Here is a 72,089-nt window from a genome sequence, read left to right on the forward strand (position 1 = left end):
GCGGGTATCAGGAGCAGGAACCCTGGCTGGTTTCCCCCCTCTCTCTAACCCACGGGTTGCTGAGCAGTGATCAGGAGTAGGAACACTGGCTGATTTTCCTCTCTGACCCAGGATTCACTGGGCAATGATAAGGAGCAGGCACCTGGCTGATTTCCCTTCTTTCTATAACACAGGGGTCAGTGGACAGTGATCAGAAGGAGGAACCCTCGCTGATTTCCCCTCTCTCTAACCCAGGGGTCATTGGGCAGTGATCAGGAGCAGAAACCCTGGCTGATCTCCCTCTCTCTAACCCAGAGTTCCGTGGGCAGTGATCAGGAGCAGAAACCCTGGCTGATTTGCTCTCAATCTAACCCAGGGGTCACTGGAAGTGATCAGGAGCAGCAAGCCCTGCGGAGTTTGTCCGCCTTCTAACCCAGGGTTCAGTGGACAGTGCTCAGGAGCAGGAACACTGGTTGATTTTCCTCTGTCTGACCCAGGTTTCACTGGGCAATGACAAGGAGCAGGCACCCTGGCTGATTTCCCCTCTCTCTAACCCAGGGGTACATTGGGCAGTGATCAGGCATAGGAAACCTGGCTGGTTTCCCCACTCTAACACAGAGGTCACTAGGCATTTATCAGGAGCAGGAAGCCTGCCTGATTTCCCCTCTGTCTAACCCAAGAGTCACTGGGCAGTGATCAGGATCAGTAACCATGGCTGATTTCCCCTCTCTCTAACCCAGGGGCCCATTATGGGCCTAAATTTGCCCAGGAGCTGCTCCGTCTTTTTTGGAGCAACTTGATTTTTCTGGAGTATCTTAAACATCCCCATTCTGCACATTCAATTTGCGCCAGTGAAAGTGAGTTAGTTAGGATTTTTTTTTAAGTTTTGTTTTTTTTTTCAAATGGGGGTGTTACCAGCCACCTACACCTATTTTGGCCATTTAAGCCAGTTTGGACAGCTAATAGTTGCTCCAAAATAACTTAGGCCAGCGTATGTGGCCACTTGTGGCCGCACAGAAAACCCTTGCCGACAGTTAAGAAATCAGCGCAGGTAGGTACTTAATGACTTGACTAAAGAATGTGAATAGGATCAAACAGTAAAACAGGACTGACAAACTTTGCAAAGTTAATTTACTATACAACAGAAGCATTCATGGAAGCTTAAACTACAAAAATAAAAGAAGTAAAGAGACAAAACATATTTACATAATTTTTTCAAAATATTCAAATAAAAAATTCTCCTGCTCATAGGGAAGTATTTTGATCAACAGGGTAAAGGAATGTCTTGAGTAAGCTTATTAAAATTACTGGCTACACAGTTATCACACCCTCCCCCCTGCCCCCCCATCTAAACTCTCACTCTTCCCCACCCCCCCATCAAAACTCTCCTTTCTTCTCCCCCCCGCCCCCATCAAAACTCTCCTCTCTCCTCCCCCCCCACATCAAAACTCTCCTTCTTCCCCCACCCCCCGATCAAAACTCTTCCCCCCACCCCCCCCCCCCCGATCAAAAGTCTCCCCGCACCAACCTGTTTCTTGTAGCCCTCAGCACAGGAAGAGAGCGGCTGGACTGTGCGGCAGGCCACTCAGCCCGGGATAGAGGCAGGACGCGTTGGGTCCCATGCTGCAGGCATGCATCATCACAATCATGGGAGGAGCTACTGTACATGCGCGAACGCTCTACTGCGCATGCGGACAACTGCCAGCACTCTTTTAGGCACAGAGCCCTAGCTCCGCCCCCCAATGGACTCGCCACGCTGCGCCAAGCCCTGGGAGAGTCGGCAGAGGGGACATCTTTTTGGCGCCATTTGGATTGTAGGAAGTCGGCGCATCTCACGTGAGTTCACCGAAAAAACGGGAGGGCCAAATTTGAGCCCCATATCCCTAAATTACATGCAAAGTCAAATTGGTCTCACACTGAATCCTCCATGTTTTATGGCCCCTTCAGTCTTTGAGTGCCACATGTCTATAAAAAACACAAACTTCTCGACTCTGACGCTGGCTGAAACTTGAATTGACTCTTTTTGCAAGTTGTATTTTGCTGTACTCTTTGACTTTTCATACTGCTGCTTCTGCATTGTTGTTGTTAATTACTCTGCTGTTTGCTGCTGAGTTATCGCGATGCATTTCTCGTTTGGCACAAACTTCTAAACACAGCGCAGTTGTCAGCAGCTGCAACCCTGAGCTCCAACCAGCCTACTCCACATGGGCATTGCATTAGGTCTGCCAATGGCTGTCAGAGATGTGAAGAGGAAGAGTGGTTCAGGCAGCTGTAAAAAAAAACAGATGTGCTGACAACTCAGGTGTCTGCGCCACTCGGCACTGGCCCAAAAACAAAGTTTCCAGACTTTGTCCCAACTACTTGACCAAGTTTTAGGAGACCTCCTTTCATCTCTGTTTCACAGGGGAGTCTGTTAAAGCCTTTACCAGAGCATGACTTGCAGAAAATTTACCATTGCCATGAAAGTCGCCACAGCGCTAAGTATTTCCACCACCAGATCATTTCACGCCACCGCTGGTGACATTTGCCACATTAGTTAGACTGCGGTCTGTTGATGCATCAAATAGGTCACAGAATCTTTGTTTGCCAATGGAAACACTTTTGTCACTTTCCCCATGCAAAACAGCAGGAAAGGGCACAGCACTTACCTGGTGGCAAACTTCCTTAAACGGCAGACCCTTATTGGTTCCATTATAGAATTTTTTACAGCTGATGGAAACATCACCAATTGGCATTTAGAGGCATTAACAGGCCCTCAATTGGCATTATTAAGGGATGTGCATCAAAATATCAACAGGACTTTATCAGGAAAGCACAAAATAAAAGCCAGATTTTGCCGCTGATGCTTTTTCTTGATTTTCTACCCCTATCAACTTCTGTGGGTACCAACAGCAAGAAACTTACCTTCACACAAACACAATGGGCTCAATGGGATAAAAGAATGATCCACTATTATGAATTATAACAAGATACAAGTGCTTTCAAAATGACAGATCATTCTTTTATTCAGTAATGAACAATAACATTTATGATACGTTCTGCAGATAAACCTGAAAAAAGGAATTTATAATCAAATGAGATGTCTACTGACAATTGATTAGAACACTATGGAAGATTAATTTGGAGAACATCCACTGGTTTATGAGACTACAATGTGCATAGTACTTATTTCTGGTTCTAAATACATCATGCAGATATGAATGAATGGGTGGCGATAAAGAAAAAAGCAGCCAGAATAAATGTATGAACTGCGCTGCACCAAATAGATGATGATAATGTTCCTCTATTTGCACAGTGGAGTCCAGATTGCTGATCGCTCTAAAATACCAGCAAAGTTACATGACAGAACAACAGTAAGTTTGTTGAATTTACATACTGTAAATGTGTCAATGGTAGATTTACAGAGCTGAAAATAATATACAGGCTTTTTCAGCATAATTGCAGGCAGGATGCTTTGAAATGAGCACTCCATACTCAAGTAGTCTGAAGTTAAGACATGATTTCTGGCACTCAAATAGATTTTCCTGCAAAGTGAACAAAAAGTTTGTGAAGTCAGTTGTAAAAAATCATTACAAACCTTGGATTTTATGATGCGGTTATTTTAATTTGAATTCATAATATCTTGGATTATCTTCCTAGCATGTAAATGCGCCAAGGTATTCAGACATCAGGGCACCAAACCGTACAGCATGTTTTACAAATGACTTTTAATGCATCTAGGTCCAAACCTTCAATTATCAGATGCATGTCACTGCAGATGACAGGACAAAGTCTCCCATACCATGTGCAATAATAAAGTATCTGTGAAGAACAGTCTTTCAATATCCCTCAGGGACAATTTCCATCTGTTGAAGTGAGTCCTGTTAATGCAGTCACTTTCATTCAGGTTTCAGAGCAGATGCTTTCTCTTCACTTTTGATTGGCACAGAAGTGTAAAGACACCAGACAGTTGGGCTGAGCAGTACTAAAAATGAAGTAGATGAATCTAGGCAGGTAATGGTGCTGACTGCAGAGCTGACTGCTTTCTATTTCACTAGCAGCTGTTCAGTAAAAATAGTTTGTCGAAACATAAATCGTCACCACCTACAATGCAAATGAGAGGTAGCAAAAGCCTAGAAATGACTCTTGTTAAATGTAAGACTGAAATTCTGTTAGAGCACCATCAGGATTTTGTGAAAATGGAAAGCTCATCTGCTGGTAATGGCTATTCTGAAATTGCTGAAGTTCGTAGAGCAGATTTTTCATTCATCAAGATCAGCCCTGCCAGCACGGAACTGATGTGTGAAGACTAGAAATTTGTTCAGACGTCCATTTTTCTGCACCCTTGCTTAAATTGCACTGCATATTGGTTTCCAGTGACTTTTTATAGTGGCCTAAAATGCTCTTCCACACAATGTGCAAAAAACTAATTTAAATACTGAATTAATGGGTGTTAGTTTAACCTAACCTGTCCGTCGGAAAACTGACCAGATCAGATGCAACCCTGGTTTTACAGCCCGCCTGACTTTACTCTACACTGAAGTCAATGAAGAGTAATATTAGGCAGGGTGTAAAAATGGCCTTGCACCCAATCCTGTTAGTTTAAAATTACCACCAATGTTACTGAGGTATGAATAAGTCCAGTTGGGATCTCCCAACTTTCTTGCCAGGAGTACCCTGTGCACATAGTTAACTCATATATAATGGTGATAAAGCCCAGTGACTTTCGAGCCTTTCAGGAAGTGAGCTATATTTTTTATTGCTACAATCAACATTATGAATTAAGGAGTTGCTATGAGTATTTGTGTTTGAGATTTTTGAGGAGGAAGGTGAAGAAGATAAAAGGAACGATGCAAGTCAAGTTCACTTGCACCAAAGTCTATTACTCATGCCCACCTTTTCTCACAAAGACAAATGTATAGATCCAGGCGCATCTACCTAGCATTGCCCGAGAACAACTACCTTCGCAGAGTCCACTTCCCTAGGGTGACAGTGACTTAGTCTGCTGGACTGCAACCATAAACAACACTAACCACAGGGATCGAACACCCAGTGGTAATGAAAGCCATCACAGCCCTGAACCTTTATGCCTTGGGTTCATTCAAATTATCACAGGGGACAGCAACAACATCAGTCACTCAGAAGTACGCTAATGCATCAAGCAGGTCACTGATGTGCTGTTCACCAGTTTTTCTATTGGAAAACCAGCAGTAGAATGAGAGGACACTGCAGTTTTTCCATGCTGCAGGATTCCCCAAAGCTCAGAGCATTAGGAATGGCACTCATATGACCTTCAGCTCCTACTCGCAAGGCTACGGCATTTATGAACCATGAAGCCTTCCACTCAATCAGTGTGCAAGCAGTCAGTACTTAGCAGGCAGCAGACATGGTTATTTTAAGACAATCCTCTCTGCCTGTGTTATTTAAAGAAAAAGACAAAGAGAAGAGCGATAGCTCCTCGGAATCTAAGACTCCATTTTAGCCCTGGATCGTGGCATCCTGGAGATCATCAAAAACAAGACTTTGACCTAAGTACCCAATGAAAGAAAGAAAGACTTGCATTTATATGGTGCCTTTGATGACCACCAGATATCTCAAAGCACTTTACAGCCAATGAAGTACTTTTGGATTGTAGTCACTGTTGTAATGTGAGATATGCGCACAGCAAGCTCCCACAAACAGTAATGTGATAATGGGGGATAAATATTGTCCAGGACACCGGGGATAACTCCATTGCTCTTCTTTGAAATAGTGCCATGGGATCTTTTACGTTCACTTGAGAGAGCAAATGGGGCCTTGGTTCAAAGTCTCATCCGAAAGATGGTACCTCCGACAGTGTAGCACTCATCAGCACTTCACTGAAATGTCAGCCTAGTTTTATGTGTTCAGCTGTCCTATCCACATTGCAGTCGCCCAATATGAACATTGACCTCTGCTTGACCTCAATTAATAGGGATACCATCCTTTGATCTGCACCATTAGAAGTTAACTCACTGGACAAAGTTGAACCAACTTATTTTGCTATAAATAATATTACTTGTCTTCACTATACTTCAAAGCATTTTCCATTGGTGACAGTCTATGTGTTTTCTAGAAGCTATTCTAATGCTTCCTCTAGGTACATCCCTAGTGGGGGAAGGAAGAAAGGTGATTTTCTGTTGGGCATCATTGAGGCCCTTGTAAGTGAAGTTTCCTTGTATCTTCTTCTGTAGGATCATTACTACAGCTCCTTCTCTACTGATTGATCAAGAGGGAGCACTCCTCCCAACCACTTCTTCAATTGTCTTCTTTAAAACATTGCCGCTTGAGTTTGGTGGTAGTTCGCTGACCTGCAAGCTGAAGGTTGAGGTCATTGGAAATGTGCATTTAATCTGTGCAGTTTGGTCTCCTTATCTGAGGCGGTGCAATGAAGGATCACTAGATTGATTCCTGTGATGAGAGGTTTATCTTTTGATGAGAGATTGTGTAGAATGGGCCTATACTCTCTGGAGTTTAGAAGAATGAGAGGTGATCTCATTGAAACATATAAGATTCTGAGGGGGATTGACAGGGTAGATGCTGAGAGGTTGTTTCCTCTGCCTGAGAGTCTAGAACTAGCGTACATAGTCTCAGGATAAGGAGTCGGTCATTTAAGACTGAGAGGAGAAGGAATTTCTGCACTCAGAGGGTTTTGAATCTTTGGAATTCTCTATCCCAAAGGGCTGTGAATGCTGAATCGTTGAGTATATTCAAGGCTGAGATAGATAGATTTTTGGGTTCTCGGAGAATCAAGGGATATGGGATCAGGAAGGAAAATGGAGTTAAGGTCAAAGATCAGCCATGTCAGAGCAGGCTTAAGAGGTTGAATGGCCTACCCCTGCTATTTTTTTATATTAATCTGTCAAAAGAAGATCCAAACTGTCTTATTGCCTCCGAGCCAAGTCTCCTTCGGAGTCAGAGGTCATGGGTTCAAGCTCCACTCCAGATACTTGAGCCCATAATCTAGACTGACACTTTAGTGCAGTACTGAAGGAGTGCTGCACTGTTTGAAGTGTCCCGATGGCTCTGTCTGCCTGCTTGGGTGGATGTAAATAGAGGGCATGTCTTTGAGGGAGAACAGGCGAGTTGTCCTGGCCCAGTGACTGAAATAGATGCAAACACAAAATATTGTGGATGCTGGAAATCTGAAATGAAAACAGATTCCACTAGAAGTGGAGTTGAGAAATACTCAGCAAGTCAGGCAGCATCTGTGGAGAGAGAAACAGAGTTAACATTTCGGGTTGATGGTCTTTCACCAGAACTGGAGAAAGTTAGAGATGTAACAGATTTTCAGCAAGTACAGAGGCAGGCAAAGGGAGGGAAGGGAGGAAGGGAGGAAAGAACAAAAGGGAAGGTCTGTGATAGAGATTAAATGACAAAAGGGATGATGGTGCAAGGTGAAAGGAGATGGTAATGGGACAAGTAAAGAAACCAAAAATGGGTCTAGAGGAGGTGTAGATGGATATAGCAGAATCAAACAGATAAGCTGGTCACTTTAGGACTGAGATGAGGAGAAACTTCTTCACTCAAAGGGTGGTGATATTCGGAATTCTCTACAGAGGGCTGTGGAGGCTCAGTCGTTGAGTATATTCAAAACAGAGATCAATAGATTTTGGGATATTAAGGGAATCAAGGGATATGGGGATAGTGCAGGAAAGTGGAGTTGAGATAGAAGATCAGCCATGATCTCATTGAATGGCAGAGCAGGCTCGAGAGGCCGAATGTCCTACTCCTGCTCCTAATTCTTATGTTCTTATGGTCTGCCATGGACCCTGCTACAGTGGTTGGCTAGTCAAATGGACTATCTGACTTTACCTCCTCCATTCCCTGTACGCAATCCAGCCCAATGATTTCAAAAGGCTTCTTCAAAGGAATTCAAGGACTTGAAATTGCTACATTCTCCAACCATGATTGATAAAGGCATTTGGTGAAGTGCCACATAATAGGCTTGCCAGCAAAGTTGAAGCCCATGGAATAATAGGGGTACTGGCAGCCTGGATCCAAAATTGGCTAAGTGACAGGAAACAGAGAGTAGTGGTGAACGGTTATTTTTTGTACTGGAGTAAATAAACAGTGGTATTCCCCAGGGGTCGGTACTAGGATCACTGTTTTTCTTGATATATTAATGACTTGGACTTGGGTGTAAAGGGCACAATTTCAAAATTTGTAAATGAAACAAAACTTGGAAGTATAGTGAATAGGAGGATAGTGCTTCAAGAGGACATAGACAAACTGGTGGAATGGTGGACATGTGGCACATGAAATTTAACGCAGAAAAGTGCGGAGTGATACATTTTGGTAGGAAGCACGAGGAGTGGCAATATAAACTAAAGGGTACAATTCTAAAGGGGGCGCATGAACAGAGAGACCTGGGGTATATGTGTCCAAATCGTTGAAGGTGAAAGGGTAGGTTGAGAAAGTAGTTAAAAAAGCTTACAGGATCCTGAGCTTTATAAATAGAGGCATAGATTACAAAAGCAAGGAAGTTATGACGAACCTTTATAAAACATTGGTTCGGCCACAACTGGAGTATTGTGTCCAATTCTGAGCATCACACTTTAAAAAGGATGGGAATAGAAATGTGAAGGCTTTAGAGAGAGTTCAGAAAAGATTTAAAGGACTGGTTCCAGGGATGAGGACTTCAGTTACATGGATAGACTGGAGAAATTGGGGTTGTTCTCCTTTGGGGAGAGATGTTTGAGCTGAAATTTGATAGAGGTGTTCAAAATCATGAGGGGTCTAGACAGAGTAGATGGAGATAAACTGTTCCAATTGGTGGAAGGGTCAAGAACCAGATGACACAGATGTAAGGTGATTGGCAGAAGATCCAAAGGCGACATGAGGAAAATCTTCTTTACGCAGCGAGTGGTTTGGATCTGGAATGTGCTGCCAGAGAAAATGGTGGCGGCAGATTCAATAGTGGCTTTCAAAAGGGAATTGGATAAGTACCTGAAGGAAAAAAGCATTACAGGTCTACAGGGAAAGGGTGGGGAAGTGGGACTACCTGAGGTGCTCTTGCAGAGAGCCAGCACAGGCTTGACGGGCTGAATGGCCTCCTACTGTGCTGTAACGATTCTATGATTCTATGTGGGTTTGCTCCATCCTGTGCTTCCACCTCCTGAAAGCAAATATATAAGGGAAAATATTGGGACTTTTCATTGTCAGAGGAGAGCCTTACATGCAGGTACAGCAGGTGGTTAAGAAAGCAAATGGCATGTTGGCCTTCATAGCGAGGGGATTTGAGTACAGGGGCAGGGAGGTGTTACTACAGTTGTACATGGCCTTGGTAAGGCCACACCTGGAGTATTGTGTACAGTTTTGGTCTCCTAACTTGAGGAAGGACATTCTTGCTATTGAGGGAGTGCAGCGAAGGTTCACCAGACTGATTCCCGGGATGGCGGGACTGACATATCAAGAAAGACTGGATCAACTGGGCTTGTATTCACTGGAGTTCAGAAGAATGAGAGGGGTCTCATAGAAACGTTTAAAATTCTGACGGGTTTAGACAGGTTAGATGCAGGAATAATGTTCCCAATGTTGGGGAAGTCCAGAACCAGGGGTCACAGTCTGAGGATAAGGGGTAAGCCATTTAGGACCGAGATGAGGAGAAACTTCTTCATCCAGAGAGTGGTGAACCTTTGGAATTCTCTACCACAGGAAGTTGTTGAGGCCAATTCACTAAATATATTCAAAAAGGAGTTAGATGAAGTCCTTACTACTAGGGGGATCAAGGGGTATGGCGAGTAAGCAGGAGTGGGGTACTGAAGTTGCATGTTCAGCCATGAACTCATTGAATGGCGGTGCAGGTTCGAAGGGCCGAATGGCCTACTCCTGCACCTATTTTCTATGTTTCTATGTTTCTATTACCGATTAGCATCGCACATCAGAAATTCAGGCATGCGCTGTGCAAATTTTCCAAACAAGTTCAGCAGTGTCTGAATTTCTGATATGCGCAGGGAGTCAGGAGGTCCCCTCACTGGAAGTGCAATGTTTAAAATATGCCCTGCAGTGTTGAGTTTGAAGTATGTTTGAAGTGCACATACAGTGTCACCCAATTGCCCATTTCGTGTCCCAGCATGTATATGAGTAAATGAACATGCAACATGCAGCTGGGTTTTGTTGGAAGATTGCTTTTCTAGGGTCATCAGTATATATGTAAAGTAAAACATATTGTAATTTGCAGTTATGCAGGTGAAGCTGTGAACGTTTTACAGTGGGTGTTTTGTACAAGGCTCCAGTTAAGGTATAATAGAGGATAAGTTTGTAAAATGTACACTTTGACAATCTACTTAGTATAAAGAAATGTTGGGTAGCTTTTCCTTGGCAGATTTTCTCCGACTGACAAATTTATTTCTTATCTTTTCTGCTACCTTGCAATCTGAATCACTCAGCCGAGGGGGGAGATATTTAGGGTAAAGCCATCATTATTTTTGTACTAGCAAGTATTTGTTGCTCAACTAACTTTAAAACATATTCAGATTGTAACCAAATTTAATGGGGACTCTCACTAGGGTCTGAGTGCACCAATTTACTTTTAATGGAGTGCTGCAAGGTTCAAATTAGTAGCATTCAGCACAAGAATTTGTCATTTCCTTACAAGACCACAATAGGGCGATGATTGCAAATTGCTGGAGATCCCACGCATACACACTTGCCCACATGTGCACATTTGGGAAGCACTAATCCTTGATGGCAAACACTAATATATGGACAGAACATGATACACACTGTTTGTCAGTGTGAAACGCTGATAGTGGGAATGTATTTTGGATTTGAAAGTGCACGGAATTGGAAATAACCTTGTGATATGGGCTGATAATTGGATGTGAGTTCGAAGACATGGAGTAGGGATAATGGGATTGCGTCTGTTTGGCCTCAATGTGACAAGTGATGTCCCCTAGGCATCTGTACTGGGGCTTCAGCTTTTCACCACATATATCAATGTCTTGGATGAAGGAATAGAGAGCTGTATATTCAAGTTTACAGATGGCACTAACTTAGGAGGCACAGTAAAATGGGTGCTGAAAGTTACAAAGGGACCCAAACTGATTACCTGAGTGGGAGAAATTCTGGCAGACGTGGGAAAGTGTCAGGTCATCTGCGTTGGATCCAAATAAGACAAATCATATTTTCTTAATGATGAGAAATTAGGAGCTTTGGAGGAGTAAAGGGATTTAGGTGTCTTTGTACACAGATCAGTAAAAGATAATGCAGAGTTACAAAAAGTAATCACACGTCTAATGGAATGTTGGCCTTTATCTCAAGGTAGCTTGACTACAAAGGAAAGGAAGTTATGCTTCAGTTGTACAGAGCCTTAGTCAGACCCCATCTGAAGTACTGAGTTCAGTTTTGGGCACCACAGGTGGAAGGATATATTTGTCTTGGACGGGGTACAGGACACATTCGCAAGTATGATGCCAGGGTTTAAAGGGTTAAATTATGAGAATAGGCTGCATACACTTGGCTTGTATTCCCTTGGGTTTAGAAGTCTAAGGGAAGATCGAATCAAGATCTGTAAAGTGATAAAGGAATTTGACGGGGTAGATACAAGTGTGCATCATCTTAAAATTTAAGCTAGATCATTTAGGAATGATATCAGGAAGCACTTTTTCACATAAAAGGTAGTGGAAATATAGAACTGTCTCCCTAAAAGGCAGCAGATGTTGGGTCAATTTAAATTTTCAAGACAGATCGATAGATTTGTGTTAGGTAAGGGTACCAAGGGATATGGAGCAAAGGTGAGTAAATGGAGTTGAGGTATAGATCAGCCATGATTGAACAGAATTCCTATGTTCCCATGTTTCGCCCTCACAACCCTAATACAATGTGATTATGCCAACAGAACTGAAGATTTTTGGGGATTAGCAATTCTAAGTTTGTAATAGCCTCGGGTTGACCAACTATAAACTTTTACACTAGTGAATAATACATTTCAAAGTATATGTATTACATGGAGAAGGTATTTATTTTGTTATAGAAACATAGGAAATAGGTGCAGGAGCAGGCCATTCGGCCCTTCAAGCCTGCACCGCCATTCAATATGATCATGGCTGATTATGCAACCTCAGTACCCCACCCCTGCCTTCTCTCTATACTCCCTGATCCCTTTAGCCGTAATGGCCACATCTAACTCCCTTTTGAATATGTCCAATGAACTGGACTCAACAACTTTCTGTGACAGAGAATTCCACAGGTTTACAACTCTCTGGGTGAAAAAGTTTCTCCTCGTCTTGGTCCTATATGGCTTACCTCTTATCCTTAGACTGTGTTCCCTGGTTCTGGAGTTCCCCAACATCGGGAACATTCTTCCTGCATCTAACCTGTCCAGTCCTGAGAGAATTTTATATATTTCTATGAGATCCTCTCTCATTCTTCTAAATTCCAGTAAGTATAAGCCTAGCCGATCCAGTCTTTCCTCATATGTCCCCCAGAAACATGGAGATACCTCCAACATATTGATAGAACAGATTGAGAGAACTCACTCGCAGTCAATCCACAACAGCTCCATGCACCACAGCAGCCCTATATGATGGATGGAAACTGTCAACTACCACTCTTCAATCTTCCTATGAAGTGTTACCTCCAGGCCAGGCAGGAAAAATCAAAAATTATCACAACCTTCCTAGATTGAAAGTAGAGTCTTGAAACCCCCCCTGTCAAAACTTCATTCCTCAACTTCCTTACCTGATTCCTGTCATTTTGTGCCAGAGCCCAGAACGCATTCCGTCATGTCAACAGCTTTTACAGGCCTAGGGATTAAGAAGCTCAGGAAACTTCTGTAATCTTATTGCTGAAAGGGGAACATAAACATATATTTATATTTATGTAAAGGATTATGAATATGGTGGATACCTTGATAATTTGTTCTCCTCTGGTGCCCTTCATGCTAAATGAGAGAGTATGCTGCTTTGTATGGAATAGAGCATTAGACCACGTAATGCACAATGTATTATTCTGCTGCAAAGGAACAACTGTGCATAATTTGCCTGTTCCATGAAGGCAACAAATCGGATTAATATAAATAGTCATATTACATAGTATATACAGCACAGAAACAGGCCATTCGGCCAAACAAGACCATATTGGTATGCTGAGGTCAATTATAGCCTAAGCATATCCTGAGGTCAATTAGAGAATAAAACTGGATTTTCCTCTGCTATGCCACCCAAGTTGAGCGATATATCAATTGAAACATTGGGGAAATCAGGTGGGGCCCAATGTCGTATCCCTGTCCCGGCCTAAATGTTAGTGGGTATGGCACCCCAATTGATTTCTCTGCCTTCTGGCACTGCTAACCCCAGGAACCAATTTGAGGCCTCTACAAAAAATAAATTAACATCGTCAAGTTTCTTCCACCTGTGGGTTGGGGTCACAGCAGGATAGGGGTGATGGACAGAAGTACGAGCCTGGTTCTCCTCCAGTAGGAGGATGACAATTTAGTTTTAATTGCATCTCTGTAGATCGGCAGCTGTTTGTAAATCCCTGATTGTTCCCTAAGGTCATAAATATCAGTAGTCTTTTTTTCTCTGTCTGTTATTTTTCCGACACTAGCATCTAAAGAATTATGGATGAGGGGTGGCCATCTTTACATAACTCCTGTGGTGTTGCCAATGCTGAGTCAGATGATACACTGTTTTATAATAATAGGGTTGTTTCTGCCATATAGGAGATAAGAACTGGCTATTGATGTATTCAGAATATTACCCCCTAAGCTCTAAGCCACGGACACAGACACCTTTCTTATTATTCAGTGAAGGGATTGCCTACCAGACCGATATAATTATTGAGAACTTAAAATTGTGAGCAAGAGATTTTATATGTATGAACATTAGAAGGTATATTTAGATACACTCAAAAAATTCAAGGTGGAGATAAATACCCTTGGTGGTAATATATTAGCATGGATAGAGGACTGGTTAACTTACAGAAAACAGAGAGTCATGATAAATGGGTCATTTTCTGATTGGCAAACAGTGACTAGTGGGGTGCCGTAGGAATCGGTGCTGAGTCCTCAACTATTTACAATCTATATTAATGACTTGGATGAAGGGACCGAGTGTAATGTAGCCAAGTTTTCAAATGATACAAAGATGGGTGGGAAAGCAAATTGTGAGGAGGACACAACAAATCTGCAAAGGGATATAGACAGGCTAAGTGAGTGAGCAAAAATTTGGCAGATGGAGTATAATGTGGGAAAATGTGAGGTTATCCACTTTGGCAGAAATAATAGAAAAGCAAATTATAATTTAAATGGAGAAAAATTGCAAAGTACTGCAGTACAGAGAGACCTGGGTGTCCTTGTGCATGAAACACAAAAAGTTAGTATGCAGGTACAGCAAGTAATCAGGAAGGCTAATGGAATGATGGCCTTTATTGCAAGTATAAAAGCAGAGAAATCCTGCTACAACTGAACTGGGTATTGATTTTGGTACAGCTTTGGTCTCCATATTTAAAGAAGGATATACGTGCATTGGAGGCAGTTCAGAGAAGGTTCACTAGATTGATTCTGGAGACGAGGGGATTGACTTATGAGGATAGATTGAGTAGATTGGGCCTATACACACTGGAGTGAGAGGTGATCTTATTGAAACTTATACGATAATGAGGGGGCTCGACAAGGTGGATGCAGAGAGGATATTTCCACTTATAGGGGAAATTAAAACTAGGGGACATAGTCTTAGAATAAGGGGCCGCCGATTTAAAACTGAGATGAGGAGAAATATCTTCTCTCAGAGGGTTGTAAATCTATGGAATTTTCTGCCCCAGAGAGCTTTGGAGGCTGGGTCATTGAATATATTTAAGCCGGATATATATTTGCGAGCGATAAGGGAGTAAAGGGTTATGGGGATCAGGCAGAGAAGTAGAGCTGAATCCATAATCAGATCAGCCATGATCTTATTGAACGGCAGAGCAGGCTCGAGGGGCCAAATGGTCTATTCCTGCTCCTATTTCTTATGTTCTTATGTTCTTAAAATTATCATTGTATGCAAGAAAATCATGTTCAAATTGTGAAGGTACCTCGCAGGTGAACTAAGATGTGTGTCAGATGAGATCACCATGCCGATGAAATTAAAAAAAGCACTTGCATTTATATAGCACCTTTCATGACTTCAGTGGGGCCGGAGTTGCCCCTTTCTATAAGGCCCGTTGCTGCCTGAAAGCGACGGCCACAGGTCGGTGTGGACTGACCGCCGAGTTGCTGTGGAGGTGCTGCCATTTTGGAAATTGCCCTTCTTTAGTTTTGGAGCGGTGTAGGGGAACGCCTCGCCTGTTTTCCCTCCACATTGTGCTTGTGTCGACACCTTACCAACCGGCGGCGATCCCTTTCCAAAATTGCCCCGTGGGAAGTTGCCCCTTTTGTAAATTGACTCGTGGGAGCACCGCTGCCGCCGGTAGGTGCCCCTGACAGATCTTTCTGTGGCTGGGCAGCGCGGCCACTCTTAAAGGGGAAGTTTTTATTTTACTGTTTATTGTCGGCCGACTGCCAGGTCTCCAGATTGTCCACCCCATTTTGGGCAGTGGGCAATTTCGGCCTCATGAAGTCACTGTTGTAGGAAAGATGGCAGTCAATTGTTCCCAGCAAAATCCCACAAATAGAAATTAAATCAATGACCAGATAATAGTGATGATAGTTGAGGAATAAATATTGGCCAGGACAGTGGGAGACTTCTCTGCTCTTCTTCAAAGAGTACCATGGGACCATTTAAGTGCACCTAAGAGGGCATTGGGGCCTTCGGTTAATGTCTCAGCTGAAAGATGGCACCTCTGACAGTCCAGCACTCCTTCAGTACTACACTGAAGTGCCAGCCTGGATTATGTGTTCACGGATTATGTCAAGTCCCACCAGCAGGACAGACCCACCACAGGTGGCAGCACAGTGGTATACAGTCGGGAGTGAGTGGTCCTGGGAATCCTCAACGTTGACTCCGGACCCCATGAAGTCTCATGGCTTCAGATTAAGCATGAGCAAGGCAACCTCCTGCTGATTACCACCTACTCCCCTCCCTCAGCTGATGAATCAGTACTCATCCATGTTGAACAACACTTGGAAGAAGCACTGAGGGTAGCAAGGGCACAGAATGTACTCTAGGTGGGGGACTTCAATGTCCAACACCATGAGTGGCTCAGTAGCACCACTACTGACCGAGCTGGCCGGGTCCTGAAGGACATAGCTGCCAGATTGGTTTGCGGAATGTGGTGAGAGAACCAACATGAGGGTAAAACCTACAAACTCACCAATCCACCTGTCGCAGATGCATTTGTCCATGACAGTATTGGTACCACCGCACCATCCCTGTGCCACCTGGAAACTACATAGAAACATACATAGAAACATACATAGAAAATAAGTGCAGGAATAGACCATTCGGCCCTTCGAGCCTACACCACCATTCAATAAGATCATGGCTGATCATTCCTTCAGTACCCCGTTCCTGCTTTCTCTCCATACCCTCTTGATCCCTTTAGCCGCAAGGGCCATATCTAACTCTCTCTTGTAGTTGAGGCCAATTCACTAAATATATTCAAAAGGGAGTTAGATGAAGTCCTTACTACTCGGGGGATCAAGGGTTATGGCGAGAAAGCAAGAAGGGGGTACTGAAGTTTCATGTTCAGCCATGAACTCATTGAATGGCGGTGCAGGCTAGAAGGGCTGAATGGCCTGCTCCTGCACCTATTTTCTATGTTTCTATGTTTCTATGTTTCTTGAATATATCAAATGAACTGGCATCAACAACTCTCTGCAGTAGGGAATTCCACAGATTAACAACTCTCTGAGTGAAGAAGTTCCTCCTCATCTCAGTCCTAAATGGCTTACCCCTTATCCTTAGACTGTGTCCCCTGGTTCTGGACTTGCCCTACATCGGGAAAATTCTTCCTGCATCTAACCTGTCCAGTACCGTCAGAATTTTATATGTTTCTATGAGATCCCCTCTCATCCTTCTAAACTCCAGTGAATACAGGCCCAGTCGATCCAGTCTCTCCTCATATGTCAGTCCTGCCATCCTGGGAATCAGTCTGGTGAACCTTCGCTGCACTCCCTCAATAGCAACAATGTCCTTCCTCAGATTAGGACACCAAAACGGAACACAATATTCCAGGTGGGGCCTCACCAAGGCCCTGTACAACTGCAGTAAGACTTCCCTACTCCTATACTCAAATCCCCAAGCTATGAAGGTCAACATACCATTTGCCTTCTTCACCGCCTGCTGTACCTGCATGCCAACCTTCAATGACTGATGAATCATGACACCCAGGTCTCGTTGTACCTCCCCTTTTCCTAATCTGCCGCCATTCAGATAATATTCTTGTTTTTGCTCCCAAAGTGGATAAGCTCACATTTATCCACATTATACTGCATCTGTCATGTATTTGCCCACTCACCTAACCTGTCCAAATCACCCTGCAGCCTCTTAGCGTCCTCCTCACAGCTCACACCGCCACCCAGTTTAATGTCATCTGCAAACTTGGAGATATTACACTCAATTCCATCATCTAAATCATTAATGTATATTGTAAATAGCTGGGATCCCAGCACTGAGCCCTGCGGCACCCCACTAGTCACTGCCTGCCATTCTGAAAATGACCCGTTAATCCCGACTCTCTGCTTCCTATCTACCATGCTAAACATGCATGCTAATCATCAGAAGCAGCATGCTATAGACCGAGCTAAGCAATCCCATAATCAATGGATCAGATTAAAGCTCTGCAGTCTTGCCATATCCAGGCATGAATTGTGGTGGACAATTAAACAGCTATCAGGAGGAGGAGGCTCCATGAATAGCCACATCTGTGGAGGAGAGTTTGGCAGCAGGGAGAGGTGGGCAAGCCAGAGCAGGAAGAGCCAGAGCCGGGGCCAATGTGCCCAGTCCAGCAACAGAAGTTTGGCCCGCCCACCGGTGCTGGGGGTCATGGGCCCCAGGAAAGCCAATTTGTGGTTCCCCACACGACACAACAGCTTAGGGCTATGATAAGTCACCTGGGAAAGCTTACTCCAAAGGGAGACCCTCAGTCCATTTTATGGAAGTGGAACAGGCAGGGGATATTATCGGGTGCTATGATGCCGAGATAGCAAAAGTGCTCCTCCTCTCACTGAATGGCAAGCTGTACCAGTCCCTCTCTGCCGAGAGCAAAAGCACAGAGCACCTGTGCCGCCATCCAGGAGGACATCCTGGAAGCCATGGGCTGTAATGACAGGAGTCCCTTCTCCAGAGTGGAGAAGACAAGTGCAGCTCACAGGGGAAACCCCACAGGCTTTCACAGACAGAGCGCCTGTGGTGGGGACCTCAACCGGAATCTCCTAACCCGGGACGAAAGAGCCCGCTGGCTCCGAAGCCTGGTGGCAAACAGTTCATCACGAATCAAAGCAAAGGCTGAGGCCTGGTTTGACCCAAGAAATCTCCATGCCACCGAGGAGGGAGTGGTCAGGCAACTGACCATAGCCTACTGGAACGGCAGGGGGATGGAAGAGTACCCACCCAAGGGAAGGGTCCATGAAATCAGACCAAGTCTGGATAAGAGGGAATGGCGACAGGAGGGGTGCAATGAAACGTACCTGCTTCAGGTGTGGGAAGACTGGGCACTGGAGAAAGTATTGTCGGAATCCATGGAAGAGTAGCGCAGAGATAAATTCTCCAGCCCCTGCCCAAAAGACCAAGACCGAGAAACCAGTCGCTCCCCACACGTTTGACACATTCATGGCTGCGCTCTGAACAATGCTAGATGGCCCTGGGAGGGTAGCCGCTGCCACCGGTACTGAAATTCCATCTGCCCCATCCCAGCCAAAACAGTGACTAGGATAGGCGCAGCCTGTTCACCTGTGTTCCCTCGAGTACGATACGTGGGGGAGACCGACCGTTCAGATGGAAGTGGAAAAGGTGAAGGGGACTTACCTGCTGGATACCGGTGCATCAATCACCCTCGTCTATGCAGCTAACCCCGCCATCTCACGTCTGTCTAGTGGGGTCCCCTACAGCTTGGTGGGTTTCACAGGTACTGAGCAGGCTGGCTCATTCTCTGTTCCGCTCTCTAATCATTTGGGAACACTCCACACCAAGTGGACTTGTATCCTGATGCAGTGAGAACAGGAAGGGAGGGGGATCCTGGGGGCTGACTTCATTCTAGGCCACGGGATCCTAGTGGATTTGAGGAACCACTGTCTTTGGGGGGCAGTATGTACAGGACAGGAGAGTGAGGTGGTGGTTATCCCGGGAAAACGGGGGAAAGGGTCGGTGTGCACCAAAGGAAGGTTACGACCTTGAATCACTGGTCAGTAACACTCCGATGGAGTACCAAGAGTATGTGAGGACAAACCTTGCAGCTTTTGCCACTCACAAACATGACTGTGGAAGGATAAACGGGTTCGAGGTTAGCATAGATGGGGACCCCATGACCCAATCGCAGAAACAGTATAACTTTCCCAGGGAGGCGGAGGCAGACATGGAAACAGCCTTGGGTTCCTTGGTTAAACAGGGGGTATTGAGACCGATAGCCACCCATGTGAAATCTCCATTGTGGCCAGTTAAGAAACCAGACAACTCCTGGAGAGCCACGGTGGACTATCGAGTACTCAACCATAACATCCCCGCCTGTGCACCCACCGTTGCTGCTGTCGCCGACCTCATTGGGAGTATCCCAGCCTCCGCGGTCACCTTCACGGTGCTGGATATTTCCAACGGGTTTTAGTCCATCCCTGTACGAAGAGAAGACCAGTACAAGTTTGCTTTTACCTTTAAAGGACAGCAATACACTTGGAACTGTCTCCCTCAGGGCTTCCACAACAGCCCCAGTATTTTCCACCAATGTATGGCCGACTGTTTAAAGAACTTCAGTCGAGCCCAGCAATTAGTACAGTATGTGGACGACCTGCTCCTATTCACCGATGAGGGGGAGGAGCATAGCCCACTGCTGGCTAAGCTGCTGGAGCTACTGAAGGAAGAGGGGTTTAAAGTGAATCCCATGAAGGCACAGATCGGCCAGAAGAAAGTAAAATTCCTGGGACTGGCTGTGCATTTTGGGGAAAGAGCCATTGACAATGCCAGAAGGGAAGCAGTGCAGAAGTTATCAGCCCCCAACACAGTAATAGGAGTAAGATCTTTTCTAGGGCTAACCAGGTACTGTAGAGATTTCATCGAGGATTATGAAGCCACAGCAGCCCTTCTGTTCTGACTCCTGAGTGGAGTGGGATTGGGACGAATGTTGCGAGGCAGCATTTATCCAGCTCAAGAAAGATCTGCAGACCGCGCCAGCTCTAGGGGCTATCGATGGGTGTAGAGAGTTCGTCCTGGGGGTAGCAGTCAGTGGAGACAGTCTGAGTGCAGGACTGCTTCAGGAGCGGTACGGCTGGCTGAGGCCAGTGGTCTACTCCAAGATACTCACGGACGTGGAGAAGGGATTCTCCAATTCTGAGAGGCACCTCCTAACCACTTACTGGACTGTGAAAAGATCACTGATCTTCACAGGGGGGGTCCCCTATCACACTCCTTACCCACCATACTCCCACCCAAATGCTCCTGGACGGGAGAATCAAGGACGGGACAGTGAGCAGTGCCCGCATTGCTCGCAGGACTCTGCTCCTCTCTCAGATGGACCTAAGGATAAAGGGTCTCTGCGAGCCAAGGCTCGCAGCCAACATGATCTATCCAGGGACAGCCCACCGGTGTTCCATAGAAGGGATATGGGAAATTAACATAGGCTTTCGGGCCGGACTATATCCCACAGGCCGAGAAATCTATGTAGACGGTTCAAGCACAGTATCTACGTGGGAATGACTCACAGGCTGCGGAGTGTATGACCCAGAGGCAGGCATTGCCCTGGCGATTAAACTCCCCAGTACTATGAGTGCCCAGAATGCTGAACTGTCAGCTGTGGTGTACATGGTCACACACCCCGAAGAATTCTTTACCCGTACATGATTTGCTCAGGCAGTATGTTCACATGCAATTCGTGCATGGAATACCTGGCAATCTGGTCCCATCATGGATACACATTTGCAGACGGGAGACCCCTGGCAATTAAGCCTTTACTGGAAAAGATCATGGCAGCCATGGGGGAGGAAGGGAACGTCTATACACATAAAGTGAAGACACACTCAACCACTGAACCCTGTAGCGAGGGGAACCAGCAGGCTGACATGTTGGCCGAACAAGGTGCTCGCACGGGCAAGCTCTGGGATCCGTACAACCCAGGCCCCATTGCAGCGGTTAGGGGCGGGACTGGGACGACAGGGAAGGCAGGGGTAGCATTGCCTCCGGACCTGAAAACGGTTCAGACCCAAGACCCCGTCCTCAAAACTGTCCTGAACACGCGAGCTAAAGGGGAAAAGATAGACGGCCCATACGGCAATGCAGCTATTGCCATTAAAGAAGGCATGCTGTTCAGGGGGGAGCAATGGGTAGTACCTCAACAACACCAGAGAGAATTTCTCCAGCTGGCCCACCAGGGTCCAGGAGCAGGACACCCCGGACCTGAAACCACCTGGCAACAGGTGGAGCAGGCAGGGTGGTGACTGGGGCTCAGGGAAGATGTCCACGAGTTCTGCGCCAGCTGTCTGGTGTGCGCTGCCAACAACCCTGACCCTCAGAAAAGAAAGGTGTCTATAGGACATTTCAGGAGGGTAGAGGGATCCTGGCAGTTGATCCAGGTCGATTCCATCGGGCCCCTACCCACTACCCAGGGAGGCTACAGGTACTGCCGAGTGTTGGTGGATGTATTCACCAAATGGGTGGAAGCCTTCCCATGCCAAATAGCTACCACATTGGAAACAGCCAGGATCCTGGTCAGGGAGGTGTTCTCCCGACGGGGACTACCACAGTACGTGGAGTCCGACCAAGGGAGTCACTTCACCGGACAGGTGATGCAGGAGACCCTTAAGGTGCTCAGCATCGAGGGGAAATGTTATGTTGCCTACAACCCGCAGTCATCTGGGCCTGTGGAGCATTGAAACCGCACTATCAAAGAAAAGTTACGTAAGGAGACAGGGGACTCACCCAAAAAGTGGGTAGAGGTCTTGCCAATGGTCCTTATGGGGTTCGCAAGGCTCTGCCAGTCAAAGAGCATGGGGTACTCCCCATACGAGCTCTTGACCGGCAGAACCTTGCGAACCCCCACCCATGTGTGAGCCCCGGTACTCACAGAAGGTCAGCTCTGGGGAGCAAACCGGGACAGCTTTGTCAGGAACCTGTTTGAACACCTTAAGTAGAGTCACTGGCAGGCTGCTAACAAGGGAAAACAGCATCGGAGCAACCGACTGCTGCTAGTGCCCCGCAAACGCCACGAATGGGAGGTAGGGGACCAGGTTATAGTACGGAACTACGCTCGAGTAGGGGCTTTTGAGGCACTGTAGATGGGGCCGTACCACATTGTCGACAACGCAAGCCCCATGGTCTATGCCATAAAGATGCCCCGCCGTACAAAGTGGTTCCACATAAACCAGTGTAAACTGTTTAACTCCGGAATAGCAGCTAAGCGTAAGGAACAGCCAGGAACAATGAACCATTCTAAGGGCAGGGATCCTCAGCCAGCAGCCTCCGACTGTGGAAATCCCACAGGGGACATTGCAGACCCACAGACTGTACCTAGAGGGGCGGTGGACTGTGTTACTGGAGGAGCTATCCCCCCAATCATTTGGGACTCGGACGCAACCCCAGTGGTCAGAGCCTTGAGGAGGACTCTCCGCACGCCACGACCTAAGACACTATGGTCACCAGTGCCAAAATTTAAGTGGATCTCTCCGGGTGCTGGAGCCGGGGCCGGGGTGTACACATAATACTGTGTCCCCAGCACTTGAACACCTATTCTAAACCACAGTGCGGATTTAAAGCTGCTGGTGCAAAGCCTATTAACTGTACCATGGAGGTAATGGCACAAGACCATGTTCCTCCATAGGTAGCATACATGGGGGTGGGACACATTGTGTCACCACCAGTGCGCCCCACTACCAGCATGGACACTTCTGGTGTCCGGTGAGTGACAGCAGTTTTTGCTTTAAACCTGAGGCATCAGTTCAAGTGGCCCAGTACCGGATTGTCCCCATTCCTGAACCCTCCACTGTTCACCTCACTGTGAGTGAAAACATCACAAACCTGATGTTTATGTTGCACATTTTGGCTATGAAATTCCCCCTCTACCCGAACATCTTACCACTCTACTAGAAGCTGTAGTAATCTCGCAAAAGTATTTCTATACTCTAGAACAGAAAACAATCGAGATAGGGAGAAAAATTCTAGAGATCACAATTCCGCCTTGGTGGGACATTTTCAGAAATATAGAGGTTCCTGCCAGGATCAGAATAGCTTCCCACGTTCTGGTTGTCTGTCAACTTGCGATTATTCTTTACTTATGGTGTCTCACTTGCCGAGTGAAACGCAGAGGCCATCAGGTCAGGCACCAAAGGGTGCTGTACATTCCCTGGCCAAACTTGGGGATCGCACAGGAAGGGGTAGCACCATATTATCATGTTTAATTTGTTTTTGATTTTAACCTGCTGTAAAAACGCAGAGGTCGAGTGTTGTAGGAATTTTGCTTAAAAATGTGTTTGACTATGGACCTGTATTTTCGATAAAACTGGAGTAATGGAGGGACCCCCTCTATGCTGTAATATAATTGGAATGACTGTATTTGCCTGGAAACTGCATTACATTTCAAAGTGGGTATGCAAGTTTAAGTTTTAGCTCCGTAAATACAGGGGAAGGTTGGCTCTTGGGAGTCAGGAATTTTGCTCACCTAGCATGACACTCCAGCATGTAGAGTATCATAGGGGACTGTAAGATTGCAAAATTCATGGGAAAACCTCCCCAGTGTTTGGACTCATTGGAAAGGAAATTCGATTTGGAACTATCGGCCAGAAAGTTTGGGATCCTACGAGTAACAATGGAAGTAACTACGAGTTTTAGCCAAACTTGGGATTTTAAAAGGCAGATTGGGTCCGTGTGAAAAGGCTGAAAAACTAAGAAACAACTAGCCTCCAAAGAAGCCAGTCTTTGGGTATTGAAACCATCTGGGGTATTGAAGCGTAACAAATTGGCTGGAGAATTGTGTAAATTCGAAAACCCTTCTCTCAGGGAGACATTAACATTGCAACAATCAAACCAGAGGTAGCCAGCCATTGCTCTAAGTAGGAAACCCATCCAGTGCATACATAATGTTAATGGCCCATCCAGCCCGCATGGAAAACCCAGGCCTAGGCAGACATCGCAAATATCAAACTAATTTTCTCGATCAAGAAACAAATTCAACAGATTGACACATCTGAGACAGGTTACCATTAATGAGCCCGCCAAAATATGACAAAGAAATATCAAGCCCGGCAAAATTAAGACAAAGAATTGGGGCTGATTTGGTGTGCAGATTAGAATGGCTCCCACGGTATAACTGGGGCCCTGTTTTTATCGAGTTGGGAGAGGTAAAGGAGAGAGACCACCGCAGCAGTTTTAACAAGCCTTCCAGAGAACTTGCTACACAGCCTTCTAGGCAGCTCTTCTGAGCATCAACATCTTCAGCCTCGACGACACTCCTGGGCTACACTGCTCTGCTACTGAAGAAGAAGGAAGAACAGCATCAAGACAGAGAAAAGCAGTTCCAGTAACTTCGGACATCGCCATCGTGGCAGCAACTGACCACAGCCAACGTAGTAACATCGAAACCACCGCAATCAATAAATTCTAAGAACAAAACTCCTCAAGAAGAAACCGAAGATACGAAAGTTTCCACTCTACAATCTGTTCCTAGCTATCAACAGGTGAAACATTACCTAAAAGAACTTTAAAATCTATTGCTGACGGAAGAAAAGTGGGTACTCACCCCACAAGTCCAATACGCGCCCTACCACATCAGTGGACACCACCCAACTAAAGATTATGCAGTAAGAAGTCTTCCATGACATTCGGGGTACGGCAAGCAGAACCTACAGAGTCCAGTGAACCCTAAAATCGCGAACCGCCGGCAACTGACAATAAAAGGGATTTGCCCTGGAGTTCAACCTAGTCAGAGTTAGGCATTGGGAGGTGTATTATTTTCACTAACCCCTTTTGAACGTGTGATAAAGTGTTCTTTATTCTAGTGATTGCAAGCTTTGACACTGTACTTCCTTGTCCTTAATAAAATCGAAGTTCTTTGCACCAAAACCAGTTGTCTATTGCACTTTGTCACATCCCCAAATAAATCCAAAGTCTAGAACCCAGGGAGTGGGAGCGATTCAAACCTCTCAGAAGGTCAGACGTGAACGTGACTCCAGATCCACCACCCCCTACAAACCTTCTGATAGATTAAATTTCTCCTCATCTCAATTTTAAATGGGCGGCCCCTTATTCTAAGATTATGCCCCCTAAATTTAGTCTCCCCGATCAGTGGAAACATCCTCTCTGCATCCACCTTGTCAAGCCCCCTCATAATCTTATATGTTTTGATAAAATCACCTCTCATTCTTCTGAATTCCAATGAGTAGAGGCTCAACCTACTCAACCTTTCCTCATAAGCCTATTCCATTACAGCTATAACACAGGCATCTACCTGACAATGTGGATAAATGCCCAGAGATTTGCTGACCACAAAAACTAGGACAAATCCAATCTGGCCAATTACCGCCCCATCAGTCTTCTCTCAATCTTCAGAGGCTGAACTCCAAGCCATCGTCAACATCTTCACTGAGGCATACGAAAGCATGGACCTGACACTAAACAGCCGTAAGACAAAGGTCTTCCACCAACCTGACCTGGCCACACAGCACTGTCCCCCAGTCATCAAAATCCATGGCGTGGCCTTAGACAACTTGGACCACTTTCCATAACTCGGAAACCTACTATCATCAAGGGCAGACATCGATGATGAGGTCCAACACCGCCTCCAGTGCACCAGCGCAGCTTTCGGTCACTTGAGGAAGAGAGTGTTCAAGGATCAGGCCCTCAAATCTGGCACCAAGCTTATGGTTTACAGGACTGTCATGTATTCAACTATCATTGTAACCCATGTATAAGCTGACCTAAGTTGTACACCTTGAGAACATTGACCACAAGGGGGTGAACTTGTGGGAGAAACTCCTAACTTGGACTTTCAGGTATAAAAGGGGAAGCTCCACTCACCTTCATCACTTGAGGTCTTGGTAATAAAGGTAACTGGTCACAGAGTGACCTTCTCTCAAGTTTGGGCCTCGTGTGCATTTATACTGTATAGTAAGGACATATCATTGGCGACGAGAAACTGGGATTTAAATCACGCGAGCATGGCCACTAGCAGCACAGAGGAGAGGTACTGTGTTGGTGATGATTGGGATAACTTTATTGAGTTTTATCACTAAGGAATGGTTGGGACAGGATTCGGCCAACCAACGCAGGGCTCATCTCCTGACGGTTTGTGGATCCAGAACGTGTTCCCTGATGAAGGACCTTCTAGCACCAGAGAAGCCGACGGACAAGATGTTCGAAGAGCTCAGTAAGTTGATCAGGGAATACCTTAACCGACAAGCAGCATGCATATGGCAAGACACCGGTTTTACACGCACCGGCGGCGAGAAGGTCAAAGTGTTCCAGACTTCGTGGCAGATCTCCGGTGACTGGTGAGCCCATGTAAGTTCCCAGATGCATGCAGAGCGGAGATGCTGCGAGACTTTTTTATTAAAGGCATCGGGCATGCTGGGGTTTTCAGGAAACTGATTGAGAACAAAGACTTGACCTTGGAAGCAACGGCTCTGCTAGCCCAGACATTTATCTCAGGGGAGGAAGAGACCAGAATGATGTATGACAAAAATCTTGGCTCAAATGCGGCAAACAACCAGGGAGTCAACATTGTTAACGCGGCACACAGTTCTCGAGGCAGATAAGGGCAATCGGACATGCCCCAGCATGTAGTCAAACCCAAAGGGGGAATTCAACAGAGACAATGGCTAGCTGAACAGCGATTCATGCCATCACAATGGACAATGCGGCCAGTAATGGGGCCATCAACACCTGTTAATGGTGCGCTTAAGGACAGTTACAGAGACAGTCAGAGACGATCGACCTTTTGGTAATGGACCTTTTGTTTCCAACAACGAGGCCTCCAGCCCATGCTGGAGGTGTGGAGGCAAACACCCAGCCAGAGCTTGCAGGTATCAGCAATATACCTGCAGAAACTGCAACGTCAGCGGTCACTTGGCGCGTATGTGCAGGAAGCCTGCAGCCAGGTTGATGTACGAGGAGGACGGGCCTGATGTAAGCCCTACGAGGCCAAATTAATACTAAGGGAAATTGATGGAAGCTGAAGTTCAGCGAATTCATGTGGAGCACATATACAGTTCACATACCAGGACGCCAACGATAATGATGAAAGTGCTCCTCAATGGCATCCAGTATTAATGGAGCTAGACACGGGGGCCAGCCAGTCCCTGATGAGTATCAAACAGTTCGAAAGGTTGTGGGTGTCCAAGGCCAGGAGGCCAAAATTATTGGCGAATGACGCACAGCTACGGACATATACAAAGGAGATCATTCAGGTGCTAGGCAGCGCCACGGTAGTCGTGACCCACAAAGATTCAGAGAACAGGTTGCCACTCTGAATTGTGATGGTCCCGCACTACTGGGGCGGAGTTGGCTTTCTGTCATGAACTGGAACTGGGGTGATGTCAATGCAATTTCTTCTGTGGAGCGAGTATCATGCTCACAGGTCCTGGACAAATTTGACTCATTATTTCAACCCGGCATCGGCACTTTCATGGGGGCCAAGGTCGTGATTCACATAAACCCGGACGCCAGGCCAGTACACCACAAGGCCAGAGCGGTGCCGTACATGATGCGGGAAAAGATAGAATGCGAATTGGACCGTCTGCTGAGGGAAGGCATCATCTCGCCAGTCGAATTCAGTGACTGGGCAAGCCCGATTGTGCAGCTGCTCAAGGCGGATGGGTCGGTCAGGATATGTGGTGATTACAAGGCCACCATCAATCGGGTGTCACTCCAAGACCAGTACCCGCTACCGAGAGTGCAGGACCTTTTGCGACGCTATCTGGTGGCAAACTTTTTTCAAATTGGACCTGACCTCAGCTTACATGACCCAGGAGCTGGCAAGTGAGTCGAAGAAGCTGACCACCATCACGACACACAAGGGGTTGTTTGAGTATAACAGATGTCCGTTTGGGATTCTTTCGGCCGCCGCGATTTTTCAGCGAAATATGGAAAGCCTCCTCAAGTCAATTCCAAGGATGGTAGTTTTTCAAGACAACATCCTCATCACGGGTCGCAATACTGAAGAACACCTCCACAACCTGGAGGAGGTGCTATGCAGACTGGACCGGGTAGGGCTGCGACTGAAAAAGGCGAAGTGCATCTTCTTAGCTCCAGATGTAGAATTCCTAGGGAGGAGGGTAGCAGCAGACGGGATCAGACCCACTGCGTCCAAAACGGAAGCGATCCAGAGAGCACCCAGACCCCGTAACATGACGGAGCTGCGTTCGTTCCTGGGGCTCCTGAACTATTTTGATAACTTTCTTCCCAAATTGAGCATGTTGTTAGAGCCGCTACATGTGCTCCTATGCAAAGGTCACGATTGGGTCTGGGGGGGAACAGCCAGGAAAGGGCTTTTGATAGAGCACGCAACTTGTTACGCTCCAACAAATTGTTAACGTTATATGAACCGTGTAAGAAACTTGTTTTAACGTGCGATGCATCGTCCTATGGGGCCGGGTGTGTGTTGCAGCATGTCAATGCCAATGGTCAGTTACAGCCGGTAGCTTATGCCTCCAGAAGTCTGTCCCAGGCAGAAAGGGGCTACGGGATGGTAGAAAAGGAAGTGCTAGCAAGTGTATATGCAATAAAAAAAATGCACCAGTACCTGTTTGGCAGGAAATTTGAGCTGGACACAGATCACAAACCACTAACGTCCCTTTTCGCCAACAAGAAGGCCATAAATGCGAATGCATCGGCCCGCATACAGAGGTGGGCACTCACGTTAGCCGCCTATTACTACACAATTCGGCACAGACCGGACACTGAAAACTGCGCCAATGCACTCAGCAGGCTCCCACGAGCCACCAGTGAGGGCGCAACTGAGCCTGATGCTGAGATGGTCATGGCTGTTGAAGCTTTTGAAAGCGAAGGCTCACCTGTGACAGCCCATCAGCCTGACATCGATAGTGGGTAAAATGATGGAATCAATTATTAAGGATGTCATAGCAGCGCATTTGGAAAGAGGTGACATGATAGGTCCAAGTCAGCATGGATTTGTGAAAGGGAAATCATGCTTGACAAATCTTCTGGAATTTTTTGAGGATGTTTCTAGTAGAGTGGACAAGGGAGAACCAGTTGATGTGGTGTATTTGGACTTTCAGAAGGCTTTCAACAAGGTCCCATACAAGAGATTAATGTGCAAAGTTAAAGCACATGGGATTGCGGGTAGTGTGCTGACGTGGATTGAGAACTGGTTGGTAGACAGGAAGCAAAGAGTAGAAGTAAATGGGTACTTTTCAGAATGGCCGGCAGTGACTAGTGGGGTACCGCAAGGTTCTGTGATGGGCCCCAGCTGTTTACATTGTACATTAATGATTTAGACGAGGGGATTAAATGTAGTATCTCCAAATTTGCGGGTGACACTAAGTTGGGTGGCAGTGTGAGCTGCGAGGAGGATGCCATGAGGCTGCAGAGTGACTTGGATAGGTTAGGTGAGTGGGCAAATGCATGGCAGATGAAGTATAATGTGGATAAATGTGAGGTTATCCACTTTGGTGGTAAAAACAGAGAGACAGACTATTATCTGAATGGTGACAGATTAGGAAAAAGGGAGGTGCAACGAGACCTGGGTGTCATGATACATCAGTCATTGAAGGTTGGCATGCAGGTACAGCAGGCGGTTAAGAAAGCAAATGGCATGATGGCCTTCATAGCGAGGAGATTTGAGTACAGGGGCAGGGAGATGTTACTACAGTTGTACAGGGCTTTGGTGAGGCCACACCTGGAGTATTCTGTACAGTTTTGGTCTCCTAACTTGAGGAAGGACATTCTTGCTATTGAGGGAATGCAATGAAGGTTCACCAGACTGATTCCCGGGATGGCGGGACTGACATATCAAGAAAGACTGGATCAACTGGGCTTGTATTCACTGGAGTTCAGAAGAATGAGAGGGGATCTCATAGAAACGTTTAAAATTCTGACGGGTTTAGACAGGTTAGATGCAGGAAGAATGTTCCCAATGTTGGGGAAGTCCAGAACCAGGGGTCACAGTCTAATGATAAGGGGTAAGCCATTTAGGACTGAGATGAGGAGAAACTTCTTCACCCAGAGAGTGGTGAACCTGTGGAATTCTCTACCATAGGAAGTTGTTGAGGCCAATTCACTAACTATATTCAAAAAGGAGTTAGATGTCGTCCTTACTACTCGTGGGATCAAGGGGTATGGCAAGAAAGCAAGAATTGGGTACTGAAGTTGCATGTTCAGCCATGAACTCATTGAATGGCGGTGCAGTCTCGAAGGGCCGAATGGCCGACTCCTGCACCTATTTTCTATGTTTCTATGTCTATGTATTAATGTCTGGACAAATAAAGACCCGCTACTGTCTTTCGTTCAGAAATGTGTCCTGAATGGGGACTGGGCAGCCATGTATGGGGCATGCTGTGAGGAATTTAAACCGTTTCATCGGCGAAAGGATGAATTCTTGATTCAGGCTGATTGCCTACTGTGGGGAAACCGAGTAGTCATGCCCCAGATGGGCAGAGAGGTGTTTATCAGAGAACTTCACAATGAGCACCCGGGCATTATAATAATGAAGGCAATTGCCAGGTCACATGTTTGGTGGCCAGGGATAGATGCAGACCTGGAACTTTGTGTTCGCAGGTGCAACATGTGTGCTCAGCTGGGCAACGCACTCAGGGAAGCCCCCCTTTGCCCCTGGTCCTGGTCCGCCAAGCCATGGTCACACATCCATGTGGACTACACAGGTCCTTTCATGGGAAAAATGTTTTTGGTTGCAGTTGACACCTACTCCAAATGGATTGAGTGTGACATTTTAAATTCAAACACATCCTCTGCCACGGTAGAAAATCTACGGGCAATGTTCGCCGCCCATGGTCTACCAGATGTCTTGGTCAGTGACAATGGCCCGTGCTGCACAAGCACTGAATTCCAGGACTTCATGGTAGGCAATGGAATCAACCATGTCAGTACGGCACCGTTCAAGCCGGCCTCAAATGGCCAGGCGGAACCAGCAGTGCAGATAATCAAACAGGGGATGCTCAGAATCCAAGAGGGTTTCCTACAAAGCCACTTATCACGCCTCCTGTTAGCCAATAGATCCCGACCACACTCGCTCACAGGGGTTCCACCCGCAGAGCTGCGAATGAAAAGGACGCTCAAAACCAGGTTATCCCTTATACACCCCACCATGAAAGAAATTGTTGAGAGCAGGTGCCGGTCACAATGTGACTACCATGACAGGATTGCGAGGGCGCGATGTATTGATGTCAATGACCCTGTTTTTGTCCTCAATTACGCTGCAGGGCCCAAATGGTTTGCAGGTACTGTGATTGCCAAAGAGGGGAATAGGGTTTTGGTAGTTAAACTTACCAAAGGACAAATCTGCCGCAAACACATGGATCATACTAAAAGGAGGTTCAGCAACCCCATAGAAGAAGCAGAGGAAGAACATGATGTAGAGTTTACTCCACCACAGGTGATCGAACACCGGAACCAAGTGGAAGAGAACCCAGTCACTGTGGGCAGTCCGGACAGGCCTGAGGCACCGCAAACAGCAGACACTCAGGCCAACGCCCAACAACCAGAGCCCAACTCAGGCGCTCTACAAGGGAGCGTAAACCACCAGAGAGACTTAACCTGTGATCCCAATAAGACTTTGGGGGCGAGGTGATGTCATGTATTCAACTATCATTGTAATCCATGTATAAGCTGACCTAAGTTGTACACCTTGAGAACATTGTCCACAAGGGAGTGAACTTGTGGGAGACACTCCTAACCTGGACTTTCAGGTATAAAAGGGGAAGCTCCACCCACCTTCATCACTTGAGGTCTTGGTAATAAAAGTAACTGGTCACAGAATGACCTTCTCTCAAGTATGGGCCTCGTGTGCATTTATACTGTATAGTAAGGACATATCAAGGACTGTAGTGATACCCGCCCTCCCGGCTCAGAGGCGTGAACCATATACAGCAGACACCTCAAATCGCTGGGGAAATACCACCACAAGATCCTGCAAATCCCCTGGGAGGACAGACGCACCAACATCAGTGTTCTCGCTCAGGCCAACATCCCCAGCATCGAAGCACTGACCACATTCAATCAGCTCTGTTGAGCGGGCCACATTATCCGCATGCCTGACACAAGACTCCCAAAGCAAGCGCTCTACTTGGAACTCCTACACGGCAAGCAATCCCCAGGTGGGCAGAGGAAATGTTTCAAGGATACCCTCAAAGCCTCCTTGATAAAGTGCAACATAAGAACATAAGAACATAAGAAATAGGAGCAGGAGTAGGCCACACGGCCCCTCGAGCCTGTTCCGCCATTTAATACAAACATGGCTGATCCGATCATGGACTCAGGTCTACTTCCCTGCCTGCTCCCCATTACCCCTTAATCCCTTATCAGTTAAGAAACTGTCTATCTCTGTCTTAAATTTATTCAATGTCCCGGCTGCAACAGTTCTCTGAGGCCGCGAATTCCACAGATTTACAACCTTCTGAGAGAAGAAATTCCTCCTCATCTCTGTTTTAAATGGGCGGCCCCTTATTCTCAGATTATGCCCCTAGTTTTAATCTCCCCTATCAGTGGAAACATCCTCTCTGCATCCACCTTGTCAAGCCCCCTCATAATCTTATACGTTTCAATAAGATCACCTCTCATTCTTCTGAATTCCAATGAGTAGAGGCCCAACCTCCTCAACCTTTCCTCATAAGTCAACCCCCTCATCTCCAGAATCCAACATTCCCGCCGATACCTGGGAATCCTGGTCAAAGACCACCATAAGTCGTGGAAGAGCATCCGGGAGGGTGCTGAGCACCTTGAGTCTCGTCGCCGAGAGCATGCAGAAAACAAGCGCAGGCAGCAGAAGGAGCGTGCGGCAAACCAGACTCCCAACCCACCCTTGCCTTCAACGACTGTCTGTCTTACCTGTGCCAGAGATTATAATTCTCATATTGGACTGTACAATCAGCTGAGAACTCACTTTTAGAGTGGAAGCAAGTCTTCTTCGATTTTGAGGGACTGCCTATGAATGAATGAATTTGATTGAGTGTGGCATCAAGAGCCCGACTAAAATTAAAGTCAATGAGAATCAGGGGGAAAACTCTCCACTGGCTGGAGTCATACCGAGCATAAAGGAAGATGATTTTGGTGGTTGGAGGCCAGTCAATCTCAGCCCCAGGACAGTGCTGCAGTTGTTCCTCAGGGCAGTGTCCTAGGCCCAACCATCTTCAACTGCTTCATCAATGACCATCCCTCCATCATAAGCAGAACTGGGTATATTCGCTGATGATTGCACAGTGATCAGTTCCATTTGCAACTTCTCAGAAAATGAAGCAATCCATCCCCGAATGCAGCAAGGCCTGGTCAACATTCAGGCTTGGGCTGTTAAGTGACAAGTAACATTCGTGCCAGACAAGTGCCAGGCAATGGCTATCTCCAACCAGCGAGAGTCTAACCACCTCCCCTTGTCATTCAGTGGCATTACAATTGCTGAATCCCCACCATCAACATCCTGTGGGTCACCAGTGACCAGAAACTTAACTGGACCAGCCACAAAATGAATGGGTCAGAGGCTAGGCATTCTTATTCTATGACGAGTGTCTCACCTCCTGACTCCCCATAGCTTTTCCACCATCTACAAGGCTCAAGTCAGAAGAGTGATGCAATACGCTCCACTTTTTTGGATGACTGCACCTCCATCAACACTCAAGAAGCTCAGCACCATCCAGGACAAAGCAGCCAGCTTGATTGGCAACCCATCCACCACCTTAAACATTCATACTCTCCACCACCAGTGCACTGTGGCTACAGTGTGCACCATCTGCAAGATGCACTGCAGCAACTCGCCAAGGCTTCTTCAGCAGCACCTCCCAAACCCGCCACCTCTACCACCTTGACACTCAACTGGGTGGCGGTGTGAGCTGTGCGGAGGATGCTAGGAGGTTGCAGGGTGACTTGGACAGGTTAGGTGAGTGGGCAAATGCATGGCAGATGCAATATAATGTGGATAAATGTGAGGTTATCCACTTTGGTGGCAAAAACACGAAGGCAGAATATTATCTGAATGGCGGCAGATTAGGAAAAGAGGAGGTGCAACGAGACCTGGGTGTCATGGGACATCAGTCATTGAAACTTGGCATACAGGTACAGCAGGCGGTGAAGAAGACAAATAGTATGTTGGCCTTCATAGCTAGGGGATTTGAGTATTGGAGCAGGGAGGCTCTTACTGCAGTTGTACAGGGCCTTGATGAGGCCTCACCTAGAGTATTGTGTTCAGTTTTGGTCTGAGGAAGGACGTTCTTGCTATTGAGGGAGTGCAGCGAAGGTTCACCAGACTGATTCCCGGGATGGCTGGGCTGACAAATGAGGAGAGACTGGATCAACTGGGCCTTTATACACTAGAGTTTAGAAGGATGAGAGGGGATCTCATAGAAACATATAAAATTCTGACGGGACTGGACAGGTTAGATGCGGGAAGATTGTTCCTGATGTTGGGGAAGTCCAGAACCAAGGGACACAGTCTTAGGATAAGGGGTAGGCCATTTAGGACTGAGATGAGGAGAAACTTCTTCACACAGAGAGTTGTTAACCTGTGGAATTCCCTGCCGCAGAGAGGTGTTGATGCCAGTTCATTGGATATATTAAAGAGGGAGTTAGATATGGCCCTTACGGCTAAAGGGATCAAGGGGTATGGAGAGAAAGCAGGAAAGGGGTACTGAAGGAATGATCAGCCATGTTCTTATTGAATGGTGGTGCAGGCTCGAAGGGCCGAAAGGCCTACTCCTGCACCTATTTTCTATGTTTCTATGTTTCTAGAAGGACAAGGGCAGCAGGGGCATGGGAACACCATCACCTCCAAGTTCCCGTCCAAGTTACACACCATCTTGACTTGGAAATATATCGCCGTTCCTTCATTATCGCTGGGTCAAAATCCTGGCACTCCCTAACAGCACTGTGGGAGTACCTTCATCACACAGATTGCAGCGGTTCAAGAAGTTGGCTCACCATCACCTTCTCAAGGGCATTTAGGGATGGGCAATAAATGCTGGTGTTGCTAGTGACACCCACATCCCTGGAACAAGTACTTTAAAAGTCTCTGGAGTGAGTTGAACCCACAACCTTTTGATTCAAAGGCAAGAGCGCTACCATTGCAGTGCACATCAATGTTTTACTTGACTTTTATTTGACTAAACATGTTCCAATAAACAAAGCACAGGCATTTATAAAGCCCCTTTGACAACCACAGGACATACCAAAGTTTTTTTTAATTCATTCCAGGATGATGGTGTCACTGTCAAGGCCAGCTTTTATAAATGCATGAGGGAGAAAAGAACAAAAGGATATGTGTAATGTCTGTGAGCTTGTAATGTTTGTAGCGCCACACTGTGGATGTGGACGTATTGTGTATTGCAAGTACATCGTTAATCATTAAACAGAACTGGGCAGTTTCCGGAGTCTTCCGAGAGAACTGCCTCCTTTTTAGGAGCTGTGTGTGCTTGTGCTCTCTTAATATATCACAGTTAGCGACGAGGATGTGATTTTTCGGATGATTTAAAGCTAAAATTTTGTTGGTGAAGGATTCAGCCAGCTGACAGAGAGACTTTGGAAGTTTCTGTCTTTGGAAAAAAGCTACAAAATCTGAGGTAAAATACAGCACATGGTGTGAAAAGCTAGAGATTAAATGGCAGGTTTATTGGGACATTTGGGTGAATATAGACACGACCGGGAACTTTTTAAAGCATATGTGGATCGGCTAGAAATGTATTTCACTGCAAATAACATACTCGAAGTTCCAGACAATGCAGTCCAGAACCAGGCTATGTTGGAACGTAAGAAAGCGATCTTCTTATTGGAGGCAGGTCCGGCATTATATGAAACCCTTGTAAATCTGCTTGTGCCTGACGAGCCAAAGGACACAACGCTTAAAGAGATTTTAACGAAGCTGGAGCAGCACTATAACCCCAAACCGTTAGAAATTGCTGAAAGCTATCGTTTCGGGATTTGGATTCAAAAAGCTGATGAAAGTATCGGTGATTACATCATAGCATTAAAAAAGCTATCGATGCACTGTAATTTTGGAAACTTTCAAAACCGAGCATTACAGGATCGTTTTGTTTGTGGGGTGAAAAATGATGCGATCAGAAGGAAGTTATTGACGACGGATGACTTGACTTTTGAGATTGCTTGTCAGACAGCAATGAAATGCATCAAAACTAATGTATTTTCTTAAGTACATTGATACAAATGCGATTGACTTCATCTCTCCAGGCCCAGAAATTTGCTGATGTCTCGCCATCTTCTTGTCAATCGATTGCTGGTGATAGATGCTTTCTTCTGATGATGTACTGTAATGAAAAATCAGTTAAGCATGTTTTCTATAAAGTTTACAAGGTGGTTACAACTTGAAATTTGTCATAAATTATCACAGGAGATGGTGTGATAATGGCAGTTCTACTGTGTCACGTGAAGAACAGCAGCATGAGAAAGTGAGGCCTTGCAATTTGGTCGTGCAGCACCCAGTTTTTTCAAATTTTAAGGCCAAATGTCAGATTCTAGGGCTCAAGTTTCGGCTCGAGTTGCTCCTATTTTTTTGGAGCAACTAATTTAGTATGGAGTATCTTAGAAATCGCAATTCTCAGCATTTAGTTTGCTCCAGTTCTAGTGAGTTAGAATAGTTTCGTTTTAGTACAGTTTTTTTTTCAAAGGGGGGCGTTACCAGATGCCACTTACGCATGTTTTGCAAGTTTAGACAGTGAAACGTTACTCCAAACTAACTTAGAACAGAATAAGTGTCGATTCTTGTATGCTCAGAAAAACCTTGCCTACACTTTATAAATTAGATGCAGGTAGTGAGAGATAGAGGGGGAAGGGAAGTTAGAAGGAAGTTAGGGGATTTTACAAAGCATTAAACACTTCACTTTTACCAATAAAGAGCCATCATCAATAATAAATAATAAATAAATCAATAAATCAATAATTCATCCAATAAATCTATCAAAAAATAAATAAAAATAAAAAATAAAAAAAATAATAAAAAATCAATCAATAAATAAAAACGTTAAAGTTTCTACTCACCTACTACAGCACCGGGAGCCCACCAACAGCCTGCTGAAGAGCTGGTCAGGCGGGCCCCACTGCCAAAGAGGAGTTCGGGCGAGGCCTGCCCCCGAGATGCCGATCGGGCGGGCCCCGTCGCCGAAGAGGTAAGGGTAGGCAGGCCACTCGGCCCGGAATAGGGGGCGATGTCCCTCCGGCCAGGGATATGGTCGTCGCCCGGAGACGGGACGCGCTGGGAGGGCCAGGAGCTACTGCGCACGCGCATAGCCTCCACTGCGCACGCGCGCAGCTGCCGGCACTCTTTTTGGCGCAGGGCTGTAGCTCCGCCCCCAGCAGCTTCTGCTGCAGTGCGCTAAGCTGAAAATGGGCCTACAGATATAAGAGAATCGCGAGGTAAGTATTTGGTGCTTTTTCAGTTCTAGAAATTAGGTGGGCCTCTCCGAGGTGCGCCGTTCTACCGGGGATCTGAAACTTGGGCCCCTAGTTACTGTGCATGTACATAACATTTCTAACTGGGTTTTACACAATATAACCTGTAAAACTCCTTTGTACTATAGCCATGGCAAGGACATTGCTACAGTTACACTGTACAACTAATCATGAACTAGATGTGTTAATGGTTGAGGTCAAACTATGCCAGCATTCACGATTAGATTGGATAGGTGGATGTAGGAAGAGGGTATGAAGGAAACAGGGTAGGTAAATGTGATTAGGTCTTTTTGTTCGATATGGATTGGTTGAGTTGAATGGCCAGGTTGTGACTACTATTTATTGCTTCTATATCAGTTACCAAAAAGAAAAATTGCAGCATGTTCCTTTGAATTTCTTTTTTGTACCTTGTTTGGCTGTTTTAAAGAGACCATGAGGCCAAATTGGATGCAGGTTGCGCCCGCAGCTCCCGAGGATCCACTGGAAATATAAGTTTTTTGGGCGATTCCTCCGGAACTGCCCATCTGTCATCCAGGTTCCGCCCGGCGCAAGATTGGTCGCGGAGGGATTCGCCGGCGTGATGTCATGCCGCCCACCGGTGCTGGATGCTCCAAATCGGCCATTTTGGTCAGGGATACTGGTCTCAGATTGACCTGCCGCCCGCCAGAAGGACCGCTCGCAAAAAGCAGGTCTGACCTGGCCGTGATTCACGCGGCAGGGAGAGGGGCTCCGAGTGCTGCAGAGCTGTACATTGCAGCTTTGATGCAGATTCTGGAACATCATGAGTGGGACTGCTGGAAAAAGTTAAGTGGATGTTGCTTTACTTTATTACTGATGGTCATGTTAAATTTGGATGTGATAAAAGCGACTGAAATGTGTCTCGGCTGATGTAAACTTTCTTCTTTGACCTTGCTGAAAGACCTTCATTGAGAAGCCCAATGGCAAAGGCAAAATAGTTAAGATGAAGTAAAAAGTCACATTTCGTCCATCCAAGCTAATTAATTAATTCTGTGACACAGTCCTTCAAGAAGTTCTCAGGGAAGCACTACGTATCACATAGAGTGCAAGAGGGTTAGAAACATAGAAACATAGAAAATAGGTGCAGGAGTAGGCCATTCGGCTCTCCGAGCCTGCACCACCATTCAGTAAGATCATGGCTGAACATTCCCTCAGTACCACTTTCCTGCTTTCTCTCTATACCCCTTGATCCCTTTAGCCGTAAGGGCCATATCTAACTCTCTCTTGAATATATCCAATGAACTGGTATCAACAACTCTCTGCGGTAGGGAATTCCACAGGTTAACAACTCTCTGGGTGAAGATGTTTCTCCTCATCTCAGTCCTAAATAGCTTACACCTTATCCATAGACTATGTCGCCTGGTTCTGGACTTCCCAACATCGGGAACATTCTTCCTGCATCTAACCTGTCCAGTCCCGTCAGAATTTTATATGTTTCTATGAGATCCCCTCTCATCCTTCTCAACGCCAGTGAATACATGCCCAGTCGATCCAGTCTCTCCTCATATTTCAGTCCTGCCATCCCGGGAATCAGTCTGGTGAACCTTCGCTGCACTCCCTCAATAGCAAGAATGTCCTTCCTCAGATTGAGAGACCAAAACTGAACACAATATTCCAGGTGAAGCCTCACCAAGGCCTTGTACAACTGCAGTAAGCCTCCCTGCTCCTATGCTCAAATCCCCTAGCTATGAAGGCCAACATACCATTTGCTTCTTCACCGTCTGTTGTACCTGCATGCCAACTTTCAATGACTGATGTACCATGACACCCAGGTCTCGTTGCACCTCCTCTTTTCCTAATCTGCCGCCATTCAGATAATATTCTGCCTTCGTGTTTTTGCCACCAAAATGGATAACCTCACATTTATCCACATTATACTGCATCTGCCATGCATTTGCCCACTCACCTAACCTGTCCAAGTCACCCTGCAGCCTCTGAGCATCCTCCTCACAGCTCACACCACCACCCAGCTTAGTGTCATCTGCAAACTTGGAGATATTACACTCAATTCCTTCATCTAAATCATTGATGTATATTGTAAATAGCTGCGGTCCCAGGACTGAGCCCTGCGGCACCCCACTAGTCACTGCCTGCCATTCTGAAAATGACCCGTTTATCCCGACTCTCTGCTTCCTGTCTGCCAACCAGTTCTCTATCCACGTCAGTACATTACCCCCCATGCCATATGCTTTAATTTTGAACACCAATCTCTTGTGTGGGATCTTGCCAAAAGCCTTTTGAAAGTTCAAATACACCATGTCCACTGGTTCTCCCTTGTCCACTCTACCAGTTACATCGTCAAAAATTTTTTGATTTGTCAAGCATGATTTCCCTTTCATAAATTCATGCTGACTTGGACCGATCCTTTCACTGCTTTCCAAATGCGCTGCTATTTCATCTTTAATAATTGATTCCAACATTTTCCCCACTACTGATATCAGGCTAACCGATCTATAATTACCCATTTTCTTTCTCCTTCCTTTCTTAAAAAGTGATGTTACATTAGCTATCCTCCAGTCCGATAGGAACTGATCCAGAGTCGATAGACTATTGGAAAATTATCATCAATGCATCCATATTTCTAGGGCCACTTCCTTAAGTACTCTGGGATGCAGACTATCAGGCCCCGGGGACTTATCGGCCTTCAATCCCATCAATTTCCCTAACACAGGGTTAGAATCATCTATTGTATGCTTAAGGCAGCTGCAGACTCTGACAACATTTGGATGGGAGGAAAAGGGTATAAAGTTAAAGCTATTCAACTTTAGAGGCAACCAATTACAAACCAAACTGAGGAAGGACTACAGTCAATAGAACACAGCAAGAGACAAGCACAGCGGTAACTCAGTGGCCTACGGTTGATGTTTCACCGACTAGACTGTCACTATTGCCTTGTTAATGTGTCTTTCCTTGTACTGCAAGGAAACTACTTCATAAAATCTGTTCTAATTCATCACAAAAGACCTGTACCCTGCGTGCCTTTTTGTGGTGACGGACATAAGTCTATTCTGAGAGATGTCATTAATGTGATACATTGAATAACCATCACAGCACATAAAGCATGTTGCGATGGCCTGATGACAGTACACATTATACAGTGCAGTTATCTGTGAATGGGATATTCCTGATAAAACAAATGACCCGAGGGACAGATGTGTGTTTCTCACAAGGCACCACACATGATGTTAAATTCAGATACTCACAAAGAGAGGGTCAACAACGTGAGTGTATTTACAAATGCACAATAACAAAGGTTACATAACATTATTACATTTACAAACATTTACATCACCAACACCCACCCCTCTACCCGGCACCACCACCTCTCTTCCCCCCTCTTGAAGAGATGCCCAAGTTCCGGGCCCCGCCTATACCACGGCATCCTGCCCCCCTGCCCCTCTCTGCCTCTGGTTGATGAGGTTGTGCAGGAGGGCAGCGGGATGTCTGCAGACGTGTGCATCTTGGTGAGAAGGCAGGGGGTGTGACCAAAGGCGCTGGGGTCTGCTGCTCCTCCGGATCTCTTTGCCTTGAGGGTTTGGGCTCGGGGGCTTGCACTTCATGTCCAGAAGCTATCTCTTGCCTCAATGGTCTCGGTTGTGCGCTCCAACACAGTGATGAGCGGGTCCATCTTGTCATCATGCTCCTGGGTGAAGGTGGCCATGTTGGCAGCTATCCCAGTCATGGTCTGGAGCATGTCGCGACCTCTCTGCATGCTTGTCCGTAATAGCTGTACCGTCTCGAGATTTTCAGAGAGCCGTGGTGAATCCTCAGGTGCATGCTCGCTCCTGGTAGGTTCTGGTGCCTTGCTTGCCTTCGCGCCACGCCCTCTGCACTTGGTTGAGCTTGCCAGTGTGGCGTCCGTTCCAAACCCCAGGAACTCGGAGGCTGACATCGAGGTTCTGCTGACACCTGGCTCATATGGCAGGAGGGTGCTGTCATCCTGTTCCTGCTCCTGGAGCTTAAGGCGCTCAAAGACGGGTCCTTCTCCCTCCTCTCTCTCCTTTTCTTCGTGGCTCAGGGTGGTGGCGGTGGGGGCCATGGAAATGGTTGATCTCGGGGGGTGGTAGAGGTGGGGGCATGTGGAGGAGGGATTTGCTGTCTTGGGCTGGGGGCGACGTCGGCGTGGGAGATGTTGGGGTCTGACGGCTTCTCTGAAGGCCAGAGGTCGATGGTGTGCCTTGATCCATACTGTTTGAGTCAACATCTGCAAGTAGAGGACAACATTTCAGTCTGCGGGTGGGCGAGGACGGGGGTGCTGGGGGGGAGGGGGAGGGTGGCTGGTTCTGGTCAAGCTGAGATGTGAGCCGTGCCATCTCACATTCTGCCAGCAAGGAGTTGCATCTCTGCATGGGCACACCAATACTGGGCAACAAAGTGTGCGGTAAACCGCGAGTGCGTTAACATTGCAAGACCTTTCATGCTATGAGCGTGGCTCAGACCGCAGATTAGTATAACCTTACCATGCTGTAGCACTGGATCAGCATCAACTGCTGTGGTTGCATGGAGGTGGTTACCCACCAATGCCAATGCACGCTTGTCCAGCCTGTTCAATTCGACCACCTCTGCTGGTTCCCCTCCAGTCCCACGTAGGCTTGCTGCCTTGGATATGTTTTTCTTCTGCACAAAGAAACGTTGCAGCCTTTAGCCCCTCTGCTGATGCCCCCCACACACACTCCCACACACACACACACACATCTGGCACACAACACTTTTGGCGTTGGACAGGAGGGGACAAATACATTTTTACTCACTCTTGCTGCCGCCACCAAATCGTTCCAATATTTCCGGCATTACATAGAAACATAGAAAATCAGTGCAGGAGTAGGCTGTTTGGCCCTTCGAGCCTGCACCACCATTCAATATGATCATGGCTGATCATGCAACTTCAGTATCCCATTCCTGCTTTCTCTCCATACCCCTTGATCCCTTTAGCCGTACGGGCCACATCTAACTGCCTTTTGCATTTATCTAATGAACTGGCCTCAACAAATTTATATGGTAGAGAATTCCACAGGTTCAAAATTCTCTGAGTGAAGAAGTTTCTCCTCATCTTGGTCCTAAATGGCTTACCCCTTATCCTTAGACTGTGACCCCTGGTTCTAGACTTCCCCAACAACGGGAAAATTCTTCCTGCATCTAACCCATCCAATCCGGTCAGAATTTTATACGCTTCGATGAGATCCCCTCTCATTCTTCTAAATTCCAGTGAATATAAGCCTAATCAATCCAGTCTTTCTTCATATGTCAGTCCTGCCATCTCGGGATCAGTCTGGTGAACCTTTCCTGCACTCCCTCAATAGCAAGAATGTCCTTCCTCAGATTAGGAGACCAAAACTGTACACAATATTCAAGGTATGGCCTCACCAAGGCCCTGTACAACTGCAGTAAGACCTCCCGGCTCCTATACTCAAATCCTCTCGCTATGAAGGCCAACATGCCATTTGCCTTCTTCATCCCTGCTGTACCTGCATGCCAACTTTCAATGACTGATGTACCATGACATTCAGATCTCGTTGCACCTCCCCTTTTCCTAATCTGTCACCATTCAGATAATATTCTGCCTCCCTGTTTTTGCCACCAAAGTGGATAACCTCACATTTATCTACATTATACTGCATCTGCCATGCATTTGCCCACTCACCTAACCTGTCCAAGTTACCCTGCAGCCTCTTAGCATCCTCCTCACAGCTCACACTGCCACCCAGCTTAGTGTCATCTGCAAACTTGGAGATATTACATTCAATTCCTTTGTCCAAATCATTAATGTATATTGTAAATAGCTGGGGGCCTGGCATTGGTCCACATCCCGCTCAATGTTGCTCATCGCGGACACGTTCTCAGCGATCTCCCTCCAAATGCATTGGTATTACGGTGGTGGAGCCTTGCCATGACCATCCAGGCTGAAGTCTTTGTACCTATGCTCCACCTCTGTTACTAGCTCCTCCAATTCCTCCTCATTAAACCATAGAGCTCTGAGCCTGGTTTTGCCAGTCTGCATTGCTGATTTCTGGCCACTCATTGTCAATGATGAAACGAATGAATGCTCAACAGTTTGAGTGTCTCAATTTCTCCGACTGCCCCCTCTGCAACTTCGACCTCTTTCCTCTCCAACCTCCAACTCTTTGCTCTCAAATGCCAACTCTCTCCTCTCCCCTCTCCCGTCTCACACGCACAGGTGGAATAAAGTGGTGTGCCTTTATGCGCATGCGCAGTACAGCAATCAGCCTCAAACGGGTCGGAATGACAGTATGTCCGAAGAGAAAAACTAGAAACATAGAAACATAGAAACATTGAAAATAGGTGCAGGAGTAGGCCATTCGGCCCTTCGAGCCTGCACCACCATTCAATGAGTTCATGGCTGAACATGTAACTTCAGTACCCCATTCCTGCTTTCTCGCCATACCCCTTGATCCCCCTAGTAGTAAGGACTGCATCTAACTCCTTTTTGAATATATTTAGTGAATTAGCCTCAACAACTTTCTGTGGTAGAGTATTCCACAGGTTCACCACTCTCTGGGTGAAGAAGTTTCTCCTCATCTCGGTCCTAAATGGCTTACCCCTTATCCTTAAACTGTGACCCCTGGTTCTGGACTTCCCCAACATTGGGAACATTCATCCTGCATCTAACCTGACTGAACCTGTCAGAATTTTAAATGTTTCTATGAGGTCCCCTCTCATTCTTCTGAACTCCAGTGAATACAAGCCCAGTTGATCCAGTCTTTCTTGATAGGTCAGTCCCGCCATCCCGGGAATCAGTCTGGTGAACCTTCGCTGCACTCCCTCAATAGCAAGAATGTCCTTCCTCAAGTTAGGAGACCAAAACTGTACACAATACTCCAGGTGCAGCCTCACCAAGGCCCTGTACAACTGTAGTAACACCTCCCTGCCCCTGTACTCAAATCCCCTCGCTATGAAGGCCAACATGCTATTTGCTTTCTTAACCGCCTGCTGTACCTGCATGCCAACCTTCAATGACTGATGTACCATGACACCCAGGTCTCGTTGCACCTCCCCTTTTCCTAATCTGTCACCATTCAGATAATAGTCTGTCTCTCTGTTTTTACCACCAAAGTGGATAACCTCACATTTATCCACATTATACTTCATCTGCCATGCATTTGCCCACTTACCTAACCTATCCAAGTCGTTCTGCAGCCTCATAGCATCCTCTCGCAGCTCACACTGCCACCCAACTTAGTGTCATCCGCAAATTTGGAGATACTACATTTAATCCCCTCGTCTAAATCATTAATGTACAGTGTAAACAGCTGGGGCCCCAGCACAGAACCTTGCGGTACACCACTAGTCACTGCCTGCCATTCTGAAAGTCCCCATTTACTCCTACTCTTTGCTTCCTGTCCGACAACCAGTTCTCAATCCACGTCAGCACACTACCCCCAATCCCATGTGCTTTAACTTTGCACATTAATCTCTTGTGTGGGACCTTGTCGAAAGCCTTCTGAAAGTCCAAATATACCACATCAACTGGTTCTCCCTTGTCCACTCTACTGGAAACATCCTCAAAAAATTCCAGAAGATTTGTCAAGCATGATTTCCCTTTCACAAATCCATGCTGACTTGGACCTATCATGTCACCTCTTTCCAAATGCGCTGCTGTGACATCCTTAATAATTGATTCCATCATTTTACCCACTACTGAGGTCAGGCTGACCGGTCTTTAATCCCTGTTTTCTCTCTCCCTCCTTTTTTAAAAACTACAACAAAAAAAAACGTGAAGTCTCGCGCATGTGCATTGGTGGCCCTCCGAAGATCCCCAATTGCAGATGTTATGTCTGTAATGTACTTATAAATGACTCCATGAGGCAATGTACTGAAACTGTAGTGACCTTGGTCCTTTATTCCAAACTCCAGAGTAAGGGAAAAGCATGGTATGCAGCCTTTTATACTTGGCCCTGCCACCAGGGCAGAAAAGCCCTGGTCTCCACCAGTTGCACTCTCTAGTGGTGCCAGCATGTATACACACAGTGTAAATCTTATTGACAGTACATCAGGTAAACAAATCTCCATCTTATGCAATCACACAGTAACTACACAAACAATACATCCATAGTCTGCATACACAACATCAACGAGGTCATGCAGCTGGCCTGTTACATTAACGTACAGGATCATACACAGTGCAAGTACAAAGAAAGGAAGAAGAACATTTTTTTACAGTTTGTATTGTGACACCTTGGTTCAGTGACTTACATTCGTTACATTTTATGGTTGTGCACCAGGATTGGGTAGATTGCATTCATGGTTCAGTCATGGTCAGTGCTGAGGTAGCAGTACAGGTATGCAAGGATGCTAGTTCCAGAGCAAATGGACAAGGTCATGGTCGTCTGATGGCGGCGCTGCGCCCCCTGCTAGCGGGGTGGGCTTGGTTCGCTCACCTTGCCAGGACTCACGGTCTTTGGTGTTGCCTAGTGGTGGGCAGAGCCACAGATGTGTGTGGCTTCCCTGTCCTCCTTTGAGGGCTGCAGAGTTTTCTGCCTGCTCTCCAATGGTGTTGGGATCCCAGCTGTTCCAGGTCTCGTTGGTTCTGACCTTTTGCTCCCGGACATGGCCGAGGTAGTGACTGGGTCTGGGGGCTGCGCCGTCTCCAGCCGGCTGGTGGGCAACGGCGGCCGACTGCACTTGTTGCCGCCGTTTTCGTTCCGGGTCCGTGGCGAAGAGTGCCATCGGGTGTCTGCAGCGTGGGATAGACCTGGGGCAGGGTATCAGGATCAGTGCCTTCACCCTCCTGAGTTCGCTCGCTTGCTACTTTTGGGGACACTCTATTCCCGACATCTCGCAACAACATTTTGTTTTTTACATTAGGAATAGTGCTGACAATTCGCAACAATATTTTGTTCACAATCTTAATCGGTTCGTTACATTGATTGCCATGCATACAATGTCTCTTTTAGTTCAGTTGGTTGCATGTCTCCTTTAAGATAACCCTGCTGCCTGCAGCACAGTCAAATCCTTTGTTAGACACCATGTGTTGGTCCCTCAGCGTTGCACCTCGTGATATTGCCGCGGCCATCTTTTTTTTCAGCCAGGCTGCCCCTCGCTGCATCAGGGATGCCATCTTGCCTCTGTCCTCGAGGTCAACTGCCTTGATCCTGCTCTCCCGTGATTCTGCCACAAAAGCTGGAAGAGTGCCTGTGAATTCGATCTTCCTCCCCAGGAGTCCTGCCACTGGAGCCCGGAAGTACTTTTAGGTTGTTCCGGTCAGATCATTGCCACGCAGTTGTGATGGACGGTCTGTGCCTCAGGTACTGTGCTGGTCTGTTCTCTGGTGCCTGGCCCAAGCGAAGGTGAGGTTTTGCTCTGCCTCTGAGCACGGGCGACATCGATTGCTGGAGTGAAGAGGATCCACTGGATCTTCCCCATCCACCTTCTTCCGAGTAGCATTGGACCATCACCTGCAACAATCCACAGAGGTAACTTGTGCACCACGCCATTATGGATTACACCTACATCCGCACTACCAAGCATTGGGATCGGCACCTTGGTGTAGGTGCAAACTTTTTCCTGTACTGGAACCGGCTTGGGTCATTTTTAATTTCATAGCCTCTCGAAGGCATCCTGGCTCATCACTGACTGGCTCGCTCCAGTGTCCATTTCCATGAAGACTAGAGCACCATTGATTTCAACTTCCATCTTCACTGGAGGACAATCAGTGGTGCAGGTATACACTCCATACACTTATTCTTGGGGCTGAGCTACCTCTCTGGACAAATCATTTATACTCCCCGCAGGATTTAAAGTCATCTACTGACTCCACTGCTAGACGATGAGTCGTATTTCTTTTCCACATACGCTGGAGGTGGCCCTTCGTGTTACAGGCTTTGCATATGTACTCAGCAAACCAACACTGGTGAGCCCTGTGTTTCTTCTGCAATGCCAGCATGTGCTACTCGATTAGCACCTCTCGGTGGACTCTGAGTTCTGGAACCCTGAGGTCTGTGCTCTCTGCCCTGGGCAGAGCCACATTCTACAGTCTTGCCTGTGAAAGGCACAATTCTGTGTACAGTTCTTGCCGGGTTTGAGTCCAGAGGTTGAATAATTTGCTTAGTGCTGCAGGTCAAGGTCATGAACGCCTGACTGATGCTGATGGCTTTCTGCAGGTTGACTGTGGTGTCAGCAGATAATAGCTTGTGAAGGAGGCCCTCGTGGCCAATTCCTATAATGAAGATGTCTCGCAATGCTTTGTTTAGGTGCATGCCAAAATCACACGGTGCTACAAGACTCCTGAGATCGGCAGCATATTTTGCAAACTCCTGACCCTCAGGTCTGCGGTGAGTGTAGAATCTGGGCCCAGCCGTGAGAGTGCTCTTTTTTGATTTAAGTTGGTCGCGAATTAGTTCAGTCAGCTCATCATATGTCTTATCATTGGCCTTCATGGATGCCAGCAAGTCCCTGACAAGGCGGTAGACCACTGTCCGACAACTGATTAGCAGTATAGCCTTGCACTTCTCCGCCAATGTCTCCGTCTCCCCTGCCAGGTCGTTCGCCATGAAATATTGCTCGAGCCTTTCTGTGAAAGCATCCCAATCATCACCCTCTGCAAAGTATTTTAGGTACCATAATATTGCCATAATATTGCGTGAAAGTCCTTATTCTCATCATCAGTTGTTATGTCTGTTATGTACTTATGAATGACTCCACGAGGCAATGTGTTGTACTCAAACTGTAGTGACCTTGGTCCTTTATTCCATACTCCAGAGTGAGGCACAAGCGTGGTGTGCAGCCTTTTAAACTGCGCCCTGCCACCAGGGCAGGAAACCCCTGGTCTCCACCAGTTGCACCCTCTAGTGGTGCCAGCATGTATACACACACTGTAAACCTTATTGATAATACATCAGGTAAACAAGTCTCCATCTTATGCAACCACACAGTGACTACACAGAGAGTACATCCATAGTCTGCATATACAACAGAAGAGGCCTCCAACTTCTGCACACTGATGGCGCTGGCCGCTCACTCCCGCTCCTGCCCGGTGACTGCTGCTGCCTGCCTCTGATGTTGCCGCCCACACAATGTAACTGAAAGCGACTCCTTTCGGGACCTGGCGGCAGCGGACGGCAAAAAGGTAGGTGGCCACCCGGGGGCCGCTGAGAAATGGGCGGAGTCCAAATTCAGCCCCAATATATCATGTTATTCATGGAGGTTTGAAGTAATGTTTATAATCTTGGCTCAAAGTACAAAAAATGTATTTGCCTGTAATACATCATTGGAAAACAATATTTTATAAAGCAGAGACACTCATAAATGTGTTCAAGCTGCTTTGACAGTGCCAAAAACTGTCACCAGCAATTTATACATCCCCATTATAGTAGACCTGTTATATATAGTAAGATATGAGACAGTTGAATTCCGTGCATTTCAAAATCAGAACCAGCCTCTACAAATCGGTTTGTGTTTGTTCCTATAAGATTGAGTTGCATTATCATGTTTGACAAAGATGCTGGAATCTTTGAGGATGTAATGAGCAGTCTGGATAAAGGCGAACCAATGGATGTGGTGTATTTGGATTTCCAGAAGGCATTCGATAAGGTGCCACATAAAAGGTTACTGCACAAGATAAAGTTAACGGAGTTGGGGGTAATATATTAGCATGGATAGAGGATTGGCTAACTAACAGAAAACAAAGAATGGGGATAAATGGTTCATTTTCCAGTTGGCAAACAGTAACGAGTGGTGTGCCACAGGGATCAGTGCTGGGTCCTCAACTATTTACAATCTATATTAATGTCATGGATGAAGGGGCTGAGTGTAATGTAGCTAAGTTTGCTGATGGGTTGGAAGCAAATTGTGAGGAGGACACAAAATTCTGCAAAGAACATAATAAGAACATAAGAATTAGGAACAGGAGTAGGCCATCTAGCCCATCGAGTCTGCTCCGCCATTCAACAAGATCATGGCTGATCTGGCCGTGGACTCAGCTCCACTTACCCGCCCGCTCCCCGTAACCCTTAATTCCCTTATTGGTTAAAAATCTATCTATCTGTGATTTGAATATATTCAATGAGCTAGCCTCAACTGCTTCCCTGGGCAGAGAATTCCACAGATTCACAAACCTCTGGAAGAAGAAATTCCTTCTCAACTCTGTTTTAAATTGGCTCCCCCGTATTTTGAGGCTGTGCCCCCTAGTTCTAGTCTCCCCGACCAGTGGAAACAACCTCTCTGCCTCTATCTTGTCTATCCCTTTCATTATTTTAAATGTTTCGATAAGATCATCCCTCATCCTTCTGAACTCCAACGAGTAAAGACCCAGTCTACTCAATCTATCATCATAAGGTAACCCCCTCATCTCCGGAATCAGCCTAGTGAATCGTCTCTGTACCCCCTCCAAAGCTAGTATATCCTTCCTGAAGAAAGGTGACCAAAACTGCATGCAGTACTCCAGGTGCGGCCTCATCAATACCCTGTACAGTTGCAGCAGGACCTCCCTGCTTTTGTACTCCATCCCTCTCGCAATGAAGGACAACATTCCATTCACCTTCCTGATTACCTGCTGCACCTGCAAACTAACTTTTTGGGATTCATGCACAAGGACCCCCAGGTCCCTCTGCACCGCAGCATGTTGTAATTTCTCCCCATTCAAATAATATTCCTTTTTACTGTTTTTTTTCCCAAGGTGGATGACCTCACATTTTTCAACATTGCATTCCATCTGCCAAACCTTAGCCCATTCACTTAACCTATCTAAATCTCTTTGCAGCCTCTCTGTCTCCTCTACACAACCCGCTTTCCCACTAATCTTTGTGACATCTGCAAATTTTGTTACACTACACTCTGTCCCCTTTTCCAGGTCATCTATGTATATTGTAAACAGTTGTGGTCCCAGCACTGATCCCTGTGGCACACCACTAACCACCGATTTCCAACCCGAAAAGGACCCATTTATCCCAACTCTTTGCTTTCTGTTAGATAGCCAATTCTCTATCCATGCTAATACATTTCCTCTGACTCCGCGTACCTTTATCTTCTGCAGTAACCTTTTGTGTGGCACCTTATCGAATGCCTTTTGGAAATCTAAATACACCACATCCATCGGTACACCTCTATCCACCATGCTCGTTATATCCTCAAAGAATTCCACTAAATTAGTTAAACATGATTTCCCTTCATGAATCCATCTTGCGTCTGCTTGATTGCACTATTCCTATCTAGATATCCCGCTATTACTTCCTTAATGATAGCTTCAAGCATTTTCCCCATTGCAGATGTTAAACTACCTGCCTTTTGTCTGTCCCCTTTTTTAAACAGAGGCGTTACATTAGCTGCTTTCCGATCCGCTGGTACCTCCCCAGAGTCCAGAGAATTTTGGTAGATTATAACGAATGCATCTGCTATAACTTCCGCCATCTCTTTTAATACCCGAGGATGCATTTCATCAGGATCAGGGGACTTGTCTACCTTGAGTCCCATTAGCCTGTCCAGCACTACCCCCCTAGTGATAGTGATTATCTCAAGGTCCTCCCTTCCCACATTCCCGTGACCAGCAATTTTTAGCATGGTTTTTGTGTCTTCCACTGTGAAGACCGAAGCAAAATAATTGTTTAAGGTCTCAGCCATTTCCACATTTCCCATTATTAAATCCCCCTTCTCATCTTCTAAGGGACCAACATTTACTTTAGTCACTCTTTCCCGTTTTATATATCGGTAAAAGATTTTACTATCTGTTTTTATGTTTTGCGCAAGTTTACTTTCGTAATCTATCTTTCCTTTCTTTATGGCTTTCTTAGTCATTCTTTGCTGTCGTTTAAAATTTTCCCAATCTGCTAGTTTCCCACTAACCTTGGCCACCTTATACGCATTGGTTTTTAATTTGATACTCTCCTTTATTTCCTTGGTTATCCACGGCTGGTTATCCCTTCTCTTACCACCCTTCTTTTTCACTGGAGTATATTTTTGTTGAGCACTATGAAAGAGCTCCTTAAAAGTCCTCCACTGTTCCTCAATTGTGCCACCGTTTAGTCTGTGATTCCAGTCTACTTTAGCCAACTCTGCCCTCATCCAACTTTAGTCCCCTTTGTTTAAGCATAGTACGCTCGTTTGAGACACTACTTCCTCACCCTCAATCTGTATTACAAATTCAACCATACTATGATCACTCATTCCTCGAGGATCTTTTACTAGGAGATTGTTTATTATTCCTGTCTCATTACACAGGACCAGATCTAAGATAGCTTGCCCCCTTGTAGGTTCTGTAACATACTGTTCTAAGAAACAATCCCATATGCATTCCCCCTCAAGGCTACCCCGTGCGATTTGGTTTGACCAATCGATATGTAGGTTAAAATCCCCCATGATTACTGCCGTTCCTTTTTCACATGCCTCCATTATTCCCTTGATTATTGCCCATCCCACCGTAAAGTTATTATTTGGGGGCCTATAAACTACGCCCACCAGTGACTTTTTCCCCTCACTATCTCTAATCTCCACCCACAATGATTCAACATTTTGTTCATTAGAACCAATATCGCCAATAAGGGATATAGACGTTCTTTGCTATTGAGTGAGCACAGCGAACATTCAGCAGATTGATTCCCGGGATGGCAGGACTGACATATGAGGAGCGACTGGATCAACTGGACTTGTATCCACTGGAGTTTAGAAGAATGAAAGGGGATCTCATAGAAACATATAAAATTCTGACAGGATTGGACAGGTTCGAGGCAGGAAGAATGTTCCTGTTGCTGGGGAGTTCCAGAACCAGGGGTCACAGTCTAAGAATAAGGGGTAAGCTATTTAGGACCGAGATGAGGAGAAACCTCTTCACTCAGAGAGTGGTTAACCTGTGAAATTCTCTACTGCAGAAAGTTGTTGAGGCCAGTTCGTTAGATATATTCAAAAGGGAAATAGATATGGCCCTTACGGCCAAAGGGATCAGGGTTATGGAGAGAAAGCAGGAAAGGGGTACTGAGGTTGAATGATCAGCCATGATCTTATTGAATGGTGGTGCAGGCTTGAAGGGCCGAATGGCCAACTCCTACAGGCTCGAGGGGCCGAATAGCCTGCTCCTGCACCTAATCTCTATGTTTTTATGTTTCTATGTCAGACAGGCTAAGTGAGTGGGCAAAAAGATGGCAGATGGAGTGGAATGTGAGAAAATGTGAGGTTATCCACTTTGGCAGAAAGAATAGAAAAGCAAATTATTTTTTAAATGGAGAAAAATTGACAAGTGCATGAAACATAAAAATTTAGTATGCAGGTACAGCAAATAATCAGGTTGGTAAATCGAATGTTCTTTAATGCAAGGGGGATGAAGTATAAAATCAGAGAAGTCCTGCTACAATTGTACAGGGTATTGGTGAGGCCACACCTGGTGTACTGCATGCAGATTTAGTCACCGTACTTAAGAAAGGATATATTTTCATTGGAGCCAGTTCAGAGAAGGTTCACTAGGTTGATTCCGGAGATGAGGGGGGTTGACTTATGAAGATAGGTTGAGTCGCTATATTCATTGGAGTTCGGACGAATGAGAGGTGATTGAAACATATAAGATAATGTGGGGGCTCGACAAGGTGGATGCAGTGAGGATATTTCCACTCATAGGGGAAACTAGAACTAGGGGCATAGTCTCAGAATAAAGGGTCGCCCATTTAAAACTGACTTGACGAGGAATTTATTCTCTCAGAGGATTGTAAATCTGTGGAATTCTCTGCCCCAGAGAACTTTGGCGGCTGGGTCATTGAATATATTTGAGGCGGAGATAGATAGATTTGTAAGCGATAAGGGAATAAAGGATTATGGGGAGCGGGCAGGGAAGTGGAGTTGAATTCATGATCAGATGAGTCATTTTCTTATTGAATGGCGGAGCAAGCTCCAGGTGCCAAATGGCCTACTCCTGCTCCTATTTCCTATTTTTTATTTTCTTACCACAGCATGATTCCTGGGCTGACAGTCTTATTATACAGGAAATGAAACTACTAAGTACCTTTTCACTATGAGACATCGGTATAATGACTAAAGTTGTTATAAAATGGACTCAGTTTTCAGCTGCCAGCTAATCAGGAGTGTTGTGGTTATATGTGATTGATTCCAAATACACTGCCTTTATTCCAGCAGATTGAGTGGCCTTCAAGCAATCATAGAAAACAGATGTCTCTAATGTAATGGAAAATCTAAGTGTTTTCTCATTTTAGCTGATTTTGTTTGTATCACATTCTGACAGATTACCCTCTAAATATGATACATTTTGATAAAACCTTATCAAGAATTTCATCCTAAGAAATATAAAATTTCTACCACTGTGAACAGCCTGTCATTATTGTAAAACACACAAGGCATGCACTATTTTCAGTCTTCTGCAAAAAACCTTAACTAATGCATTTAGTAGATTCATTACATTCTATTCAATTTCTGAAACAACAGGAAGGTTGGGTGACTGTGAGGAGCAGTGTTTGACTTGCAGGGGCCACTTGCAAAGGTTTGGTTTGGGGTGCCTACATTTTATTCGACAATGATACTAAATACTACCTATTTAATCTGCTGTCAAATCCACAAACACACGGACATGAAAAGGCATATTTACAATAGGTAATATTAAAATGGTTGATAAAATGATCATGAATAAGCTATTACCATTGCGTAGGTGTCCTTTCACTGGATCATAGAATCATAGAATGGTTACAACATGGAAGAAGGCCATTCGGCCCGTCGAGTCCGTGCCGACTCTCAGCTAGTCCCACTCCCCTGCCCTTTCCCAATAGCCCTGCAATTTGTTTTCCTTCAGATACTTATCCAACTCCCTTTTGAAAGATAAAATTGAGTCTGCCTCAACCACCCTTTCAGGCAGTGCATTCCAGATCTTAAACACTTGCTGCGTAAAAAAATATTTTTTCTTAACGTTGTCTTTGGTTCTTTTGTCAATCACCTTAAATCTGCGTCCTCTGGTTCTCGACTTTTCTGCCAATGGGAACAGTTTCTCTCTACCCTGTCCAGACCCCAGTCAGAGATCCTCTCTGACTGTCTCGTAGCTCCGTGCAATTGCACATTTTGCACGATGGTAACGTTGCCCCTGGTTACTTTGTTGTAACCTGGGTAAGTTCTACTAGAGTTCTACTAGAATGAGAGGGGATCTCATCGAAACATATAAAATTCTGACAGGATTGAACAGGTTAGATGCAGGAAGAATGTCCCTGATGTTGGGTAAGTCCAGAACCAGGGGACACAGCCTAAAAATAAGGGACCGAGATGAGGAGAAAGTTCTTCACTCAGAGAGTTGTGAACCTGTAGAATTCACTACTACAGAAAGTTGTTGAGGCCAGTTCGTTAGATAGATTCAAAAGGGAGTTAGATGTGGCCCTTACAGCTAAAGGGATCAAGGGGTATGGAGAGAAAGCAGGAATGGGGTACTGAAGTTGCATGATCAGCCATGATCATATTGAATGGTGGTGCAGGCTTGAAGGGCCGAATGGCCAACTCCTGCACCTAATTTCTATGTTTCTATGTTTACGAGACTTCTATATAGTGTTTCACTCTTTGCCAATCTTGTAGGCTATTCTCACCATTTCAATGCCATTCTGCTTTCATTCAGCAGTTGGTGGGTGAAGGGAAGAAGCTTCCTTCGTCTTTATGTTCAGTGGTATAATGTTCCAGGCAAGTTTTGGGACTTTTTAGTTTGCTTCTGTTGCATTGAGCTTGATGCCTGGTTTTCTTTGGCCATTTTGCAAGTATTTCTTACATTTTTGTATTGTGCTAATTTTTTTATTTTCCCCTCTAACCATTGACTCTGAGATTGAACACAGAACACTGGAAAGATGGGTAGTCCTCTGGGAATTCCTTATGGAGTTAGCGAATCAGAGCAATGCACTGGTGCAGAATTGTCTGTATCAGAGGCGATTTGACAAAGAAGCATAGAAACAAAGAAATTAGGTGCAGGAGCAGGCCATTCGGCCCTTCAAGCCTGCAGCATCATTTAATAAGATCATGGCTGATCATTCAACCTCAGTACCCCTTTCCTGCTTTCTCTCCATACCCCTTGATCCCTTTGGCCGTAAGGACCACATCTAACTCCCTTTTGAATGTATCTAACGAACTGGCCTCAACAACTTTCAACGGTAGAGAATTCCACAGGTTAACCACTCTCTGAGTGAAAAAGTTTCTCCTCATCTCAGTCCTAAATGGCTTACCCCTTATTCTTAGACTGTGACCCTGGTTCTGGAACTGCCCAGCAATGGGAACATTCTTCCTGCCTCTTACCTGTCCAAACCCGTCAGAATTTTAAATGTTTCTATGAGATCTCCTCTCATTCATCTAAACTCCATTGGATACAAGCCCAGTTGATCCAGTCTCTCCTCATATGTCAGTCCTGCCATCCCGGGAATCAATCTGGTGAACCTTCGCTGTACTTCCTTAATAGCAAGAATGTCCTTCCTCAGATTAGGAGACCAAAACTGAACACAATATTCCAGGTGTGGCCTCACCAATGCTCTGTACAACTGCAGTAAGACCTCCCTGCTCCTATACTCAAATCCTCTAGCTATGAAGGCCAACATGCCATTTGCCTTCTTCACCGCCTGCTGTACATGCATGCCAAACTTCAATGACGCCCCTTTTCCGAATCTGTCACAATTCAGGTAATATTCTGTCTTCCTGTTTTTGCCACCGAAGTGGATATCCTCACATTTATCCACATTATACTGCATCTGCCATGTATTTGCCCACTCACGTAACCTGTCCAAGTCACCCTGCAGCGTCTTAGCATGCTCCTCGCAGCTCACACTGCCACCCAGCTTAGTGTCATCTGCAAACTTGGAGATATTACATTCAATTCCTTCATCTAAATCATTGATATATATTGTAAATAGCTGGGATCCCAGCACTGGACCCTGCGGCACCCCACTGGTCACTGCCTGCCATTCTAAAAAGGACCCGTTTATTCCTTCTCTCTGCTTCCTGTCTGCCAACCAGTTCTCTATCCACGGCAATACATTACCCCCCATACCATGTGCTTTAACTTTGCACACTAATCTCTTGTGTGGGACCTTGTCAAAAGCCTTTTGAAAGTCTAAATACACCACATCCACTGGTTCTCCCTTGTCCACTCTACTAGTTACATCCTCAAGAAATTCTAGAAGATTTGTCAAGCATGATTTCCCTTTCATAAATCCATGCTGACTTGGACCGATCCTGTCACTGCTTTCCAAATGCGTTGCTATTTCATCCTTAATGATCGATTCCAACATTTTCCCCACTACTGATGTCAGGCTAACCAGTATATAATTACCCGCTTTCTCTCTCACTCCCTTCTTAAAAAGTGGTGTTATATTAGCTACCCTCCAGTCCATAGGAACTGATCCAGAGTCAATAGAATGTTAGAAAATGATCACCAATGCATCCACTATTTCTCGGGCCACTTCCTTAAGTACTCTGGGATGCAGACTATCAGGCCCTGGGGATTTATCGGCGTTCAATCCCATCAATTTCCCTAACACAGTTTCCTGACTAATAAGGATTTCCTTCAGTTACTCCTTTTCGCTAGACCCTCGAACCCCTAGTATTTCCGGAAGGTTATTTGTGTCTTCCTAATCCAAATAATTTGTTCAGTTGGTCTGCCATTTCTTTGTTCTCCATTATAAACTCACCTGATTCTGACTGCAAAGGACCTACTTTGGTCTTCACTAATCTGTTTCTTTTCACATATCTATGGAAGCTTTTGCAGTCAATTTTTATGTTCCCTGCAAGCTTCCTCTCATACTTTATTTTTCCCCTCTTAATTAAATCCTTTGTCCTCTTCTGCTGAATTCTAAATTTCTCCCAGTCTTCAGGTTTGCTGCTTTTTCTGGCCAATTTGTATGCTCTTCCTTGGACTTAACACTATCCCTAATTTCCCTTGTTAACAACGGTTGAGCTATCTTCCCCTTTTTATTTTTACTCCAGACAGGGATGTACAATTGTTGAAGTTCATCCATGTAATCTATAAATGTCTGCCATTGCCTATCCACTGTCAACCCTTCAAGTATCATTTGCCAGTCTATCCTAGCCAATTCACGTCTCATACCATCGAAGTTACTTTTCCTTAAGTTCAGGACGCTAGTCTCTGAATTAACACTGTCACTCTCCATCTTAATAAAGAATTCTATTATATTATGGTCACTCTTCCCCAGGGGGCCTCGCACAACAAGATTGCTAATTATTCCTCTCTCATTATGCAACACCCAGTCTAGGATGGCCAGCTCTCTAATTGGTTCCTCGACATATTGGTCTAGAAAGCCATCCCTAATACACTCCAGGAAATCCTTCTCCACCGCATTGCTATCAGCTTGGTTAGCCCAATCTATCTGTAGATTAAAGTCACCATGATAACTGCTGTACCTTTATTGCACGCATCCCTAATTTCGTGTTTGATGCGATCCCAAACCTCACTACTACTGTTTGGTGGTCTATACACAACTCCCACTAGCGTTTTCTGCCCTTTGGTATTCCGCAGCTCTACCCATATAGATTCCACATCATCCAAGCTAATGTGCTTTCTTACTATTGTGTTAATTTCCTCTTTAACCAGCAGCGCTACCCCACCTCCTTTTCCTTTCTGTCTATTTTTCCTGAATGTTGAATAACCCTGGATGTTGAGTTCCTAGCCTTGGTCATCCTGGAGCCATGGCTCCATAATCCCAATTATATCATAGTCGTTAATAGCTGCCTGCGCAGTTAATTCATCCACCTTATTACGAATACTTCTTGCATTGAGGCTTAGAACCTTCAGGCTTATCTTTTTAACACTCGTTTTCCCTTTAGAATTTTGCTGTAATGTGGCCCTTTTTGATTTTTGCCTTGGGTTTCTCTGCCCTCCACTTTTTTTATTCTCCTTTCTATCTTTTGCTTCTGCCCCCATTTTATTTCCCTCTGTCTCCCTGCATAGGTTCCCATCCCCCTCCCATATTAGTTTAACTCCTCCCCAACAGCAGTAGCAAACACTCCCCCTAGGACATCGGTTCCAGTCCTGCCCAAGTGCAGACCATCCAGTTTGTTCTGGTCCCATCTCCCCCAGAACCGGTTCCAATGTCCCAGGAATTTGAATCCCTCCCTCTTGCACCACTGCTCAAGCCACATATTCATCTTAGCTATCTTGCTATTTCTACTCTGACTAGCACGTGGCACTGGTAGCAATCCTGAGATTACTACCTTTGAGGTCCTACTTTTTAATTTAACTCCTAGCTCCCTAATTTCAGCTTGTAGGATCTCATCCCGCTTTTTACCTATATCGTTGGTACCTATATGCACCACGACAACTGGCTGTTCACCCTCCCCCTCCAGAATGCCCTGCAGCCGCTCTGAGACATCCTTGACCCTTGCACCAGGGAGACAACATACCATCCTGGAGTCTCGGTTGCAACTGCAGAAATGCCTATCTATCCCCCTAACAATAGAATCCCCCTACCACATTAGCTCTCCCACTCTTTTTCCTGCCCTCCTGTGCAGCAGAGCCACCCATAGTGCAATGAACTTGGCTGCTGCTGCCTTCCCCTTGTGAGCCATCTCCCCCAACAATATCAAAAGCAGTATATCTGTTTTGGAAGGAGATGACCACAGGGGACTCCTGCACTGCCTTCCTACTCCTGCTCTGCCTGATGGTCACCAATCCTCTATCTGCCTTTTGTAACCTTTACCTGTGGCGTAACCAACTCACTGAACGTGCTATCCATGACATCCTCAGCATCGCGCATGCTCCAGAGTGAATCCATCTGCAGCTCCAGCACCGTCATGCTGTCTAACAGGAGCTGCAGCTGGATACACTTCCTGCACACATAATCGTCAGGGATACTGGAAGCGTCTCTGATTTCCCACATGGTACAGGAGGAGCATGACACGGGTCTGGGCTCTCCTGCCATGACTTAACCCTTAAAATAACCCAATTTGGCAACAATGCCAAAGGTTTCTTACTGACAAGATAAGGAAAAAAGAATAACTACTCACCAATCAACCAGGCAATCATTACCCTCTTGGCTGTGACGTCACGCTTTGTTTTCTTTTCCTCCCAGGTCAGGGAGTCAGCACTGGTGGGGAAAACAAGACAAAGCAAAACCTGCCACTCCCACTTGCCCGAACTCTCCCACTTACCAAACGCTTACCGTTGCACTCTGAACTGCTGCACAAAGCCCTCTCTTTTTATACTGTTTCTAGCTGACTCACCACTAGCCTGTTTAGGGAACCTGTTTTTACCTGACCAAATGACCCAAAGAGGTCAATTTATTGACCTGCCGTGGTTGCTTGGACATGCCCAAGGAGCCCTGCCTTGTTTGATTGTGCTTCATCAGGGAGGCAGTCTTGAAACTTTACCTTACCCTGCAGTCTTACAAACATGATGAAAGTTATTTCTGAAAGTTATTATATAGATATTCAAAAGGGGTTGAGAAGGTGCCACATAGGAAACTTATTGATAAAATTAAGGGCAACAAAATTCTTCAAGGATGCAATCCTGGCAATTATATCAGGATTGCATCCATTGTTGACGTCTGTTGGAGTATGCACCATCAGTAGAATCATAGAATGGTTACAGCCAATCGGCCCGTCGCCCCCATGCCGGTTCTCTGCAAAAGCACCTCAACTAGTCTCAGTCCCCCATCATTTCCCCATAGCCCTGCAAAACTTCCTTCAGGTACTTATCCAATTCCCTTTTGAACCATGCACCATCACCACATTTAAATACAGGCGGCGGCCATCTGTTTCACTACAGGGCCTTCTCGGGTTCCCGCCAATCCAAGAATGCCGTAAGATGCACCATGTTGCCAAGGGTAGAAGTAAAGTGACAATCTAAATTGGTTCCCAGAAGCTCCCTTTGTAAGTGAGCTGTTTTAAATAAGAAAACGTTCTATTACCCTTGTAAGGGCGGGTGGTCTCTATGAGGGGGTCAGGTTCCCTTCTGACCAACTTGAGCGGTTTGAATCGCTTCCACTCCCTTGGGTTCTGTACTCTGGATTTATTTGAGGGGGGTGTGACAAAAGTGCAGAGGACACTGGTTTGATGCAAAGAACTTTGCTTTTATTACAGTCAAGGTAATACAGACTTATTACTCTTGTAAGAAAATACAAGGCCAAACTTACAATCACTCAAATAAAGAATACAAGGAAAGGTAAAAGGTCAAACTTATAATCACTCTAATAAAGGACAATACAAGGAAAGGTACACGGTCAAACTTAAACTCACAAATCACTCTAATAAAGAACCATGCACTACACATTCAAAGGGGGGTTACAGTAAATTATACCTCCCACCTCCCAATACCTAATTCTAGCTAAGTTAGACTCCAGGTACCATGCAGGGACTATGCTAACCAACCCTTTTGATAGTTAATGGTAGATCGCGGTTGTTTTTCCCTTGATGCCACATTGACTGTGGTCGGTTGCTGCTGCAATGGTGATGTTCTTCCTTCCTTCAGGACTTCAGGACTTCGAGGCTGGAGAATTTAGTTTACAACTGTTGCGTTGGTTTCTCTCCTTGTCTTGATGACACAGCGTAGTGTGGTACTAGTCTGTCAGTCAAAGTGTCATCTGAGGTGGTAGCAGCCTTGTAGCTACCTAACAACCACCTAACTTCTGTTGAAAACAGGGGCCAGTTATACAATTTCAGTGTTTTAATCTTAGTGCCAAATCTCTTCAAAATCCTTTGTATAATTTTGGCGGGCTTGGTTCTTCTTTGTAATATTTTGTCAGGCTCGTTAAAAGTTGATATGTCCTGGGTGGGTTGATGTTCGAAAACTGTTTCCTGATGGAAATATTAAGTTGGTAATTGCAATGTCCTTTTGTGCTTAGTCTTTTTCATACAGGCTGGATTGGGCCTCTTTGTGATGTATATGCTGAAATGGTTGTCCAGACCCATGTTGATGGGTAGCTACCTCTGGGTGATTTTATGATGTTAATGTCTCTTGTGGGGGAAGGATTTTCAAATACTCATTCTTCCAGACAGGTTAACTTAGTTCTCACACCCAGGTAGCTTCACTTAATTAGACTATCTCTTGCAGTGGTTCCGTAGGTCCGCCCACAGCCTTGAGTTTGTCTTTTAAAATCCAAATTTCTATTAAAGTTCGTAGTTTCTTCCATAAGCACTTTAGAGTTCCAAACTTTTCGGTAGATAGTCCCAAATTAAATTTCCTTTTGAATGAGCTCAAACACAGGGGGGGGGGGGGGTTTCTTGTGAATTTTGCATTCCTTCACCCTTAAATGTTTGGGGTACAGGCTATAACCCCTGCCTGGACTGCAAAGGCAGGCTCTAGAATTGCCATCCAGGATGATGGTATTCTTCTTCCAATTGGGCATACCAGTCTCCAAAGGTGAGCTGACTTCCTCTTCGGACGAAGTTGAAAGGACCCTCGACATAGGAAGACCTTGCCCCTGGCCTTGCCCCATCCACTTCATTGACCTTGTAAGGAAGCAATCGAGACTCCACTCTTTATGAAACTGCATAGGAACTTCTAGCTCAGGCTAGGACTTAGCAGATTATATTTTGCAGCCCTTCTGACATACACCCACCAGAGTTGCAATGACAGTGTGTGGAAGGCGCAAGAATTTTGACTCTCTGGTATTAAAGGGAATGTGGCAGCATGAAGATGAAGTTAGTTGAACATCAGAAAACAGAGACTAGTGGTCAATTGGATGCTTTTTGAAATGAAGATATGTGAACAGCGGGCTGAATTTTAATTGAGAAGGTGGGTTCGGGGTGGTGGGGAGGCTCCAAGACAGTTGGGAAACGCAGAAGAATGAGTTTATTCACAGGCCCTGCTGACTTTAACGGCAGGGCCTGATTTGAATGTGAGGCCTCTGTTTCCCACCCGCAGCCAGCCAGATTGAGAGACTGGTTGGCTCTGGGCAGGTTGGTGTGCCATGCAGAGGAGGGAGGATGGCGTGGGAGTTTTGCAGAGAGATGATCGAGTGGTCAGGGTCAGGAGAATATCAGGGGTGAGGGTTCCGAATAGAGTTCTGGGCTGGGGGAAAATCAGTCGGGGGGGGGGTCTGAAGTTGATTGGGGACTGGAAGAAGATCAGGGAGGAGGAGGGGTCTGATGAGAGTCTGGGTCTGGAGGAGTGGAGGTGGGGGGAAACTCTAGATCTGGCAGGGTGAGGGGAGTGGAGGGTTGAGGTGGAGATTGGTGATCTGGGCAGGGGGTAGCAGAGGCCTTTGAGGGGGACCGGCAGTGTTGACGGGAGACCTAGGGGTTGATCAGATGTCTGGGGGATGATCGGAGGCCTGGGAGGGTCTCCGAGTGTGGGGGGTGGGTTAGGCAGGAACCCTGGTTCCAAGAGGTAGGTGCAAAGACACTTACCTCCTGCATGCAGCAGTCCTCGCCTTGCTATCGCTGGCGAGTTTTACGAGGTATGCAAAACCCGGCCAGCTACAGTTAAACACAAAATGGAGGTTAAAGAAGAGGCTTCAAGCTTCATTATAATATTGATAATATTTAAATAGGCGGTCCGCCTGCCTGGCAGTAGGTTGGCTGTCCGCCCTGTCCATCTCACGTTCCGCCTTCCTTAAAACTGGAAGTGGGTGGGCTGGAGGCGAGTCCAGGTCTGCATTTTGATTTCTAACAATTTCACTACCCCAATGCCCCAGGTCCACCTGTTTTTTTTTTAGCTTAATATTCCCCCCCGTGTCTTTCCCAGAGGTCAGTGTTGGTACCATTGCTTATCTCAATATATATAAATGGTCTTAATTTGGGTAGAGGAGCACAATGCCAAAATTTGCGGCCCACACAAAAGTAGTGAACATGGTTGACAATGAAAAATAATATAAGTAACTTCAGGAGGACACAGACAAGTTCAAAGACTGGGCAGATAGAGATTTTGAATAAAATAAAATGTGGAAAAATGTGAGGTGATAGATTTTGGGCCGAAGCATAAGGAAAGTACAAAATATAAAACTTTAAAAGGAACAGAGGAAAGCTAAGGAGTTCAGATATTCAGATATTTAAAAATTGATAATGCTGTAAAAACAACATTTGTGATTCTAGTATTTATAGATTGGGGCATAGAGAGTTAAAGCAAAGACGTTATGCTAAAGATGTACAAATCATTTGTGAATATAATCATAGAAATTTACAGCACGGAAGGAGGCCATTTCGTCCCATTGTGTCCTCACCGGCCGACCAAGAGCGATCCATAGAAACATAGAAACATAGAAACAAAGAAAATAGGTGCAGGAGTAGGCCATTCGGCCCTTCGAGCCTGCACCACCACTCAAAAAGATGATTACTGATCATTCCCTCAGTACCCCTTTCCTGCTTTCTCTCCATACCCCTTGAGCCCCTTAGCCGAAAGGGCCATATCTAACTCCCTCTTGAATATATTCAATGAACTGGCATCAACAACTCTCTGCGGCAGGGAATTCCACAGGTTAACAACTCTCTGAGTGAAAAAGTTTCTCCTCATCTCAGTCCTAAATGGCCTACCCCTTATCCTAAGACTGTGTCCCCTGGTTCTGGACTTCCCCAACATCGGGAACAATCTATCCACATCTAACCTGTCCTGTCCCGTCAGAATCTTGTATGATTCTATGAGATCCCCTCTCATCTTTCTGAACTCCAATGTATAAAAGCCCAGTTGATCCAGTCTCTCCTCATATGTCAGTCCAGCCATCCTGGGAATCAGTCTGGTGAACATTCGCTGCACTCCCTCAATAGCAAGAACGTCCTTCCTCAGATTAGGAGACCAAAACTGAACACAATATTCCAGGTGAGGCCTCACCAAGGCCCTGTACAACTGCAGTAAGACCTCCCTGCTCCTATACTCAAATCCCCTAGCTATGAAGGCCAACATGCCATTTGCCTTCTTTGCCACCTGCTGTACCTGTATGCCAACTTTCAATGACTGATGACCCAGGACACCCAGGTCTCATTGCACCTCCCCTTTTCCTAATCTGCCACCATTAAGATAATATTCTGTCTTTGAGTTTTTGCCCCCAAAGTGGATAACCTCACATTTATCCACATTATACTGCATCTGTCATGCATTTGCCCATTCACCTAACCCTGTCCAAGTCACCCAGCAGCCTCTTAGCGTCCCCCTCACAGCTCACACCACCACCCAGTTTAGTGTCATCTATAAACTTGGAGATATTACACTCAATTCCTTCATCCAAATCATTGATATATATTCTAAAGAGCTGGGGTCCCAGCACTGGGCCCTGCGGCATTCCACTAGTCACTGCCTGCCATTCTGAAAAGGACCCATTTATCCCGACTCTCTGCTTCCTGTCTGCCAACCAGTTCTCTATCCATGTCAGTATATTACCCCCAATACCATGTGCTTTGATTTTGCACACCAATCTCTTGTGTGGGACCTTGTCAAAAGCCTTTTGAAAGTCCAAATACACCACATCCACTGGTTCTCCCTTGTCCACTCTACTAGTTACATCCTCAAAAAATTCTAGAAGATTTGTCAAGCATGATTTTCCCTTCATAAATCCATGCTGAGTTGGACCGATCCTGTCACTGCTTTCCAAATGCGCTGCTATTTCATCCTTAATAATTGATTCCAACATTTTACCCACCACTGATGTCAGGCTAACCAGTCTATAATTACTCATTTTCTCTCTCCCTCCCTTTTTAAAAAGTGGTGTTATATTAGCTACCCTCCAGTCCATAGGAACTGATCCAGATTCGATAGACTGTTGGAAAATGATCACCAATGCAGCCACTATTTCTAGGGCCTTAAGTACTTCCTTACATACTCTGGGATGCAGACTATCAGGTCCCTGGGATTTATCGGCCTTCAATCCCATCAATTTCTCAAACACAATTTCCCGCCTAATAAGGATATTCTTCAGTTCCTCCTTCTCACTAGACCCTCGGTCCTCTAGTACTTCCGGAAGGTTATTTGTGTCTTCCTTCGTGATGACAGAACCAAAGTATTTGTTCAATTGGTCTGCCATTTCTTTGTTCCCCATTATAAATTCACCTGAATCCGACTGCAAGGGACCTACATTTGTCTTCACTAATCTTTTTCTCTTCACATATCTATAGAAGCTTTTGCAGTCAGTTTTTATGTTCACGGCAAGCTTCGTCTCGTACTCACATATCCAGCTTAAACCCACTTCCCAGCTCTTGGTCCGTAGCCCTGTAGTGCACGTCCAAGTATTTTTTAAATGTGGTGAGGGTTCCTGCTTCTATCATCCTTTCAGGCAGTGAGTTCCATACCCCCACCACCCTCTGAATCATTGAATCATATAAATTTACAGCACAGAAGGAGGACATTTCGGCCAATCATGTCCGTGCCGGCTGATCAAGAGCTATCCAGCCTAAACACACTTTCCATCTCTTGGTCCATAGCCCTGCAGGTTAAGGCACTTTAATAAGAACTAAGAACATAAGAAATAGGAGCAGGAGTAGGCCATACAGCCCCTCGAGCTTGCTCCGCCATTTAATACGATCATGGCTGATCTGATCATGGACTAATCTCCACTTCCCTGCCTGCTCCCCTAACTCCTTATCAGTTAATTGCATATCCAAGTATATTTTAAATGTGGTGAGGGTTTCTGCTTCTAGTACCTTTTCAGGCAAAGTTCCAGATCCCCATCACTCTCTGTGTGAAGACATTTCCCCTCATATCTCCTCTAAACCTTCCCCCAGTTACTTTAAATCTATGCCCCCTGGTTGTTGACCCCTCTGCCAAGGGAAATAGGCCCTTCCTATCCACTCTATCCAGGCCCCTCATAATTTTATACACCTCAATCAGGTCTCCCCCTTTGCCTCCTCTATTCCAAAGAAAAAAAGCCAAAATTTTCGAGTCCAGGCAACATTCTTGTAAATCTCCTCTGCACCCTTTCCAGTGCAATCACATCTTTTCTATAATGTAGTGAGCAGAACTGCACACAGTACTCCAGCTGTAGCCTAACCAGTGTTGAGATACAGTTCAAGCATAACCTCTTTGCTCTTGTATTCCATGCCTCGATTAATAAAGGCAAGTATTCCATATGCCTTCATAACCACTTTATCTACCTGACCTGCTACCTTCAGGGATCTGTGGACCTGCACTTCAAGGTCCCTTTGTTCCTCTATACTTTTCAGTATCGTACCATTTAATGTATATTCTCTTGCCTTGTTAGACCTCCCCAAAATGCATTACCTCACACTTCTCAGGTTTGAATTCCATTTGCCACTGTTCTGCCCACCTGACCAGTATATTGATATCTTCCTGCAGTCCGCAGCTTTCTTCTTCATTATCAATCACACAGCCTATTTTAGTGTCATCTGCAAACTTCTTATTCATACCCCCAACATTTAAGGCCAAGTCATTGATATATAGCACAAAAAGCAAGGGACCCAGCACTGAGCCCTGTGGAACCGCATTGGAAACATCCTTCCAGTCACAAAAACACCCATCAACTATTACCATTTGCTTCCTGCCTCCGAGCCAATTTTGGATCCAACTTGCCACTTTGCCCTGGATCCCATGGGCTATTACTTTCATGACCAGTCTGCCATGTGGGACCTTATCAAAAGTTTTGCTAAAATCCATATTCACTACATCATATGCACTGCCCTCATCGGCCCTCCTTGTTAACTCCTCAAAAAATTCAATCAAGTTAGTCAGACACGACCTTCCCTTGACAAATCCATGCTGCCAGTCCTTGATTAATCAATGTCTTTCAAATTGAAGATTTATCCTGTCCCTCAGGATTTTATCCAATAACTTTCCCATCACCGAGGTTAGGCTGACTGGCCTGTAATTATTCAGTCTATCCTTTTCTCTCTTTTTAATCAAAGGTACAACATTAGCAGTCCTCCATTCCTCTGGCATTACACCTGTAGCCAGAGGATTGGAACATGATGGTCAGAGCCTCTCTTAACAGTCTGGTATACATTTCATCTGGGCCTGGGGACTTATACCCTTTCAAAGCTGCTCAGCCCCTTAATACTTCCTCTCTCACTATGTTTATCTCATCTAATATTTCACACCCATCCTCCCTCATTGCAAAGTCTGCATTGCCCCTCTCTTTTGTGAAAACGGATGCAAAGTATTCAATGAGAATCCTACTCACATCTTCTACCTCCACACACAGATTTCTTTTATGGTCTCTAATAGGTCCCACTCTTTCTCTAGTTATCCTCTTGCTCTTAATGTATTTATAAAACATCTTTTGATTTTCCCTGATTTTACTTGCCAACATTCTTTCACGCTCTCTCTTTGCTTTCCTGATATCTTTGGTGAAGAAAATTTTCCTCATGTCTTCTCTAAACTTCCCCCCAATTACTTTAAATCTATGCCCCCTGGTTGTTGACCCCTCTGCCAAGAGAAACAGGTCCTTCCTATCCACTCTATCCAAGGCCCTCATAATTTTATACACCTCAATCAGGTCTCCCCTTAGACCCCTCTGTTCCAAACAAAACAGACCCAGCATCTCCAATCTTTCCTCATAGCCAAAATTCTCCAGTCCAGGCAACATTCTTGTAAATCTCTTCTGCACCCTTACCAGTGCAATCATATCTTTGCTGTAATGTGGTGACCAGGACTGCACACAGTACTCCAGCTGTGGCCGAATCAGTGTTTTATAGTGTTTTGTTAGGCTGGAGTTACAACATTGTGGCTATCTCTCTATTGTATGCACAAGAAATGCTCAGTTCGTGGGTAGAAAGCAGAAGGAAAATGGGCGAGATTTGCTATGGGGGGGACTCCGCCCCCTTTGCATTGGCCTTGGATTTTAAGGGCATCCTCTGAGAGCGGGTATGGAATAGTAATGCTCCTAGCAATCACAACCACCATTGAAATGAGCTGTGAGGAGCATGATGAGTTCTCTGTCTAATTTTAGAATTGAATCACAAGTTGGCTTGGAGTCAGCTTTCTCTTTGGAGGACAACCCAGAAGTAATTGGAGGCAGAGCTTTTACCTGCCTCAGCCCAAATCTTTGGGACTCCCTCTCTACTCAGTTTCAACTCTCTACTTCCCTCCACACCTCTAAATAGCTTTCTAAAACCTATCTATTCAATCTTGTTTTTGGTGACGTCTTCCAACACCCTCATTTATGCTTGTTGTTCATTATTCTCCTTTGTATAGGGCTTTGAGACATTGTTTTATGTTAAGGATATTATATGAATACATGGGCTAGAACCTCCACTTTTTTGCCTGCTTAACACCCACTTAACGCCCATTTTACCGGTGAAATGACGTATAATGTCCACATATCCCCCATTTTGGCACAAAATGGAAACCGACGGGTTTTTTTAGGTGACTTATCGCCGAGCATTATTTTCCCAATGGGCTTAACGGCAAGAAAAAATATTACCTCCCGCCCACTTTTTTTGGGCAGAATCAGCAGAATGGGCGATTTCAACGACCATATTATCGCCCAGCGTTACTTTCCTCACAGACTTAACGCCGAGATTCAATAATAACATACGCCAACTGTTTTTTGTCGTAAAGAGCATATGTACCCAAACTAGCGGCCATGGAGATCGGCCACCATCACTTTCACCACCTCGCACACATATCGCCCACAATATCACTCGCTCAAAAAATCGCCCACAAAAAGTGGAACTAACCGGGAGGGATGCCAGGGGTGTGGCTGCTATTTGTTAAATCCCACTCTTACGTGAGGAGCTGATATCAGAAAGATTTGCCTGAAAGAGCGCTGATGTGAGTGACAATGCTGACACACTGCTGTGTGTGTGCAGCTCAGACTTCAATGGTGCCCATCACCTTGGTGGCAGTTAAAGTTTACATTGATTGATGTCAAGTTGTATTTAACCCTTTCACGGTAAGGAATTACCAGTGTGTAATGGTCCAGCTATCTGAGACAATGCGCAACAAACTTATGTTCAATAACAAAAGTTTAATACCAACATTGGTCTGAAATCATAGGTATCACGGCCAATAACACCCAACCCCCGCCCACATTCCACTTTTTCCACCATTGACATAAATCACAAGTTCAACATGTCCAGCAACACAGAATACAAAGGCAAAGCAGGAGGGTGGTCCCCAGCCCCCATACAGTACAACAAATTGCATACACCCAGATTGAGAAATAACACAGCCATCACCTGCACACATGCACCTCACTTTACTTCCCCCCTCTCTTTCATCTCCCTACCTCTATACCTTCCCCTCCTCGGCACCTGGCCGAGGAGCTCCTCAGATGGTGCCTCATTGGAGGGAAGAAGGCAGATGCGTTGGTTGGACGGGTACGGGAGCAAGGGGTGCCAAGGAGGTAACATTCTCTGATGCAGAAGCAGGATCTTGGTCCTTGCTTACATCTGTCATTCGCAGTGGTGGTGTGGAACCTAGGGATGGAATGCAGCACTCTGGGACCACTGGAAGAGCTTTGGCAGCAGTATTCATGGTATTCCTGGCTATTGCATCCAGGGACTCCACCATGCGTGGAATGTACTCGGACATGGTGGCCAGGTTTCGGGATATGCCCCCCAAAGTTTTGATGAGCTGGTCTCCAAAGTCTACAGTCCTCTTGGACAACTGAACCATCTCGTAGCTGTCATGTCGCGCTCGTGGAACAGACCTGCCACGTCCACTAGGCCTCCGCGGGGTGGGCGCCGTTCTGAGGACAAATGGGGAGCCCTGTGGAGAGGTGCTTGTGGCCTTCACCTCCAGAGTGGAGGCGGGAATGACTGGAGGACCAATAGATGGCCTTGGGGTGGAATGGGTTCTGGAGCGAGGCGATGCAGGTTCTTTGAAGTCCACGCTCTCATCCGTCGAGAACAGACCCAGCGGATTGACGGGCGACAATTGGAGCTCCTCAGCACCAGATGTAGTAGGATTAGCCGCCGACTCCTGCCCTGCGCCTCCACCTTCTGGCCTCTGTGGTTGTCATGTATGTACATGCTATTTGTAGCCACCAGATGGTATCACTGTTGGAGGCCACTGAGCAGCACACACATGGTGCTACTCTGGTATTAAAGGCCAGCCATTGTGAGATTCAGGTTTTTTGGTCTGTAATAAATCAGAGCCAAGGTTGTATCTTGTTCAGTTAAACAGTACTCAGTTTGTAACTTTATTGCATATGTAACATTTGGCGATGAGAATATAATAACCTTTGGTTGCCAAATGAGCACTGTAGTGTCTCTGCACCTTGTTACAAACTCACACGAGGCATGTATATATCAGACACGATCACTCTGTGACCTTCACTTTATTCCCAGGACCAAAGAGTGCTGACCCTGGGTGGGACCTCCCCTTTTATACCTGGAAACCCAGGTGAGGAGTGTCTCCCGCAAGCTCACCCCCTGTGGTCAGGGTGTGCATTTCAAGAGTACAGGTACAGTGTACATGAGTTACAGTTACATAACTATTGTCATTGCAAGATGGTGAAATACATGACAAGCACGATTGGATTTTTAGAGCAATTCGTGGAGGGAGAAGATTGGACAGACTTTGTGAGTCGTTTGAAGCAGTACTTCTTGGCCAAAAAAATGAAGGGGGTCGACGATGCAGATCAGCATAGGGCCATGTTCCTCACTGTGTGCGGTTCAAAGATCTACAGTCTGATAAAGAATCTACTCATGCCTATTGATCCAACAGAGAAAACGTACAAGGAGTTGTGTACATTGGTACGGGAGCACCTCAAGCCAGACGACGGCATCATCATCTCGAGATACAGGTTTTATATACACGTTCGATCGGAGGGCCAGAGCGCGGCGGAATTTGTTGCTGATCTGAGACGTCTAGCGGAACCATGCAAGTTCGGGACAGTGTTGGCAGACATACTGCAGGACTTCTTTGTTATCGGTATCAACCACGAGGCGATCCTGCGCAAATTTCTGGCAGTGAAGGAGTTGGATTTAAAAAGGGCCACCCAGATCGCTCAATCATGTATAACGACGGACAGGAGTTTAAAGCAAATATCGCTGAAGATCCGAACCTCAGCAAGTAATGTAAATGCGATTGATTCGGCGTTCGGCAGAGCGGCACATGGCAAGGCCTATCCGGTTGCGTTCGTGAATAATTCGGCATTCGGCAGAGCGGCACATGGCAGAACCTATCTGGCTGCATTCGCGAAACCTGTGGCTGCCCAAAGTCCGCCAGCAGGAATGTATCCGACTTCTCCATGTTGGTGTTGTGGGGGAAATCATCAGCACCAGCAGTGCCAATTTAAGCAATATAGTTGCAAAGGCTGTCTGAGTGTAGGGCATCTCCATCGCAAGTGTCTGCAGAAGAGCAAGTGGGCTGCGACACACCACATGGAGGATGAGAGTCAGACTAACGAAGATCCGGATACGCAATCCGAGATGCCAGAGGAGGAAGTGTATGGACTGTACTCTTTCATGACCAAAAGTAAACCAATTTTGATTAAGGTGAAGTTTAACAGGATACCGGTTTCGATGGAACTGGACACAGGGGCGAGTCAATCGATTATGAATGAGAGGGCATTTAATAAGCTGTGGGATACTGTTAGATCTCTTAATTTCCAATGAAATACGAACTCCGATGGTAGTTTTAACTTCTTTAATTGGCAGACAGTAGTAACAAGTTCTTGGCTTTAAGCCAGGTCTTTGTTCTTCGGAGACACATGG

This window comes from Pristiophorus japonicus, chromosome 2 (assembly GCF_044704955.1).
Source record: "Pristiophorus japonicus isolate sPriJap1 chromosome 2, sPriJap1.hap1, whole genome shotgun sequence".
NCBI lineage: Eukaryota > Metazoa > Chordata > Chondrichthyes > Pristiophoridae > Pristiophorus > Pristiophorus japonicus.